This window comes from Ruditapes philippinarum, unplaced genomic scaffold (assembly GCF_026571515.1).
Source record: "Ruditapes philippinarum isolate M1 unplaced genomic scaffold, ASM2657151v2 ctg6729_1_1_1_1, whole genome shotgun sequence".
Lineage (NCBI taxonomy): Eukaryota > Metazoa > Mollusca > Bivalvia > Venerida > Veneridae > Ruditapes > Ruditapes philippinarum.
The window spans coordinates 1-72,089 of NW_026853938.1; the positions used below are offsets into that span (position 1 = coordinate 1).

General features: G+C 32.9%; 2 protein-coding genes across 2 annotated transcripts in view; one reads left to right on the forward strand and one right to left on the reverse strand.

Moving 5' to 3' along the window:
• Positions 1-4,154: 4,154 nt before the first annotated feature.
• LOC132738453 (protein jagged-1-like) lies at positions 4,155-42,195 on the forward strand (the record flags this gene model as incomplete). Its single annotated transcript, XM_060725957.1, has 8 exons — positions 4,155-4,312; positions 4,778-4,910; positions 5,274-5,425; positions 13,022-13,158; positions 19,522-19,644; positions 35,625-35,963; positions 36,270-36,741; positions 37,630-42,195. Coding segments are annotated over 8 exons (1,734 nt in total), but the record flags the coding sequence as incomplete, so codon positions are not given.
• A 27,665-nt stretch (positions 42,196-69,860) lies between these two features.
• LOC132738452 (delta-like protein B) overlaps positions 69,861-72,089 on the reverse strand; it is a 2,328-nt gene continuing 99 nt past the window's right edge. The window contains exons 2-4 of the mRNA XM_060725956.1: positions 71,098-71,230; positions 70,584-70,735; positions 69,861-70,008 (exon numbers count right to left, since the gene is read on the reverse strand). Of these exons, the coding sequence (XP_060581939.1) occupies positions 69,861-70,008; positions 70,584-70,735; positions 71,098-71,124 (327 nt within the window). The 5' untranslated portion in view covers positions 71,125-71,230. The remainder of the gene's footprint in view (positions 70,009-70,583; positions 70,736-71,097; positions 71,231-72,089) is intronic.

Genomic DNA, 72,089 nt, shown 5'->3' on the forward strand with positions numbered 1-72,089 from the left:
AAAAAATGATTCCGTGTCCAGTGGGGCACCAAAAATTAATTTAAAGTAAACGAAGACTAGAGTATAAGTGCCACAGTGTACACAGAACCTGCAAAAGGGTAAGATTAAAAGAAAATTTTGGGGTATAAAAAAATATAATAAAGTGGAAATAAAATAATAAAACGGCATTAGTCTATGAAGGCTGGGACATGGAGGGGGACCACCGACACTGAACGCCGACAATCCCTTGAGGAAATGAAAATATAACAACATTGATTGGGGCATGTACGGGGAAGAACTTTTTTACAGCCGCCACAACGGCACAAACAACACGGTTGGGTGAGCATAAAAATATGAAAAACAAAGATTCAACAAGGAAACAAGATTCTTGTTCAAAGTAATCATTATTTTAAAGAAAAAATATAAAAAATGACAGAAGAAAGAGTGAGTCTTCTGCTTAAATTGGAAGAGTTAACATGTATGTTTCAAAAGAATATTTTAAGGGCACATTTCTATTGATCTAAGATATATTTGAAAAACCTTTGTAAATATGTGCCAGTTTTAGACCAATCCACTTCAATTTTAAATGAGCAATGCGGAGATCAAGACAATATAGAAACAGTCTAGACTATATACACATGTGCTTGGTAATTTACAAAGATTAAAATCTAAATAAATATCACTACAGGTAATAGGTTTAAGAGTACAAAAAGTAACCCTTACTAATTTCTATTTGCATATATGCATATATATTCAGACTACATTGTTACATGACAAAGTTAATTATTTAAGTTTCGACAGGCTTTCAGCAATCTTCGATGTCATCTCTTTGGACTTTGCAGTTCTCAAAAGCAGATCTAGCTCCGTCTAGGTTCTGTTTTGGCAACTTCTAACATACTTTGAGCAAGAACTGATTTCAGTGACATTTTTTTTCAATTTTTTCCTTTTGCCAGTCTGGTATCTGCATCTATAAGCCTAACTTTTGCATTCAAGAGGTCCTCATCCAGTTCTTTTTCAATTAACTAAAACATCCTTTTCCTTCTCTCAGCAATTTGTGTCTTTCGCTTTCTCTTTTTCCATAACCTTCTCCAGATTTTCATCATTCTCTCTTTGCCTTTGACACGTTTTTTGCTTTAATAGTTCCATTTCAACTTTTTCTTCCTCAAGTCTTTGCTTATATTTTTAAAATGAATTACGTGCATACTGAAACGCATTTCACCAATATTTTGGACACTGTTTACATTTTCACCATCAATGGTTACTGCATCTCTTGTAATACGAATGCAATTCAGGGCCTCATCAGACATAAGAGTTCTCTTTAGGAATCAATACCTTCTTGTTTACTATGAGACATCATTCAATATATGAGTTGCTATAAAATATACATAGTGCTGATTTCACCACTTTGTTTAAAGTTAGGAATTTCCTTGATCCTGCTGTTGTCTTTCTAGCTTTAATGCCATTCTAGTACTGACCAACCCATCTTAAACTTTCATCATCATTGTATATTACTGATTTTTCAACGTCCTCTTCACTGTATACTTTCCAATCATTAGAAACTCTTGTCACGTCATCAGTCGTGATGTTGGTTTAGGCCATTGTCAATCTTGATATCCTTTTTTTTGTGCAGGTCTTTGGTAAACATTTGGGATTCTTTACAACATTATCCTCCCGAGGAAGCTTTTTTATGACATCCTGGTAAATTTTCTGCATGTATATTCTACCATTTTCTGTCCTAGAACGTTCCATTTTGAATAATGTTTGGTTAGCTTGAGCCTCAAAAGTCAATAATTATTCAAAGGAACAGTATCTTCCTGCTATTTCCAAATCAATATTCAAAAATTTAAACACGAACACTACAAACAAAGGGTTCAATGAATCTCAACAGGTATTTTTTCAAACAAGGCCAGTGATTCAGTGTAAAAGGATGTGAATGAGAGGTTTTTGTGTCCTGAAAGTTGTGTTAAAAGAATTCATCAAATATTGGTGACAGAGTTAACAGAAAATTGGGATCTGTGCAAATGTCTCCTTTGATTTCAGCTCCTCGCAAATCATCTGTATCTCTGCAATTCACTTTCTTATGTTTGTGTGATCCATCTTTTCTGACTTTGAGATCTTTAAGAAAGAACTGATACAAAGCTCCCCAGTTTTCCTTAACTCTCTGCAGGACTTGGTGGTAAAGTTAGCCAAACGGCTTTGGCAACATGTCGTATGAACACATCAAAGATTCAATGCAAAATTTTTTCAAATGGATAATGTGACATAAACCATTGAAAATACATCAATACTCAGCTCTTTTGCCTCTTCACCATAAGTAATTAGACGTTTTCTAAATGCATTGTGAACAATGTGAACGGGACAGGCCATGAAGCTAACAATCCCCATAAAGCCTAACTCTTAGACATGTTCATTAATAAGTAAAAAAATGTCTCATGCACATTGAGTCCAATCATTGCCAAGAAATAAGTTGTGAATGTGGTATTTCATAATTCCCAGATCATCTGAAAAGCATGTAAGATAACTGTATCCTGCTCATACTGAAGTCTTTACTTACGGCACCAAGAAAAAAAAACCCTTAAAACTATAAGATAACCTATAATGATACCTAAATGTGAATCAAATCATGGACAACCTGAAACCACCCTAAGGATTTCGAAGGACTTTTAAACAAGGTCTGTATGTGATCCACTTGTGTTTATTTCAATTCCTTTCTAAACGTCCTCCAAACCAAACCTTGTGAAAGTACTGTGTTGTTTGTTTTCTGAAGTAGTGGTGAAGTTGTTTCTGCAAATGTATCTCAGCTTGCCTTTGCTTAACTGTGTAATGTTTTTTTCCTCTTCTGCATGGTAATGCCATTAACTTGAGCATTGTATGGCCTTTTCCTAACAACAAGTTCCAGTAGCGTTGAAATATTCTGATGTTGCCGTCCCTGTGTTTACACAACATTTCTATGTGTAGCCAATTACATCATTTTGTGTTAGCCAATTTCACATTGAATATTTTGTTTCGTCCATGAAGGCATTTTAGTCAGTATTATTTAACTACAATAGAAACCCGGCTAATATCAAGCATGCCCATCAAACACAGAACAATGTACTGTGTATATCCCTTTGAAAATATGAATACGTTTTTTCCATATGTATCATTTTTGTGTTTAAAAAGTACATTTATCATTTGACATACCCAATACATTGTGTAGAATAAGCTTAGAACAATTAATACAGTTATTTGGTTTGATTTTTCAGCAAAATGTAAAACACTGTTTGGAAAGATAATGATTCTAGCCTAATTCTCTAATATAATATAAATGTAAGGATTTAAACTTTTAATTCCTTTAATTATTATCATTATAAATGTCACCATGATATTCCACGTTAAATCTGTGCATAATTTATATAAACTTGAAAAGAACACTGCTACACTGTATAAAAATTTATAAGTTGAAGATTTTTATGCAAATTATCAGAGCAATGTTCTGTGTCAGTTACCATGTACATACTATACTGGTCTGATAAGTGTTTCCCTTAGCAAGTATAATTGGGAAACATAGCTATTTGCAATGTCTATTTCATTAAAACAAAATTATGAAGACTAAACTTTTTGTTGTCAATTTACATTTTACTGATATGCAATTTTCCAGAAGAATTCAAACAACTTGCTGCATGTCACCACCGTGAAACACCCTCTAAGTCTACACTTCCTTATATAACATCAAATATACAGTGTACAACTTAGGAATATTATTAAGATGAAAGTACACAATAATCACAAAGATGAAATAACACAATATTACTTAAAACAATGAATTATGTTTTCAGAAAAAAAGTAGGGAAATTAGGGCTTTTTTCACAAAAGCAGGGAAATGTAGAAAGGCCAACAAAAAATTAAGGAAACGTAGGAAAAGACGAAAAAGTAGGACCAAGCCTGCATACATCTTTCCACAAAACATTTTACACTGTGTTAAGGTCTCATTATATTTTCTTGTGGACAGTTTATTTTACATAAGAACTTACTAATTCTATTATATACAATAACTTAAAATAACGAGACCACCAATAACGTTCACTATCCTGTAAGTTTACATGAAAACTTAGAAGTAACATTTTCAAGTTAACCATTTTGACTCCGGACGAGTACCTTTGTTAAAGTAATTTCTTGTTTCTTTATGCTTGCAGACAATACAATGTGGCGGGACGGTGGAGATTTATCTAAACTCGTTTAAAAACGCGGATGGAAAGGTTGCTGGAAATGGTCGTTGTTGTGATGCTATTTTTGTTTTCTGCGAGGGCGCTTGTGATCATGTTTTTATATTGTGCTTGGATGACCGCAATGGGTATGTTAATCCAATTTGAATCATTTTTATTGCTTTTATTTCTTTTAGAATACATCTAAAACATTTAGATCTATTCTTTTAAAGTTTAGAAAACTATTTATAGTGCTAATCCAGTTTTTGTAGTGCTACACGTTTTTTAAACTTTGATATGTCACTCAATAATGCTGTTGCTAATCTATTGTTTTTTTATTTACCTAAGTAACATTTTTACCTCTAAAGTAAGTTTCACTACAATTCATGTATTAAAAATTTTAATTTCCACCATCCTGTTTTTTATGATTATAGTAATCTATGTACAATTCAAAACTTTAAATCACATATTAACAACTAACTCATACTTGCTACATTTTCCCAGTGAATTGTTCAAAATCTGTCATATGTACATTATTATCACTTTATTCAATAAACTTTTTTCATTCTTTTGCCATTTTATGAATCATAATTACGTCATATTTGACGGTACAGTCCATCAAGCATGTCATCATGTGAGTATGGCTCTATTCGGACAGGAAAAATTGTAGATAACAACGTGATCACGTTTGATAATAGTATCGGTGGGACTGACAACCCCATGGTATTTTCATTCTCAAAATGGCCGGTAAGATATTTAAAGGTTTAAAAGATACATAAATATATACAGGCTACTGATAGAAAAAACACACACGAATAAATAAAAAAACACACCTCAAAATGGTGATAGATCTAATTTAATAACATTTAAAAATAATTTTAGTAATTATTAATTCAGTAATTTGTACTGAATGCAGTTGAAGGAATCGATGGAGAAAACTCTTATATAAGCGGATTAGAGAAGTTGTTAATAAATTCCAACGTTTTATTTCAAGCAACTAGATCTATATTCACTCTGTTTGAGGGAGTACAGTATTTACTCTTTGAAAAAAAGTTGATATTTAAATTGCATTTTTATAACTCACGAAGCTACGATTTTTTTATTTACAAGGGATCAATGAAACTGAAGGTTCGGGTAGAAGATTTTGATAATCTGAAAAAAAACGACTTTGTAAGTTTCCACCAGACATTCATAGAGCAGACACCGTCAAGGTCTAGATCAACCGCTGGAGAAAAAAATGTTGCAATACATAATCGAACGAGGTAAAATCTTTAATGTTATGACATAACGTGTATGTGAAATAAAGTTCTGAAAATAACATTCCTTTAAAAGTCATTTATGTGTACATAAGTCATTTATGTGTACATGTGTTAATAGTTTTACAGAACGACAAAAAAATGATGTAATTGTTAACGCACCTACAGCACATTATGACAAATTTAACTATTCATATAACCACAAATACTTATGCTCGGGTACAAAGAAAACTAAAAAAGACACGTGGTGTGACAGACTACTTAGGTAGAATCTAGACACGTAGGGACATAGAAAAGCTAAATAGACATGTCATGGTATGGCATATTATAAAATTAAACGTACATGTTTCTGGGGGTAAATACGTAATATAATGTTGTAGTTTCTTTCTGAGGCTTTGTATTTTGCTAAGAGCAGCGTGCAAACTAGCGAGATATAAGTTTTAATTCGATGCAAGTAAAATACATGGCCTCAGAAAGCTGCTACAACATAATTATCCTTTGATTATATACCTACGGAATCCCGTTTCCGCCATCGACTTGTCGACTAAAAAAATAACCCAACAACTAGAAATTAATAATAAAATTTCGACTTTTCGCGGTAAACACGTACCCCGAAAACAAGACAAGTTGAGGTTTTTGACTCGATAATTGTCACAAAATCGTCAACATGTCGACTTATAAATTAGCACGAAAAGTAGATGTTAAATCATTTTAATTTCCACTTGTCGCGTATTATCAAAAAAATAGATAAATACAGAATCCCTAAAGAAAGCCCAACACGACAAAATTGAAAATGTTGCAGGCTCGGTTTGATTGAGCCTGTTCATGGACGGTACTGGAAAGTGCAATTTACCGTCCACGCCCCTAGCACCGGCTTAAGCAGAATTCAACATTTAAACATGAAATGGTAAAATTTTGAATTTAGAAACATCCGCAGATGTGTTCATACGGCGGTTATCATGGAACCTTCAATGTGACACTTCCGTGCCATTCCATGAAAAGCGGCGTATGGTCCCCAAGTAATAAAAAGCGTGTGCCCTAAACGAGAAAACAATGGGCGGAACTAAATAAAATGGAATTTTGAAAGGGGATCAGAGGTTATGAAGCCTGCATTTCACAGATAAGACGTCAAAAGACAAATTTAAAAAGCAGGCAACATATCCTAAGGGTGATTCAACATTATTCAAGTAGGAATATTGGAACCACCCAACTAGAAAAATGCCGAAAAGTTGAAACTAAAAATACCACAAGCACAACAATAATGTCGTGCTGAACAATCCTTAAGGATCGAAAATATAACATCATTGATTAAATGTACGGGGAGACTTTTTACAGCCGCCACACGGCACAAATAACACGGATGTGACCATAAAATAGATAAATACAGAATCCCTAAAGAAAGCCCAACACGACAAAATTGAAAATGTTGCAGGCTCGGTTTGATTGAGCCTGTTCATGGACGGTACTGGAAAGTGCAATTTACCGTCCACGCCCCCTAGCACCGGCTTAAGCAGAATTCAACATTTAAACATGAAATGGTAAAATTTTGAATTTAGAAACATCCGCAGATGTGTTCATACGGCGGTTATCATGGAACCTTCAATGTGACACTACCGTGCCATTCCATGAAAAGCGGCGTATGGTCCCCAAGTAATAAAAAGCGTGTGCCCTAAACGAGAAAACAATGGGCGGAACTAAATAAAATGGAATTTTGAAAGGGGATCAGAGGTTATGAAGCCTGCATATCACAGATAAGACGTCAAAAGACAAATTTAAAAAGCAGGCAACATATCCTAAGGGTGATTCAACATTATTCAAGTAGGAATATTGGAACCACCCAACTAGAAAATGCCGAAAAGTTGAAACTAAAAATACCACACAAGCACAACAATAATGTCGTGCTGAACAATCCTTAAGGATCGAAAATATAACATCATTGATTAAATGTACGGGGAGACTTTTTACAGCCGCCACACGGCACAAATAACACGGATGTGACCATAAAATAGATAAATACAGAATCCCTAAAGAAAGCCCAACACGGCAAAATTGAAAATGTTGCAGGCTCGGTTTGATTGAGCCTGTTCATGGACGGTACTGGAAAGTGCAAGTTACCGTCCACGCCCCCTAGCACCGGCTTAAGCAGAATTCAACATTTAAACATGAAATGGTAAAATTTTGAATTTAGAAACATCCGCAGATGTGTTCATACGGCGGTTATCATGGAACCTTCAATGTGACACTACCGTGCCATTCCATGAAAAGCGGCGTATGGTCCCCAAGTAATAAAAAGCGTGTGCCCTAAACGAGAAAACAATGGGCGGAACTAAATAAAATGGAATTTTGAAAGGGGATCAGAGGTTATGAAGCCTGCATATCACAGATAAGACGTCAAAAGACTAATTTAAAAGCAGGCAACATATCCTAAGGGTGATTCAACATTATTCAAGTAGGAATATTGGAACCACCCAACTAGAAAATGCCGAAAAGTTGAAACTAAAAATACTAAAAAGGTCGACAAGTTGATATTTGCATGACAGTTATCGCGAAAACGTCAACTTGTCTATCCATAATCTAGCGCGAGAAATAGAAATTAACCAGAAAACCTCTAGTTGTCGAAGTAGGAGTAAATGTCCGATATGGATCATTTACCTGTAACATATGGTAAAGGGAAAAGTGGCACCATCGTAGTACCTAATTATATTCGAATATATTCATGTCGCATATTAATCCGCCTCCAGAATGATCCATAATATCGTTGTCATCTTAATATATGTATTAGACATACGACACTTGCACTTCCTTAGTTCATACTTAATTTATCTTAGCTGTTGGCTTATTGAAACATTCTTGAAATCGTTCTTGTAACCAACTATTACACAGATTAAGGATAAGGTGTCTTTCTCATGGAAACAACGGTCGGCTAGCTTTTCTGGCGATGTGTTAAAGTGTCCGCTTATAACACGGGTAGATCCTGAGTTCAAATCCCGCACGGACATACGTATTTTTTTCGGTTTTCAGATAGATTCCATCATCATCATACGTGCCATTTGTTATTGACGTTGTTGTTTGGAAATGCAATAAGCATCTTTTGACGGACCTGTTTCACCTTTTTCTTTGGATGTACAATGGTAATGTTTAAAAATCCAAGGCATGTTTTAATGTATAGTAGAACCGCTTTAATGGCATAAGTATCTTTATTCTTCAAAATGGATAGTTATAATGACTTGGTCATCATGTTTGAAAGACATGAGTAGCATTGAATTGACAGTGGCACCGTTGAAAAGACCATAACATCTTTGTTTTTTACCAGTGGCACCTTTGAAAAGACCATAAGATATTTGGATTGACAGTGGCGCCGTTGGAAGGGGCATAAACATTTTTTTATAAATAGTGTCACCGTCGAAATGACACAAATATTTTTGGATGGAGAGGGCACAGTTTAAATGACATAAGTATTAATGGAAAGTGGTACCTTTGTTAGGTTAAAATGATAGAGATAGACCATGACATGGTGAGAAAGACCTAAGCATCTTTATATGGACAGTGAAACTTGTGGATGAACAGTTGCATCGTTGGAAAACCAAACGTCTTTGGATGTACATTGGCACTATTGGAATGAACTAAAAATCTTTGTATGGACAGTTGTAACATTTTGATGACTTGAGAATCTTTTCATGGCCTAAGCATGTTCTGCATAGGCAGTAGCACCGTTGGAATGACATAAACATTTTTGAATACGCAGTGGCAGCGCGGCACCGTCATATGACCTATTTATATTTGTATGGGGAGAGGCACTGTTGTTATTACATAAGCATCTTTGCATAGGCAGTGGCACCGTTGGAATGACCTATTAATATTTGCATGGATAATGACACGTTGAAATTACATATGTTTATTGGCATGTATATGGCACCGTTGGAATAACCTTAGCATCGTTGCATGTATAGTGGCGCCGTTGAAATGACCTATGTATATTTTCAAAAAGTTGAAATGACCTTTTTATATTTGCATGGAGAATGGCAACGTTGGAATGGCCTATGTTTATTTGCAGGGATAGTTGCACCGTTGGAATGACCTATGTATATTTGGATGAAGAGTAGCACCTTTAGAATAACCTTAGCATGTTTTTTTAAGCAGTAGCACCTTTTTATCTCGACTATACGAAGTATATGGAGAGCTGTCCTACTCGCCCCGGAGTCGACGTCCAGATTTTGTGCAGTAAAATATTTTTCACTATAACTTTTTCATTTCTTAAGGTATCAACTTCAAACTTTAAATATATGTTCCTTATCATCAACCACGTCTTACGTGACAATGTTCATAACTCAAGCACCTATATTTCCTTGAACTTAGAATTTTCCTTACAAAATACTGTTTTTTACTGTTACTTCTTTATTTCTCAAGGGATCAACTTCAAACTTCAAATATATGTTCCTTATCATCAACCACATCTTATGTTTCTCACATAATGTTTAACAAGAGGGCCACCATGGCCTTGTATCGCTCACATGACTATGACTGTTTTATCCCTTTGATGCTCTATCAAACCAGTTGACCCCAAGGATCAGAGCCAGTAATGACCCTGTGATCATGATTTGAACAAACTTGGTAAAGGTTAACTAGATAATGGTACATACAAAATATCAAAGCTGTGAGCCTTCTGGTTTCTGAGAAGAAGGTTTTAAAAGTTTTTTAAATAGAACCGTATGTTAAACGAAGTGACCCCCGGGGCAGGGCCTCTAATGATCCTGGGGTCAATTCACAGGCAACAATTCAAAGATGTTTTGCCTGATTGGTAAACACATAGAATATACAGCCAAGATTACTACTGAGATAAATTAAAACCTTTTTAACAAATATCTCTGTGATTTCGATTGATGGGCAAAGAAGAAAGATGTTGAGATTGGTCGAGACTGTGTAACTATAATTAACTTCATCTGCATCATCATGCTCCACTGATGAGAGATTACCTTCTTCATTGTTTGTAGCTCTTGATGATGGAATGTTTGTGAATCTATCTTCTGGGTACTGTAATGTCAATTTAGCTACATTCATCAGGAGAGTTTCTTGATAAAGTTGTGAGTATCTGAAAAATGTCAAAACAAGATGCTGCATTCAAACACCCATATGCACCTGGCTTCAATGCTGGAAACTGTTCTTTCTTTATTAATATAAAACATGATCATAATTATAAAGGTCATATCAAGGGTTGGCAAACTGACAGTCTCGTATACCTTGACGGTTATGTAAAGGTCAATTAAAGGGTGCTAATAGCCTCATAGCATGACTGTATTAAAATGAAGGTCACTTCAAGGGTGATGATAGTCTTAAATACTCACACTATCAAGTGAAGGTCACTGCAAGTCAGCTGATAGACTTATACACTCAGAGTGTCAATTGAAGGTCACTTAAAGGGAGTTGATAGTCTTATACAATCACACTATCAAGTGAAGGTCACTTCGAGGGTGCTGAGAGTCTAATACACTCTCCATATCAAAAGAAGGTCACTCCAAGGCTGCTGATATTCTTATAAACCCACGCTATTAAGTGAAGGTCACTCCAAGGGTGCTGATAGTCTTATACACTTACACTATCAAGTGAAGGTCACTCCAAGGGTGCTGATAGTCTTATACACTTACACTATCAAGTGAAGGTCACTCCAAGGGTGCTGATAGTCTTATACACTTACACTATCAAGTGAAGGTCACTCCAAGGGTGCTGATAGTCTTATACACTTACACTATCAAGTGAAGGTCACTCCAAGGGTGCTGATAGTCTTATACACTTACACTATCAAGTGAAGGTCACTCCAAGGGTGCTGGTAGTCTTATACAGTTTCACTGTCGAGAGAAAGTCACTGTTAGGGGACTGATAATCTTGTACACTTGCACTTTTAGGTGGAGGTCTCTCCAAGGCTACTAGTCTTATATACTTTCATTATCAAGTGAATGTCACTCCAAGGGTGCTGATAGTCTTATACACCCACACTATATCAAGTTAAGGTCACTCCAAGGGTGCTGATAGTCTTATATGTACGCACTATCAGGGTTCTGATAGTCTTATACACTCAAACTATCAATTGAAGGTTACTCTAAGGATGCTGATAGTATTATACACTCACACTATAAAATGAAGGTCACTCAAAGGATGATGAACGTCTTATAAACACAAACATTATCAAGTGAAGGTCATTCCTTATATCTGTTTCATAATGGAAAAAGATTATACGTACATCTAGATGATCACTAGATCATCTTACGTGATCTCCTTATTTTTTCTGTTCAATGAAAATTATAGTATATGTTGATCTAGATGATCCGCTGGTCATTTTACGCGATCTCCTCATATCGGTTCCAGAATGAAAGATTATTTGTACATCTAGATGATCCCCTTGTAATTTTTCGCGGTCCCCTCATATCTGTTCTAGAATGAAAATGAGTATGTACATCTAGATAATCCTCTGGTCATCTTACGTGATCCCCTTTATATCTGTTCCATAATAAAAAGAGATTCTATGAGTTTCCCTCATATATGTTCTTTAGGAACTACAGTGTTTATAAAAGACCAGATGACCCTTCATATATGTTCCATAATTACTAATGTATATTAACATCTAGATGATTTCCTGCTCATCTTACATTAACCTCTCATACATCTTCTATCAAAACTAGAGTATATGTTCATGTAGATTGGTCCGCTAATAAATGTGATTCCTCATATATCTTTAATGAACATAAGTATACATTGTATGTACATTCAGATGATCCTTTAGTCATCTTACTTGATATTCTTTATATGCTGATTAAATTATTAGGCATATGAATGAAAAAAAACCATTATGGCACGATTGTATGTCCTGAATATTTAAAGCCTGTTTCTATATTTTATACATACGCATATATTTATTAGGAGGATTAAGCATATGCGCTATTTTACAGTAAATCTGATCATTTCCGCAGATTAAGAGTCTATTGTTATCAGGACGATTACGCTTTATTAGAAATTCGTGCTTAATTTATAGGCGGGGCTAAATATGCAAAGTGTACTCAATTCCGTTTACCCGAACAAGTGCCCGAAATGACTATTTATCTACAGAATATTAATTAGGTACTTCGACGGTGCCACTTTTCCTTCTACCATCCTAACCCGAGGTTTTGAGTGCTTATTTCTATTTGTCGTGTTATGTCAAATATCAACTTGTCGACTTGTGATAATACACGAGAAGTGGAAATTAAGGCCAATAAATTTCAACTTTTCGTGCAAGTCGACAAGTTGACGATTTTGTGATGATTATCGAGTAAAAAACCTCAACTTGTCTTGTTTTCGGGGTAATTTTTATCGCGAAAAGTCGAAATTTTATTCTTAATTTCTAGTTGTCGGGTTATTTTTAGTCGACAAGTCGATGGCGGAAACGGGATTCCGTATATACCTGTACGTATTAAAACAAAAATAATTTTAATATACTTAACTTCAATTAATTATTTCAGAACTTGAAATATAGCTGACAAAATATAAAATTCATAAATGATGGATGAATACTTATATATCTATATAATAATCTTTATTGATTCATATTTTTATTAATCTGCATTATTACAGTTTATCTCTGACATTCAAAGTATATTGTAACCTAAAGTATTATGGCCCCGATTGTACGGTATTCTGTGAACAAAGAGATGATTACAGAGGACACAATACATGTCACAATAAGACCGGAGAGAAATTGTGTACAGCAGGTAAACAATGAAGATTGATTTAACATTTAATATTTCCGCCTTCTGGGTCATATATCTCTTTCCTTTCCTTCATCAGAATACAGTGATAATAAAAAACATATTTCTTTATTCTTAGCTCGATTTCGAAACAAGTTCTTGAAACTTACATTCACATGATTAATTCATTTAAAGTCCGCTTTCAGGAATTAGCAAGATAGCAGGTGTCATATGAGGTAACATGGTCGTAACACGAGCAATTGATCTACTTTGTCCATAGATTGTGGTATTGTTTAATCACTTTATATACCGGTACAATCCTCAATTTTTATATTATAATGACAATGGCTAGAGTGGAGAAGGAAATAAATTAAGAGAACATACTTTCTATATAAGTTATATCGGATCGGAATATCTGTCCCGAGGGTATCCATCCATTTGGCGATAACAAGGCTTTTGCCTTATGCCGCTTTTCATAAAATGGCACTAACGTGTCACATTGAAGGTTCCATGATAACCGCCATATGAACACATCTGCGGATGTTTCAAAATTCTAAATTTTACCAGTTCATGTTAAATGTTGAATTCTGCTTAAGCCGGTGCTAGGGGGCGTGGACGGTAGTTTGCACTTGACAGTACGTCCATGAACAGGCTCAATCAAACCTAGCCTACAACATTTTCAATTGTGTCGTCTTTCTTTAGGGATTCTTATTTCTATCTATTTTATCACCACATCAGCGTTGTTTGTGCCGTGTGGAGGCTGTAAAAGTCGCCCCGTACATTCAATCAGGGATGTTATATTTCCGATCCTTAAAGATCGTTCAGCACGACATTATTGTTGTGCTTGTGGTATTTTCGTTTTCTCTATTTGGCATCTTTCTTGTTGGGTGGTTCCAGTATTCCTCACTTGAATACTGTTGAATCACCATTAGGATATGTGGCCTGCTTTTTAAATATGTTTTTTGACGTCATATCTGTGATATGCAGGCTTCATAACCTCTGATCCCCTTTCAAAATGTCATTTTATTTAGTTCAGCCCATTGTTTTCTCGTTTAGGGCACACGCATTTTTTTACTTGGGGACAATATGCCGCTTTTCATGGAATGGCACTAACGTGTCACATTGAAGGTTCCATGATAACCGCCATATGAACACATCTGTTGATGTTTCAAAATCCTAACTTTTACCAGTTCATGTTTAAAGTTGAATTCTGCTTAAGCCGGTGCTAGGGGGCTTGGACGGCAGTTTGCACTTGACAGTACCGTCCATGAACAGGCTCAATCAAACCAAGCCTGCAACATTTTCAATTGTGTCGTGTTGAGCTTTCTTTAGGGATCCTTATTTCTATCTATTTTGTCGAGTTTCCGCCAATTGGCGGTTAGTCTGCGGACGGGCATTCCCATATAGACCGTCATATATGTCAGATTTTTATCTTGCATATTCTACTCTATTCCATGAAGTAATTTTTAACAAATTACTTGAAAAAATAGAGACAATATTTAGTGGTCAAGATTGTTTTGCCAGTTTACCTGTCGGCTATATGGACAAGGCCATGTTTGTTCAATTAGAAACCACATCGCTTTCAAAATTATGATTTCAAGCTCGCCAATGATTGGCTGTGTGAATAGTCACCAGAAATGATTTCGTATATGGTTCCGCTCAGATCTAAAAGCGAAGCTTTATTTAGAGCTGATTTTAATCAGATTGTGGAGCATAAAAATATTATTATATTCAACTAGTTCAATGAATTCAGTAATTAAGCTAGATATAATTTTGTAATTATCACATACCCAAAATAATGTCTGATTAAAGCTACATGCCTCCAGATGAGGCAAAATATTTCAATAAAATCAAACTTGAGAAAAATGTACTAAGATGTAAGGAAAAAAAAAAATCAAGATTAAAGTAATATTTGACATATTATGTGCGATTAACGACTGATTTTCCAGTATTTACAATTATATTTTTACTGCGTTACTAACGCAGTAAAGGGTTTTATGCATATTTTGATCACTTTTTGGTAATTTACGTGGAGTTTAAGTGCCATTGATAATGTGTAAATTGCTTCCGTTTGGTTACTTTACAATATTACACATTCAAATACATTTTTAAAATGTTCATGAAAATAAGCATGAATCTGGAGGCGTGCTGCTTTAAAGTGAAAAATATTCATTGAGGTGCCTATAGTGTAGACCTAATAGTTAGGCGGAAAATAAGGTATCTGATGTCAAAATAGTGCAAATGATGATTCATGCATCAAACTTTCAGGACATCATCTTTCAGTCTTTAGACAATGCAGATTTCAAAACAGAAGTGGGTAAAAATATCTCTGCTCATTAAAGATGACCGCCAGTTTAAATATGGCCGCTATACAAAGACGTACATAATATTTCATTCAATAATTTTTTGTATAGACCCAAAACTTTCACTAAAACATGTATAAAGTTTCTCCTTTACAAGAATCTTATTCCTGTACAAAATGTCTACAAGAAACTAGTGATATAAACAGACATATCTTAGCTGAATGTGATACATATACACGTGAACGGACACGTTTTACACATTCAATTGGTCAGGAATTTAGCTCTGAAGTTGGCAGCTATTTTCTTAGAATTAACTCGGAAGCATTCTTGCTCCAATTTATTGGCTGTCTTTGGTATAAATCCAGAAGTCCAAAAAGGCTTTACCAACCTATGTTGTAAATACGTTCACGACCTAACGATGGAATATAAAAAGTAATCTCTAGAACATTCTAATAACATGCGCCGTAAGAGGATGTTTATCTTAGACTTCTAAGGTTAAATGCAATATAATAAATCCATACTAAATGTTCCAATACATGACACTTATATTTCGTGTTTTCGATAAGTTATAAATGTAAAAGTGCATTAAAAATATTCAGTAAATACCATTATGTCGAACATTGACGATATATCATGTCTTATTATCCCCCGCCGAAAATTTTCGGCGGGGGATATAGAAATAGTCTCCGTCCGTCCGTCCATCCGTCCGTCCGACATTTTTGTCCGGAGCATATCTCTAAAAGCATTTCAGTTATCAACTTGAAACTTCATAGGTGGATAGACCCCATTGAGGAGGAGTGCAGTGCACAAGAATGATAACTCTACCCTGCATAATTTTTGAGTTATTGCCCTTTGTTATTTCTCAAAATTGATTTTTGTCCAGAGCATAACTCCAAAAGCCTATGAGATATCAACATGAAACTTCATAGGTGCATATATCTCACTCAGGAGGTATGCAGTGCACAAGCATGATAACTCTACCTTTCATAATTTTTGAGTTATTGCCCTTTGCTATTTTTCATACTTAATTTTTCACCTGAGTGGAGCAAAACTCAAAAGTTTTTGAGATATCAACATGAAATGTCATAGTTGGATAGATCTTATTAAGGTGGAATGTTGTGCGCAAGAATGATAACTCTTCCCTATACAATTTTTGAGTTATTGCCCTTTGTTCTTTTTCATGCTATTTTGTCCAGAGGTTATCTCAAAAAGTATTTGAGGTATCAACTTGAAACTTCATAGGTGGATGGATCTCATTGAGGAGGAGTGCATTGCACAAGAATGATAACTCTACCCTGCATTATTTTTGAGTTATTGCCCTTTGTTATTTTTCAAAATTAATTTTTGTCCAGAGCATGACTCAAAAAGCCTTTGAGATATCAAAATGAAACTTCATAGGTGCATAGATCTCACTCAGGAGGTGTGCAGTGCACAAGAATGATAACTCTACCTTTCATAATTTTTGAGTTATTGCCCTTTGTTTTTTTTCATATTTAATTTTTCACCCGAGTGGGGCATAACTCAAAAGTGTTTGAGATGTCAACATGAAATGTCATAGGTGGAATTTTATTGAGGAGGAATGCTGTGCACAAGAATGATAACTCTTCCCTGTACAATTTTTGAGTTATTGCCCTTTGTTCTTTTTCATGCTATTTTGTCCGGAGCTTATCTCAAAAAGTATTTGAGGTATCAACTTAAAACTTCATAGGTGGATGAATCTCATTGAGGAAGAGTGCAGTGCACAAGAACGATAACTCTACCCTTCATAATTGTTTAGTTATTGCCCTTTTTTATTTTTCAAAATTAATTTTTGTCCAGAGCATAACTCAAAAGGCCTTTGAGATATCATTATGAAACTTCATAGGTGCATAGATCTCACTCAGGAGATGTGCAGTGCACATGAATGATAACTCTACCTTTTATAATTTTTTAGTTATTGCCCTTTGTTATTTTTCATACTTAATTTTTCAATTCAATTTTTTTCTCAAAAAGTATTTGAGGTATCAACTTGAAACTTCATAGGTGGATAGATTTTACTGAGGAGGGATGCAGCACACAAGAATGATAACCTACCCTGCATTATTTTTAAGTTATTGCCCTTTGTTATTTTCAGCAATCAGTATTCACATAGGTTTCAAATCTGTAATCACTATAGCCATCAGTTTTCATTACCAAAAGACCTCTTAAAATGGAATTATTCTGCTCTACTACATATACATTCTTCCAATGAGTAAACACATTCGGCGGGGGATGGCCATGTTGACATGGCTCTTGTTAATAAGTTAACATTGTGTATGCATGTTGTTATAATTCTATATAATGTAACTCTTTATTTAATGTATGACATTGTGTATGACATGCTTTTTGTGTATATAATCAGTAATCGTATGTTATTATGTTATGTTCTCATGTAAATGTGTTAATTAATTGTTATATCAGTCACTGAAAAGTGGAATAAAAGATAATATATACTTCATTAAGTTTGTTTTTTGTTTATTTTTGTTTTGTTTTTGTTTTGTTTTTGCCAAAAAAAAAGAGATATCTTTAAAGATATTAAAGAAATAGTGCCATTTTTGCACATTTCTTTTACATAACTGTAGCCTTATTTCACTATGTATATTTAGATATCGAATGCAAAATTCATTATCTAATTGTAATAGCTATAAAATCATTTTTCTATTTTAAAAATAAAAGTGTGAAGAAGTTAATAATATGCTAATGTACTACCTTAATACCTTCCATTCGCGTAATGTTTGCTATTTAAAGCACGTTTTGTTGATTTATTGTCTTATTTTATATCTAAACAAATAACAATTAAGAAATAATATCATATAATAAAATAAGATATTGAAACAAGTAATATCACGCAACCAATTTAATAACTGTATGTATAAACATGATTGTATGTGTATTTATTTATATTTTAACTCACCTACTTGACCCGAAGGAAGACAAATATACCTTTATCCAATAAAGAATATTTTTAATCGGGAACATAGAAATTCATAGAAAAGTAAATAAAAAGCAATGAAATAGAATTAACTTACCCCTATAAATTTTGTTGTTTTTCTTTTATAATTATCGGATAAATCTACCTACCCGCTTCGACAAAATATAAACCCTCAATATTTTATGTTTTTCTTACATTTCTAAAATAAACACAAAGCGTTAATAACATGTCAATTACAATATAAGGAATAAAACAATTTTTTAAATTGTATATATATATTAAAAGAAACAAATTAGAGAAATATACAAACATATGGATTTTTTCTTGATATTTTTAAAGATTTTTTTTTGGCAAAAAAGAACTTAAAAGGCTTGACTAATATTGTGGTTAATATATAATTTGATTATTTCTGATATGTTTAAACACTTTTTTTACTGACAAGCATAATTTGTGTACACTATAAAAATTATATAACAGTTTTGCATAAATTCGGCGGCCATATTGGACGCCATCTTGGATTTTAAAGAGGTATGACAGCGTAGTTGCGTAAGATTAAAATTTTTGTAAAGAAGAGAAACTTTATACATGCTTTGGTGTAAGTTTCAGGTCTGTACAGAACATTTGACTGAATGATCTACAGAATGTATGTCATATTTATATGAATGTATCTTGATTATATTAATGTATCATATGTTAGTCGTTTGTATACATTTCAAGTGGAAATAATGAGTATCTAAAGACTAAATTAAAGATATCAAGCACATTCATTTAATTCATTAAATCCACTTGGTGTTACACATAATATCTGTAGCTCGTACTAACCAAGACTTCCAATACAAGACAACTTTATGATGTCTGGACAGAGGGATATGAAAGCTTGCCTTAATCGATACATGTTATACTAACATTCACTTTATGCTGACATTCATATTTAGTTTAATACATGTAAAGGGGAATACGAAGTATCCAGAAAAAAGATCCATAAAGATTAAAGAGAAGACAAAGTTTGTCAGATTGACTGAATAATTTCACGTAATTGTAAAGATGTCATTGCTAAGGATTGCATATTCCAGTAATGATTATTGTTCATTATAATCAGATTTAACGAAATTTCAACTGTACTTTTTTCTGAAGGTTGGACCGGTCAAGATTGTGACAGGAGTGTTGATGACTGTAAAAGTAATGAATGTCGTAATGGTGGTATTTGTATTGATGGGTACATGTCATACACGTGCAGATGTCCTGAACGATATACAGGTAACTTTCTGGTACCGTAGTGTACAATTTCAATGAGTGGAATTTGATGTAAGATGTTTGATTATTAATGTCACTGTGCCGTTTACAATTTTGATACAAATATATTTTAAACTGAATTTGATCAAAAAGATTGTATTATATATTTATATTAAAGCGGCCGTTTTGTTCAAAAAGAATTCTATATTGTTTTCAATAATTTTGTCTTGAAAAAGTGAATCATATAATTGTTAGGCCTTTTTAAAAACAGTGTACCGAGAGCTATTTATTTGGCACCATGGACGTTCCTTTCTAAAATAGAAGATGGGATATTCTTGTATAACACACAGAATTATCTACTCTATTCGCGTTGCTAGAAAAACCAGAAAAACTGTTTAACATCCCAATGTAAGACAACTCGCGTGCTTTAACCGACGTAATTTATGAATGAATTGCGTTCTTTGAATGTCGTCATTTGGCCGTAACATTTTTACGCTACTGTAAGTGAAAAGTGCCAAACGAGCATATTAGTTTTGATAATTTCCGAAAGATAATTAAAATGTTAAATGCAAGTTAAGAGTCGTTTAACACCGGCTATCGCCACAGACTGAACAAAATATCTAGCTCTCGAGTATCTGTTTCGCGGAAACTCAGCAGAAATTGTGCAAAAAGGAAGGTTCGAATTCATTTCACCACTAGGATACTCTGGTTTATGTTCATATTTCTTAATGTCTTAAATTATATTTGATTGTTTTCCCTACGTTTCGTCCAATAAGAATGCCTGAATTTGAAAATTTCTGAGAGCCTTTTATGCATAAACTTGGTTCAACAGTGCATAGTTAACCATTCATTTACGTCGCCGCGGTATAAACATTACCCGTATCTATGAAAAGTAGACAACGCTTAGTTAGTGAGTCCTGCGATCGTGTTTGACTTACATCTTAATTTTTGCGACGGACGCGCCCTCAGGCGCGTTCAGAGCTATGTCATCTACACATGGGATTTCGTCGGCTACAATCGAGCAAGTGTCCTTAACCGAATAACAGCCCAAGAAAAAGTGCATGAATTTGATCCTATGAAACTCCCTTACTTTGTCGGGATATCTTAAAAAAAACTTCCATATTTAGCCTTTTCAATTTCAAATTAAGTTATCCAAGTTAAAATATGAACGTATTTGATTGATAAAAACGCTGTAGCTCCGTATAGTATTATTGCGCAATATGCAAATAACTGCTGAAACGATTTACCGGTGTCGAAAATGTAGGACAGCAAATTATGCTATAATTAAGGAGTAAGCTCAATAATTCGTAGAAATCATAAGTAGGAAATAAATATTTCTCCAATAAACAAAAAATTTTTATTAACAGATCAAAAGTTTTTCGTGACTCAGCAGTTCTAGAATATCTCGCGCATTAATTACATAATTTTCTAGGTCACGATATAATTTAACCTGTATAATAGATAACACTATTCTAAAAATAGATTTTACCCAATCACCACTACATCACCTGTGCTGACTTTCGGACAAGCGATTAGGTAGTACACATTCTGCATGTAATAAATCAGCGGATACTTACTTTGTTTACATGCAATATAGAAGTTTTTGGCGTCCGCGCCGAAGCGCGATGAAATCAGATTTTGTGAAAGGGCGACATCAACTTCTCGGACCTTTTCGTCGGCCATAATAGCCGATCATTCCGATTGGTATGAGGGTTTTTTATTATCAAAACTGAAATGTCGCGAACAATGAATAGCAACTGGAGAATTTTGCAATGCAAACATATTCATATGAAATAATCTTTTTCGTCAATTAATAGCGCTCTTCGGGTTTTTTTATTTATCCTTTTGTAGTACACAGCATAGGAACTCTGGAACTGGACCGCATTTTGCGACGCATAAATCCGAATCCGTACCGGCTTTACATTTTGTTTGTCCGACCTTTGAATATCTTTTCATATTATGCGAGAGGGTGGTTTTTTATTATATAATCTCAATTTAATATAATCTGCTATTTTAAAAATCAGTCAAATTTACGGTATATTGAAAAAAGAAAAGGAGTGACATCCGCCATTTACCGCAACGTTCGGCGTAAGTTATCCCCCTTGATATGTTTGATTTTTGTTTTAATTTTTCTAGTATTCTCTTTATGTCACTCAATACATGGAAAACTTTCACATTTCCTAGTAATGAATACCAAATGAGTGCCTAAAATATTTATTTATGGATCATGTTTTAATATTCCTTTTTTCTGTTAGGCAAAATCAGTTGGACCACGTTAACAAATCAAAACACGAATACGCCCGTTATAATGCCACCTATACATGTCAACACGTGTAAGCAATAAACCGTGAAAGTTATATCCGGACGATAGTTGAAAGTTAACAACGATAACGGGAACATAATTCTGAAAAAATAGTAATCAGTTGTAGCCAAAGGGGAAAAACTCATGCCGAACGTTGCGGCAAATGGCGGAATTCACTCCTTGTCATTTTTATAATACCGTAAAATTTGACCAGTTTTAAAAGAGACAGATTGGGTTCGATTGATAATATATTTTTTGAGGCCATATACTCGGATAATACTAAAAGATATTTAGATGTAGCAGAAACGTTTTTAAAAACCGTTATACACGATCGGAAATATGCGCCGCAATCTGCGGTCCCGTTCTGGAGTTCCTATGGTACACAGTGTGTTATTATTGGAGAGGTCATCAGACCTCTCCACAGTGTTCAGACTGATTGCTGGCGCGTCCATTTTTTGCGTATCAGATTGTAGTGAATGAATCCCATTTAAAGCGTAAAATCATTAGGTCTCCTATCGGTAATTCCCGGTCTCTCCAGGTCTATTTTGACCGGGATTTACTAGAGACTGGCAAATAGTACCATACGTTTATTGTCCGGTCTCTCCCGGTTTTCGAGTAAATGTTAAATGATATCGTTACAGATAAATCATTTTTTTCGCAAAATGAATGTTAGTCACTTAGTTTGGTTACAATAATTAATAAACGCAGATCAACTCTCAAAATTGATTATTATTATACATAAACATACAATTCGACCAAAAAAACCCACCAACAACAATAGCATGTTTCATTTTATTTATATGAGATAAAAACAATAAATATGTACAACGATTGAGTAAAGAGGTACATTTTTATGGTACTTATATGACACCATCAACTTTGAAACATTTTATTTAATTTGTTATTCGTGTTTAGTAAAGATGCTGAGGAATTATTCTAAGTTACAAATTAAATTTTATGAATTATTCAATTGATTGATAATTTAAAAAATGATAAAGAAAAATACAAATGTACATGTACATGGTTTAAGAATAAACAATATAATATATTGAAAGATTAACCATAATTTACTGACTTTTTCCAGTTAATTTTTGACTTATAATCGTCGGTCAATATGACAATTGAATTCTTAAAATTTATTTTACAATTTTAATTGAAAAAAGTAGTAAACGTAGTAAAGTATTAAAATAACACATAAAACACAAAAAAGAAAGAAAAAGAAAACAATATTCATAAAATATGTAAAAAAAATATTAAAATAAATATTACAATTATTGTATAATAAAACAATTATGCTCAACATGGTAATATAACCAGTGTCATATTGTTACTAAGTGTGAACAGATACCATAAGAGGGGGTCTTCGCTAATAGCGATAACATAATAAGGGAAATACACAAGTGTGGTGTTGATCATGCCTTACACAAATGGATTATAAATGATAGTATATATCCGTTTCTATTAATAATCACGATATTACATTTATGACCATAAAAATAACAATTATAATATAATATTATATATGTATTTTATTATTTCAAAAATGTAAAAGAACTATTGATTTTGTCTACTATTTTGATGTTCCAAAGAATTGAAATTCTATCAAATCACCAATATTAATGATAATATAAAAAAATACCCCCTATATAGTAAAAATAAACTTATACCATATGGGGAGTATATTTTGAATATCATTGACCTATATATTTTGGATATTATCGTTAATATTCATAAAATTTCAAGTTCCTGTGGAAAAAAAGTAATATTCTAATCTCTAACATGCCTACTAAAGTTCATAATGAACTATGTCTTTCGCCCGCTCATTCATAAGTGAAATACAATTCTGGTAAGAAACCAATTAACCATTCAAAAGTTTATAAGAATATCTTGTCATCATATATATGTCTACTAGTTTATCTTCACTTGCTGCATTTCTTGTTTGGATGCTCTTTGATGCTTTGCATCAATGCTTTTTTTGTATACAATTATAAGAAGCAAACAAGTTGAAAATGAAATTTAGTGTGAAATAGAAAGGGACAACTAAACACTGTAGTGCTTAAGTGACATTTAAATTAAAATTAAAACGATGTGCTCTGGCCTCTTCATCTTTACCTTGTAAATGAAAAAAAATATAAATACACAATTAATTGATGATTGTTTTAACCAAAAATATTTTTAATGAGACATATCCAAGAGAAATAAAAATTAAAATACTAATGTTTTATATTTTAGTGTGTATAAGCCAACTATGATATAACACGAAGCAATTCTAATTAACATTCTCGCATGTATTATGTATTATGCTTGACGTTTATTTGTATGGTTTTATTTTAGAAATATTTCGTTGACAGTTTTTTTTATTCTTTTTACAAATAAATCGATAAGGACACTGATTTACAAGTTTTACAAGAGTTTTGAGGCATAAATTTCATTCTATATTTAAAAATTTGGACGTGTTCTGCTTGAAAGTAGAAAATCTGATTGATTTCAGATTGGGACACCTAAAATCGATTGCTCTACAAATCTCGAACTTGTATGGAACAAATTGTCTCTGTTATATCTTTTGTGTTTTTTTTTCTGAAAAAGCCTTGCATGTCCGTCGCATTCAGTGCATTCAGCACTTTGATTTATTATAGGGTCCCGATGCGGACAAGATTTACAGGCATGTTTAGTTTCCCCCTGCAAAAACAATGGCATATGTACTAATATCACTAGCAGTATCAGTTGCACGTGCCCAGTGCAATGGACAGGACTCCATTGCACTGAAGAAGTTGATTTTTGTGAAGATAACCGTTGTCAAAATTCAGCATGTGTTGCTCTGGAAACAACTTATTCTTGTTCATGTAACAGTGGTTGGACAGGACAATACTGCGACGTCAATATTAATGAATGTCAGAATAACCCGTGCCAGAATAATGCCACGTGTGTTGATAATGCTGGTAGCTTTACTTGCACACGTGCATAGAAGGATTTATTGGTTTGTAACGATTATTCATCTTGACATCATGTATTCATGCGAAAAATATGGCGACCTTACTGAGAAAAATTAAAAGTACTCCTATTCTTTCAACATTTTAATACATGTATTATGTTATCTTCTTTTTTTCTAAAACTTTAATTAGATGATTATTCTACAATTTTCTATTTCCGGTCTTCTGTTTGTAACAATATACATATACTTGTATGCACGACAGTCTAATAATATCCGATTAAATAAAATATAATATTAAGAAGGCGTTATAACCCAAAACAAGAGGCGTAATAACGCGAAAAGGCGTAGTGACGCGAAACAAAGGCGTAGTAACGCAAAAAAGGCGTAGTAACGCCAATGAAAAGCATATTTACGCGAATCAAAAGGCGTTATTATGCATAAAAGCGTAAAAGCGTTATAACGCGAATCAAAGGCGTTATAACGCGACTCAAAAGGCGTAATAACGCCAAAAAAAGGTGTTTTACGCGAATTTAATACCATAACTCTTATCAGTGGCTAAGTAATATAAGAAAGGAAGAACAATATTGATCTAAATGAATTGCTTAATATGTGGTATAATTTTCAATTCCTAATGCCACAGTCTGATTAATAAATCTCTTATTAGGAAATGCTTTCAACCAATTGGAGGCAAACTATCACCCAACTATTAGATACTTCCTAATTTGAACAGTCTTGTTTTACAAAGAAAAAGAAGACAATGTCTCCTTATTATGACTGAAATGAAACGCTATCACCCTTTTTAGCGTACCTATCAATAATTAAGATACACTTAGTTTATTACACTTTGACCCTAATGTGACTTTCTAATACCTTACGTTTTTCATATTTCATAACCTGCGAAAAGACATGGTATGGGAAAAGTTTTGGGGAAATTCCCGTATTCATTAATATATGTTAAAAATGGGGAAATTTTGAAATGGGATGTAGGGGCCCGTTTATTTATAAAGTCCGTATGACTATTTTACGATTTCCTTTCATCGTAATATAGGGGAAAACTTTGTGTAGGGAAGCCCCGTTTTTTTCTAAATAGGGAATTTTTTTACCCCCGGTATTTACAAAAATCAAAATTCCGAAATCGTGCAAATCGGATTTGTTATAAAATAGGAATGAAAATTTTACTTGTAAATGCTTTTTTTGTTGAGAAAAGAATAGCCTGTTTATATTTTGTCAGACTTTTGACTTAACACAATGAAAAATTTCCCGGGAGTTTTAACGGCAATTGCGTCCAAATTTTAATTGTCAGTTGCACAGAACGTGTAAGACATCCACCTGTAACATGCAGACGCGGTATTCTAGGTTTGCTTTTTAGCATACACCCGCAGATAAATAGCGAATACTTTACAATTGCGATTGACTATTAGATAGTACTGTTTTGCATTATAGTGAATCATGTTATTTTGTAATTTCCTTTTCATTATCATTATAATATTTTATAATGATAAGCCAAACATTAGAAAATGATAAAGTTGAAATTGTGATGTTCAAAACATGAATGAATTATAATAAAATCGTGAATCTGTGAAGTTGAAATCGTGAAAGTTAAAATAATTGTGAAATCACGAAGATGAAATCGGGATTGTCCACACAGCAATTAAATTTTACGTTGATATATGTCCTATAAAAAATAGGCTATACATAATATAATACATATACTTGCATATGTAAAAAAAACCCAATGATATCTCATTCATTCATTCATTCATTCATTCATTCATTCATTCATTCATTCATTCATTCATTTATTTATTCATTCATTCATTCATTCATTCATTCATTCATTCATTCATTCATTCATTCATTCATTGAATCAATCAACCAATCATTCATTCATTTATTTATTCATTCATTCATTGCTCATTTATTCATATATTTCTTATTTATCATTTATTTATTTATTTGTTTATTTATTTATTTAATCAACCAATCATTCATTCATTTATTCATACATTCATTCATTACTCATTTATTCATATATTTCTTATTAATTAATTAATTAATTTAATCTTTTATTTCAGGAAACAAAGATTTGCGTTTCTGTACACAAGTTTTGAATAGAAATCTTATGAAGTTCCGAATTCCCCAATTTTAGTTCTTTTCGCGCCGGTCTATGTATGAACATTAATTTGGTTTAATGCCACGTGCTGTTTCCCATAATTCGGAAGGGACCAATCTGATTAAAGCCGGTATTTGATCCGGATATTGTCGATAAAGCGCAGGGGGTATATCGGTGTCCGGTTTTCTCCATAAGGTAAGGTTAGCGCATTGGTTTGTTGAATGTCTTAAACGGGTCTATTTTCTAATATTAAATTCATGTACGAAAATGGGAATTTAAATTGTGTCTCATAACCGAGTTCTTGGGTGATTATGTTCCGATATTTAAAGGGACTCCTAACCCGACATATTAAAATGTGAAACAAGATAGCTGCTATATTCTTTCCAAATGTCTTTTTTGGCAGCGGTGTGTTGTTGTTATCCTTTAAAATTTGGCGGAAAATTCGTCATTTAAACAGACACAATTAAGAGTTTATCTTCTTAAGTAACTTAAAAAGTACCCTGCGCCGGTTCCATTTATTATAGTTAACAGCTGAATCGGGATGGTTGTCCTGGGGGTGTATGTAATGTGTATGTTAAAAGTGATGTCAATTATTCAAAGGGGGCATTTTTTAAAATCTATTCCTCCGGTTTCCTGCCCCCCCTTTCATCAGCGTGTTTCTGATAATTCGGTGATTTAAACATTGTTCAGGACGGGAAAGGGCCGTGCTTGAAAGTTACTTTTTGTTCTTTTTTAAATTTTTGTTTGGAAACTTTTTTGTAAAGAAAATTTTTTTTTAAAAAAAAAATTTTGTCGTGGGTTTAAATTTAAAAACTAAATTAGACTAAAAAATTTATTTTGATGAAAAATATTTTTAAATTTTGGATTTTAAATTTTTCCCGTTACCCCCAATATTTTTTACTGATAAAGTTTTTTTTTAATTAGGGAAATCCGCGGAATGTGGGGGATCTTTATACTTTTTTATGGGGTATGTGGGAAAGTAAGTAATTTATTTATTTTTAATGGGGACGGCAAAAGTCCCCCCTTTCCCCTGGGTTCTCGAAAGCCCCCCCCATTTTAAAAATTGAACCAGGTGGACAAAAGCCCCCCCCCAATTGAAATTTACACGTTGGACAACCCCCCCCCCCCCCTGTCAAAAATACAGGGAGGACAAAAGCCTTTCCCCCCTTCCATCTCCGTCTATTCTCTTCGTCAGTTTAATCTGGAACTTAAAATGTATTTTTAAAATAAATGAAATTTGTTTTAAAAAAGATTTTACTTTAAAATTTAAATTTAAAAGGTCAAATTCTAATTTGATTTATTGTTGTAATTTCGTACTTTTATAATTTCATTGTGATATTGAAATGTTTTTTTGTTTACTTTTATACTTATTGCTTGCCAGTCAATGTAATGCAATTAGTTTCAAGAGGTCGCTTTTTCAAGTTTTCAAGGAAAAAAAAAGTTTGAAAGGGGGCCATAACTGGTCAGATTTATTTTTGAAGTATGACCCAAGTTTCCCGAACCCTGGGCGTTTAAAATAGAAAGTTCGTATTGGTCATAAAACCTTAGGGAGGATTTTGGGTTTGAATGGGAACTGGGGTGGGGGGCTTTTGCCTTGTGAAATTTTTAATGGGGTCTTTTGGGTTTTTACCGGGCTTATTTTGTTTCCATTAAATTTGTGTAATTTTATAAATATTTCTTTTGCGCTTCTAAAACCGTCTTTTATTATTCATCCATCATCATTATATTATTTTTTATTATTTTATTATCAAACTATTTCTCATCTTATCATCTATCATTATTTTATTTTTATTATTTTATTATTATTTTATTTATTTTTTTATTATTATTTTATTATTATTTTATTTTATTATTATTATCAAAAATAACACTTTGGCATTAAATCAAAGTTTTGCCTATGAAAAGTATCATGGTTATGTTATTACATATATGCAAAGTTATCGTTTTGGAACATATTATTTCCCCATTTTAATATTGCATTTTTTGGATCGAAATAAGGGTCTTGTATGCAAGATTTTTCCGCTTATCCCGACCTTGTATATGAAAATCCGTTTGGCATTTTAAATGCTAAAATGCTTTATTACACAAACGGTTATTAGGCAATATCACGCGTTTTTTCAAAAACAGCCCAATTTGAGTTAAAGCGTTGGTTTGTAATCACGTGAATCCTATCACAATCGAAATAGCGCGGGCGAAATTGTGAAAAAAGAAAAACGGGATTGGAAATGGTAGTAAATAAAATGGCAGAATTATTGGCAAAACAAAGGTAGGTTTTAAAGTTTATTTTTTATTTCGTTTGCCATATTTCAATATTGCGGGCAATAGAAATAGTTGGCTTTTGTGAACAACAGCTTATTTTCAGGGTTAATGATTTGTTTTTTAGAAAAACTTTAACACTGGTTTTTAATTTGTTTCGCTTCCTATGGCCCCGGATTTAGATAAATTAAACAGGGATATATCCCTAAATTTTAGACTGGAAAGGTTTACGAGTTTTGATTTTGATTTTTTACTGTTCTTTTTCATTTAATTTTGTATGAAAAATGCAAAAAAAAAAATTGAAAAGGGCATTTTATTAAATGCGTTACTATCCCTTAGGGTGAAAAAAGCACCCAGTTAAAATTACGACATTTTAAACACCGGATGTCAAAGGTTTACAGCCCCTGGACATGGTAGTTGAAAGGGATTAATCGTTTGTGTTGGACACGACCTATGATGCTTGATTGGTCAAACTGATTGGACCTTTTAATCTTAAGCGATTTTCAATTTCACTTTAACAGCAGGTGCGAATCAATGTGCAAGAAAGATTTTTCTATCGAAAAGGACACTCAAAATTTATTTATTTTTACTAGTATTAAATTTGTTTGTAGCCGAAAATAGGGTTTTTGTTTTATTATTCAATTAATAACAACAAATATCAGATTTTAACAGATTAACATATTTTACAAAGAAAATTGCTTGTTCTTCTAAAAAAATAGGTTTTTTTAAATTAAATTGTTTTATAGTCTTTAATTTAAGAGGAGAATCTTGTTTTTATTCGGTTTTTTTTTTTACCAAATCCCCTTATTTGTGCAAAATAAGTCAATTTTAAGGACTCCGCTCTTTTTCAATTTTACACTTTTTTTAAGTTTCGGTACACATGTTGTTTATTATTTTCTTATTTATTTTTAACCTATTCCCTTAAATGAATTAAAAAATTTAAACAAAAATAGGAAAAAAATTTTCTTTTTTGTTTAATCATATTACATTTAGATGAATAAATAAAATGAAAATAATTGTCAGAATTTTTTTTTTACACTAATACAAAGAATGTGTATGATTGCATTTTTTGGCCGGCAGGTTTTAAGTTTAAAGTTAACTGTTAATCCACTTACCCTTGGGTGTCAAAATATGAACCGCCGTCACGAACAAAAAACATAAATGGGTTTGCGGCCCATGGTTTCCAGCACCGCCTGCGCCTCCGGCAGTCTGCGATCCAGGTCCACCGCTTTCGCTTCGGTTTCTTTGTTTAATTTAAGGTTTGTAAAGCGAACAGGCATTTGGTCCTGATCAGGACTTACGGGATGCACGGTGGTCGCTCGCGGGATTGCGCAGGTGGTCTGGATCCCTTGCTGGTTCGCAAACCATTATGTTGGTTTTTTCGTGCCGCGGCTATTATTGTTTTTTTTAACATTGATATGAAGCTTAGGATCAGGGCCTTGTTGTCGGTATGTAAGAATTTTTTAAAACTCTGAATTTAAATATCGCAAGAACCAGAAGTTTTAAAACGGTTTTTGTTTGTATTTGTTTTTGGCATTAATAGTAATTAGCAAGTCCCGGGTCCTTAGTCGCTATCTCGGAAAGACAATCTTGGTTTTCATTCATTTTTTGGTTATTTAATTAACGTTATTCAGGTTACCCGATTTTTAATTGTATTACATAACGAAGTTTTCGACATTTACAATGGTTTTTTTTTGGAACAATTAAAAATTTTAATATTTTTTCTTTTATAATTAAAAATCTTTGTTTAGTTTTTAAGATAAAACATTACGGCATCTAGGGTGATTATCGCAGGGTCAGTTCACAAACAGGCGGCCTCTGTTTGCGGGAAACAGTTATTTAATATTTCCTTATATGAAATTTAAACGCTTTAAAACTATTATTGCAGTTTGTTTACATCACACATTTTTCGACTTCCATATTTTGGACCTTTTATTAAATTTCACATAAAGCAATACTCGGTTATTACTCGCAACCGCACGAACACACAAATAAATAAACTACACGATGCACATCAAATGAACATCGTTCCTACAGTATTAACCACTTTCGCACCATGTGATCATCACTTATGAAATATTTTTCAATGTGCTCTTATATTTTTTATGCTGAAGTTTATTATTGATTTTTTCAGGACAGTTTTAAATTCTTCTAGAAATGCAACTGTCCCTCTTTACCGCAATTGTAGATGAAGGCAAGTATGTATGGTAGCAAGTTATATTAGTGAAGTTCACGTATATATATTGTTGTTTTGTGAAATAGAATAAGACAATTTACACGGACATACTGTCTGTAAAAGAAGAGTTACCAGGACTCATATATATTCCCACTCTGTAATGAATCATGTGTTTTTTCTTTTCAGGCAAGTTCAATTTCCTTAATTACACGCATTTGTTTGACCAGAATAAATGTTTGGGTTGTTATACATACATTGGGGTTCCTCTTTTATATCTTGTTGAATCAATTTCTTAAGCGGAATGATGTCACACTTATAAAATGATGTCAATTAACTTTAATTACAGGCTATTATGATATAAGCATTTTGCCGGCGGCATTTTGAAAATTGCTTTAAACCTTACTTTGCTTTTAATATGCAAAATCAAATTATATAAATATAAGAATTTAAATCGAACAACAAACAATGGTTTGACATTAGATGGCATGTGCATGCGAGCTTTTTATTTTATTAAATTAGTTTTCTTTTCTTAAACATATTACTGTTATCAAAAATTGTTATTTCTTTACAGTTTAATCACTCTTTAATGTGTTAATGATATGTGTTAGTATTCTTTTGCAGTGCAATAGTATTTTGGGGCAAAAATTAACTATAGTTTGAAACGTCTGGGGTTAAAATTATGCCTTTTCCCTATAAGTTTGCCCCCCCCAACTTGGGTTTAAAAGGTAAATATAGTACTTTAAAAAAAATGAAAAAGTTTAAAAGAAAATTTACAGCCCTTTATTTAAACTTTCAAAAAATGTACAAAATTTCCTTTCCTATTTAATTATAAAAACAATAAATTTTTTTGGGGAAAAAAAGGTTTCCCAAACCCGAGCCTAGCGTCTTGCAAATTTTATTTACCACAAAACCCTTCCCTTCCCGCATTACGTTTAGAGTTTTTGGGAAAAATTTTTTGGGGGTTTTTAAATTTTTATAGAGGGCCCGTTTGAAGATAACAAACACAATTTTGATATGGTTTTTTCACCCTGATAGTGGACTTGAAACCCCCTCGTATTAATTATCATATAAACACCAACCTAACTTGTGCGCCGTAGGAAAATATTTGCGTTGATTACGTAATGTTTTCAACGTGCGCACGCTTAATAAGTCGCATTTCGCATTGGGTTTAACTAAAATTTTTCCTTGTTTTTTATGCAATTGTCCACAATATATTTACGTATATTTTTATTATCTGAATTTGATTTATTATATAGTTATGTTAGGTAAAGGGAGGATTATTTTGATTTATTTCGTGAGTTATCACTTTTTTTTAGAATGGGACCACCACGGTAGCTTTCTTTGGTTCAACTATTACCTAGCTTTAAACAGTCTTAACAATTTAAAAAAATTTCTACCACTTTGTAATTGAAGGTATTTTCGTTGCTGAGATGTTTTTGAAACAATTTGAAATTGAAAACAAATTAAAATGCAAAATTTTTTAAGATTAACGTTTTAATATAAATGGAAGGGTTTACTGGGTATTCCGCCTTTTACTTAACGGTTCATTGTGCAAAACAAACGGATCTACATCTGAGATTTAAAAATATCTTTCTTTTTAATCCTTTTTTCAAAAACGAATTGATCCTACTAACTCGATGGCTAATTTAATTGTAAAACGTCAAAAGATTATGTCTGCACTTTTTCCAAATACAATTGCTTATTTTTTTTACATATATTTTTCATTTAAAAAACTCTTTACCATAGAGCCCAAAGATACCATTTCTTTATCTTTAAAGGTTGGTGAAATAAATATATTGTTTAAAGGGGTTTATAACAAAACATCTATTTAACTTTAATCCGTTTCATAGATTAAATCTTTCATTTAAATCCTGTGTAAATGGTTGCTTATAAAAATTCTTTTTCCTAATTAATATTTAATAATTTTGAAAATTTGGTTTAGGAAAAAAGTATAAATGTCTAGCTTTTAAAATGGTTGTTGTTGTTTTTTGAAAGTTGTGATAAAATATTTCTGCACTATTTTAAACGGATTTTAAAATCTCTTTTTCGATACCAAAATGCCGAAAGGGTTTTTTAATTTTAGATAACCCTTTCCTACGTCACGAAAAAGACACCGTCACATGGTTACGTAAATTCCTAAAAGATGATTAATATTTAAAATGTTTTTTTGAACTGTTTTTTGAAAAGCGAAATTTTTGTGAATTGGATTTTTAGTTTTTTAATTCTATTTTTTTTAAACTTTTTTAATTTAAACCCAATTTTTGCTATGGCCCCATTTTCTAAATATATTTTGAATGTTAAAGAAAAAATGTATGGAAAATTTTTTCAAAAAATTTTTTGGTGTATTTCCAAATGGTCATAAAAAACATTGTTAGATAAATAGAATCGAACTTCAAGTTGGTATAGGTTTTTTTCTTAGATTTAAAAGGTTTACGGCTTTGAAAATATTCGAAACATGTACATGTTAACTTCGATCTCTAAGAATTTCTGCAGTTGCGGATTTTCTCCATGTGATATGTTCTGACTCTGTTAATCGATCATACGGGTTATTCGCCGTTCCGTTGCAACGCTACATTATTTTGTCCCCTCTGGAATAAAGGCTTTGCCAACAATAATGGCTGTTGTTAGCGAAGAACATGTTTTTTTGTTAATATATTGTATAATATTGAATATATGTTTTGAATAATAAATATTTTTAAGAGTGACTCATTTTTTGGTTTTTTTACTTTATTATTTGAAATACTTTCCAATTTTTGAAGTAAAGTTCTTAAGCATTATGACTTTACCATTTCCCATTTTCAAAATGTTGTAAATAAAAACATGTTCCTATTGGCCAAGGTCTGCATTTCGGTCCATGTATACGTGTCACTTATATGTAATGCTGCTTTTGATTATTATCTTGTATCTTCTTTTATCAAGAAAATACAGTTCTGTATTCCCTCTTGACAACTAAAAAATGCAATTCGTATACCCCCTGTATATATTGAAATACGATTCCGTATTTCCCCTGTATATGTAGAAAATACGACTCCGTATATTTTCTGTTATGTAGAAAAATACGGATTCCGTATATCATCTGTATATGTGGAAAATACGAGTTCCGTATATCCTCTGTATATTGTAGATATACGGTTCCGTATATCCTCTGTATTACGTAAGAAATACGAGTCCGTATATCCTCTGTTATACGTAGAAAATACGGTCCCGTATATCCTTTGGTTATATTTATAGTATACTAGGGGATTAACAACCTTAATATAGTCCGGTATACGGGATTTTTATTCTCCGTATACTTCAAAAAGTTCGAACAAATATTATATGTTATATGGGGCAAATCCGGAATTTCCGTATTGGCCTGATGCATATTACGGACTTCCCGTTATACCCGGTGGCTGTTCCCTATACGGGACTCCGTTTATACTTTGGTCCGTATATTCGACGATATCCGGGTACACCCCGTATATTTCAAAAATACGGGACCGTATTATTCCGTTATATCAGTATATTTTTCGCAGTGATAGCATATTACATATAGCCTAACGAGGAACCACAATCACATAATTAGAAAATACTACCAGGTTACAGGACATATCCGTAGATGTTAAAACATATGACGCACATACGATAGTGACATGTGTAAACTAAATAATGTGATACATATGAATTCACAGTAACTGCACGCAAGCCAAAGGACCTATAAGTCACCCAGTTACCTTATATTGACAAATAACAAAGAGTCTCCATTAGTGTATGAGAAATAATTTAATTATTACTGCGCAAATGAAATGATAGTTTTTGTAAATTCATATTATATAATTTTAAACTAGTATATATCTTCATCAATAAATCATATTGATATTGTTCTTCCTTTCTTACGTTACTATGCCATTTGATTAGTACTTATATGGTATTAAATTGGCGATATAACGCCTTCTGATTTGCATTATTACGACTTTTGATTCGCGTTACTATGCCTTTTTTATTTTATTTGATACTATTAGGCTTTTGTATGTATGTCATCAAGTTCATAGTTTGCAATTGGCAAAATCTGACGGAAGATTTTTCTAACCTTTCATTTTATTGTCACCGTGTCAACGTTTTATTGGTACCATTTTGGTATATAAATGATTTTGACCAAAAAGATAAAAATATTTATTTTTTGGGTTAGGTATACTAAACAGACTTTTACTAGTTTTGTCACACGTGTCTTAAATATTTGTTATAGGGTCTCGGTGTGAACAAGATATAAACGAGTGTTCTGAATCCCCGTGCAAAAACAACGGCACCTGTAATAATTATATCGGGGGTTTCAATTGCGCGTGCGCCGTGCAATGGACAGGACTGGATTGCACTGAAGAAGTTGATTTTTGTGAAGATAACCTTTGTCAAAATTCAGCATGTGTTGCTTTCGGAACAACTTATTCTTGTTCCTGTAACAGTGGTTGGACAGGAAAATTTTGCGACGTCAATATTGATGAATGTCAGAATAACCCGTGCCAGAATAATGCCACGTGTGTTGATAATGCTGGAAGCTTTATTTGCACGTGCATAGAAGGATTCCATGGTTTGTAACGATTATTATTCATCTTGACATCATGTTTTCATGCGAAAAGCCAGCCTTATTTGTAAAATTAAATGTACTCATTTTCTTTAAACATTTTTATACATGATTAGTCATTTTCAACCATGTATCGTATGATAATTCTACAGTCATATCATTTTCTATTTCCGATCTTCTGTTATATGATATATACATATACATGTATTTATTTGAAGATGGTCTTATACTTAAGTATCAATCATACATCACACGACAACAACACTACGGTACTTGACCTTGACACAGATTAATGAATTGTTTATATTTTAGGACGTTATTGCGAGACAAACAAGGATGAGTGTTCCAGTTTTCCTTGTATGAACAATGGAACATGCACTGACCTTATCAATGACTTTCAGTGCCAATGTTCAAGTGGGTTTACTGGTTCTTTGTGCCAAAATGACGTCGACGAGTGCACGAGTTCTCCATGCAAGCACGGATCAACGTGTGAAAACCACGATGGCGGTTTTAACTGCCGTTGTGTAAATGGAACCGTCGGAGATTTGTGCGAAGGAAATATTAACGAATGTGAAAGTAATGGTTGCCAGAATGGCGGAACATGCATAGATCGTATTGGAATGTTTGAATGCGCATGCGACGATGAATTTACTGGTAAATTATGTGAAAAAGCTAATCCGACAGAGACTCACTGGTACGCAATTGGGATTATAATAGCAGCTGTTGTTGTTTTTGCAGCTGTTCTTGTAATCTTACGAACTGTAAAACATTACAGGAAATCAAGGTAAATAGTTAATAAAATCAAATGATTTAGTTTGTTTGATTTTAAGTCCAGCCGACAATGTAAAGGTCATATGGTGACTTTCGAGCTTTACATGTTGAAAAAGACTTCAGGTACACCTTTTTACATCATTTCAGGCACAAGCGGGCACCTGGGTTGGTCCAACGACCTACCGGAAAGGTAGCTAGTCGTTGGTAACTGTTGATTTAAAGAAAAGGCATATTTTCAACGGACAACCATTGGTTTAAACAGATTTATTTAAGCTCGATTGCGAAACAAGTTCTTGCAACTTATATTAATCACTTTCGAGTCCGCTTCCTGGAACCAACCAGTACTTGTGTCATATGAAGAAACATGGTCGTATCCCGAGTAGGGCTCGAACCCATGATCTCTGGGTTGAAAGGCAGACACCTTAACCACTAGGCCACCACTACCCTTGACAACAGACAACCATTGATCATGGTATGGTATCTGACACTGGCCAAGTTCACTGTCCATTGTGAATAATTGCAGTGACTGCAGAACTAAATTTATGTAAATCACGAGATAAATATAATATAAAATGAAAAATAAGGCAAAAAATGGCAACAAAATTTTCTGGTAGCAATGTTGTTGTTTTATTTCATTACCGAATTTTAATTTGATGTCAGAGAAAGCAGTTATACCTTGTAATTTTTTAATCTCAATGAGATTTAATCTTTTCAGAAATTACTGCATATTTCACTGCCATATAAATCTGATTTTATCTAAGCAGTTATATAAATTACTTTACTTTAAATTACATTTATACTGTCATGTTAATCAAAGTGTTGTAATAACAAAACCCTTATTATCATAATTATATGAAAATGTTCTGAGTAAATAGGCTGTTTTACTGTTTTGTTATTACAGGACGACATTTGGATCGGCACAAAGCAGGGCTACACAAGGAGATAGGAATTTTGATGGATTTGGTAATGTAAATGTTGTATATGATTACGCACAATCTCCGTGCGTTGAATCAACAGAGTACAAGCTAGCATCAGATGACGCACAACCTCCGTGTGTTAAAACAAAAGAGTACAAGCTAGCCTCAGATGACACAGAAAATATATATAGCAAAATAGACTGAGAGGACTTCCATTAACAAATCAGCAAATTTAGCAAAAGAGAAAAAAAGAGAAAAGAAAATCAATCAAATGCACAATCAAACAAAATATTATATAAACAAAAAAACAAAAACAAAAAACAACAAAAAAAAACATTTTAGCAATGCACATATGATCCGAAAATTGGTGAATGTACACGTATGAATAATCAATTGTAATGAATAATTGGTACATTGGTACATGTATATCTAAATGAATGTCATTATCAGTTGGTAAATATACATGTATCTATAATCAAAAGCCAAAATTAATTGGTACACATACATGTATATGTATGTATATGTCATGACTAATTGGTACATATACATGTTTATGTAAGTAAATGCCATTTTAATTGGTACATATATATGTACATATAAGTAAAAATAATAATTATTAATTGGTACATAAACATGATTATATAATCAAATTCAAATATCAAATGGTACATATACATGTATATATAATGAAATGGCATTATCAATTGGTACATACACATGTTTATATTAGAAAATGGTACATCAACATGTATATATTAGAAAATATCATTAATAGTTGGTACATACACATGTTTATATTAGCAAATGTCGTTAACCATTTTGGTGTGAAAAACTGAACCTGTATATGTAAGCAACTGTCATAAATGATCGATACGTATACACGTATATATAAGCAAATAGCATTAAGAATTGGTACATATAAAATGTACACATAAGCATGTCATTAATCATTTTAGTATGTAAAAACTGAACCTGTTGTCAAAATAATATACATGAGCTTTTATATATTTATCTTGTTTACGAATTATTTAGTACATCCTGTATTTATGAAATGAAATCGCTTGTCAACAATTTAACCATTACTTTACCCTACTGGAACCGAAAGTGATTTGTCTTTGCCAACAGTATTCTTAGAGGCAGACAAAACGGTCCGACCTTGTAGCTGACCCAAACTTGATATCCTTTAAATCTAAAATTACAGTTCAAAAATGGAAGCCAAACATTAGTCCATTTAACAAACTTCCGATTAAAAAGTATTTGGTTGATTGAAAAGTTTGGTGCCATGGAATAGCCTAAAAATGTGTTTCCTGGCATCATAGTAGCATGTCATAAAAACAACAACATTGGCTGTGATTTCGTAATGACTTACATGAAACTAGTACCTGAACTGATGTTAAGCTCGCTAACCACACAACTTTCTAAGTTAAAAGTTTAAAAAACAAAACAAACCAACGAAATTTGCACGGACAGACAACGCCAAAACAATATCCCCCTCCCGATTCCATCGGCGGGGTATATTAAACACGGCCTAATTTGTGAAATTTATTTGATCTGCTTTGCGTCTGGAACAGTCCGTTTGAAGTTAATACAATTACAGAAATTAAGCAAACAAAAGCATGGAGCTTGGTCAGACAGCTGGCCTGGCTCTATACTTTTGATGGCAAAGACAGGTCACTTGCGGCTACACCAGGTTAAGGGTTGATATAAAGGTAGAAACTTACCTTTCTTTAAGTTACACATGTACATTATAATATTTGTAGATAGAAGATTTGAAGGTTTTTAATTGTATATACTTGTGAATGTACATTTAAAGAAGAAACTTTTTTGTTTTCATAATGTGTATTAAGATTAATTTAAAATTTTTTTTTAATTTTCATATAAACAGAATTTTTAAAGCTTTAATATATTTACGATGATGATGATAATGATGATAATCATCCTCATCCTCCTCCTTATCATCATCATCATCATAATCATACTACTACTATTACTGCTGCTGCCACTACCACCACTACTACTACTACAATTATTATCATTATTATTATTATTATTGTTATTGATCATATGATAAAATTTGAGAATCAGAATTCTTTTTGGTTAGTTTAAACTACATGATAAATTATTCTGAAATTTTAAGTACTAGATAGCATATTTTCAACTCACACTAATCTTATTATTTTATGTGCTTTATCGTTCTTAAATATTTCTCAATCTAAGTGTTATCATTTAGGTTTCCGTTCTTCCAGTTATCATAAAAATATTTGGTTTATTTTATTTGATATGGTATTACAATAAAAATTTCTTTTCCTATTCACATACAAAATATGTATTTTCACAGATCATTAAACATTCCTCACACTATAATTTGATCATGTATTATATTTTTCTTTGGATAATTAGTCACCTATTTTATGTTTCTCACCAAATGTTTAGAATAATTGTTTTCATAATCATTGTGTCTTATAGGACCATTTTTACAGAATGCATGCTGATTTTAATTCATTATATATACAACCATAGTTTTATATCTTAACATATTACGCATTGATAAAATGTTTACTTACTTACTTACTTACTTACTTACTTGTTTCGTTACAGATACAATGACATGACGATCTCATATAATAGATCACATTATCAGTGTTCTTTTATATGTAGGCTGTCTAAGCCTATGATTGCATTTATCAGAATCTTTAAGCTATCCTTTGTGTCAGCCTGTCTAAGTTTCTGTATTTGTCAGATTATAAATTATCTTCCTTTTGTCAGACTGTCTAAGTCTCTGTATTTGTCATGTTATCAAAGGTCTCCCTTGTGTCAGACTGTCTAAGCCTCTGTGTTTTTCAGATTATCAATTATCTTCCATTTGTCAGATTATCTAAACCTCTGTATTTGTCCGGTTATCTTAGCTCTCTCTTGTCAAACCTGTCTAAGCCTCTGTATTTGTCAGATTATCTTAGCTCTCTCTTCTCAAACTGTCTAAGCCTCTGTATTTGTTCGGTTATCTTAACTCTCTCTTGTCAAACTGTCTAAGCCTCTGTATTTGTCCGATTATCTTAACTCTCTCCTGTCAAACTGTCTAAGCCTCTGTATTTGTTCGGTTATCTTAGCTCTCTCTTGTCAAACTGTCTAAGCCTCTATAATTGACATGTTATCAAAGCTCCCCGAGTGTCAGTCTGTTCAAATCTCCGTATTTGTCTGATTTACAAAGCTCTTCCTTTTGCCAGACTTCTAAGGCTTTGTATTTGTCAGATTATCAAAGCTGTCGTTTTATCAAACTATCTAAACCTCTGATTTCTTTTATCAGATTATTAAAGCTCTTGTTTGTATTAGACTAAGCCTCCGCTGTATCAGACTATCTAAGCCACAGGTTGTATGTATCAGATTGTCAAATCTCTTACTTGTGTTAGATATTCAATCATTTCATGTTATATTATTAAGGTTTGTTATCTTTGTACATAAAATGATAATACTGGGATCCTACATATTACCTTAAAACATTTTATGTTTTTTCGCTGTAACTTTTACATGTATTTAAAATAATGAAAAAGAATGGAATTTTACCCAAAAAATTATGGGTTCTTAATACACGTAAATATTCCTTTATCAAATATGAAATTAAACATTGACCGTAGAAATGTGTTTTTAAAGTAGGGCATTATAGCAGGAAAAAATCGTGAAGACAACTCAATTTACCGGACATTGTGTTTCAAAAAAATTTGAGGTCGTGAATTGAAATTAATCTTTAAATAATCAGCAAGGAAACTACGACTATTGAATGGCAAGGTTAAGATATCGGAAAAACCAAGTATGGCAGTATTAACTCAATTAACGTATTGATTCTTCATAATCCTAAAAGTATGAAACATTTTGATATTCAAATGGAATTCTGTTCTTTGTCATACAGTTTCCTTTGGTCATCATGTAGCATGTTGCAAAAGCAATAAAATCTACTTAATTTACAAATGTACATTTCATGTAGAATGTCCTCCCATGGGCGTTACCCGTTTCCTTATATGTTTTTTTTTAATTTTGCATTTCTTTGTAACAGACAACAATGAGATACTGTTTGAACTAAATTTAAAATTACTTTTTATCATTAAAATATGTTACGATTGTCTTATGCGATAACATTGAGAAGACATAGTAGTAAAACCTATCTAAAATAACCCATTAAGGGCCTCAATATTCGGGCATTCCAAGAACAGATTATTCCCCGGCATGACCAGGTCATGAAATAACTAGTAAACAAAAGGGTATGTTAGTAAATAAAGAACTGAATCAACAATATTTACTTGAGAGTGGTTTTGTTGTTATTTACTTTGAAATAGAAAGCGTGTGTACGATTCAGACCGGGTGATTTTTTAATCGAAGCAAAAAATAAAGACTCATTTGACAAGAATAGATTTTGTCCGGTAAAGTGATTGTCCGGTAAACATGAAGGATCCCAGTAAAGTTTTTTTCTGACAGCAACTGTATATACATTTTGAATCAATAACTTTTCATGTAAATAGCTTATATGTTTGAATAAATAAAAATATATACTTTAAAAATGAATGTTTTGTAATACATTGCTTAAGTAATGTAACTGACTCAACCTTTTAACATGCATCAATTTGCGCGTTCGTCACATCTGTCTGTGCACAGTCACCATATACGGCAAAGCTCCAGAAGGAGAAGAAGAACCTGGCTTAAATTCAGAGCAGTTCATTTATGTTTTGAGAGATTTTAATATCAAACTATTAATTAGAGCAGCCGACTGCATTAATTCTCTTCAGACTGTCCTTCTTCCGTACTGATGACATAGAGTTGTTCATCTCTAAACCTGCTGGCGACAACAGATTCTATACATGCGACCAGTTCAACCCACATATAACTGGTCTACTCTAGATATTCAGTCAGGTCAAACATTTTGGTTTTGAATTTTGTCTAAAATGATGAATGGTTTTGCCAAGATTGAAATATCAGTATATTTAAGATATTTACCATGGTAAGGGATCTATACACTAAACATATCCTATAACTGTGCATGTATTAAATGACTCATATGTGTGTCAATTGTGGTACTATCATGCTCCAATTGTCAATAAATACAGTTGAGAAACATGGTATGATATTCCATTTATTGAATTTCATAAGAAACACATATTTAATTTATGTATTGTCCATGTCAAGCAAATATAACTGGCAAGACGAACTTGTTTGGTATGAGATAAAACACAACACTTAGGTTGAATGAAATAGGGCATTTATTAAATGCCATAAATGACAAATGTTACATAATAACAAACATGAACAAATGTTACATAATAAACAAACATGGCATGTACATATTTGTATCGAAATAACCAAACTGGGAGGTAAAAACCGCCAGATTATGATAGCATTGTAATGTAATTCAAATAGATTACAATCTTAACAAAAGTTATGGAAGATGACAAAGTTGAACCAAAAACCATCTACATAAATATAATAAAATGGATTGCTGATCAAAAACAATTGACCAGAAAAAATAAATATTTTCCAAATCGTGGTCGACTCGCCCAGGAAAAAAACCATAGTTTGGAAACCTGTGCCCTTTTATCTTGTGTCTAGTACCACTTGATGTAGGGCTCCATCCTTGGAAAATAGTTTAAACATTCTATACATTAAAAGGTGTATTACATATGACTAGATCATAAGTATTTATGACAAACAAATAGAAAAATATTTGAAAGAGATAATATAACATTGACTAGTTTTTATAAATCTTTGCATTAACAATATACATAATATTATATATATATATAGTGTATCTCATTGAATAGTTGCACAAATAATTGAGATAAACAATTAAGTGAAACAACTGATTCATTAAGAATAAATGAAATGGTATTTACATCAACATCAAAAATTGAAAGAGGAGGATGGAGTTGGAGGAGGTGGATTTTTAGTAAACAGAAAGGCGAGAATCATTCCTCGCCAAAATTATTTCTTTGTGATAGATCTAATGTATCATTGGTTAATTAACATCACATGATTTAAGTCTGATATCGATTGGCTAAGACGTACTTGGCTAAAACCTGACCCGTAACGGCTAAAACGTGACCCGTAATATTCTGTACAGTAATGAGTATAGGGACAGAACAATGACATAAATTATTTTATGTGGGCATTAAAATCTATTTTATGTATTGTCCATGTCAAGCAAATATAACTGGCAAGACGAACTTGTTTGGTATGAGATAAAAACACAACACTTAGGTTGAATGAAATAGGGCATTTATTAAATGCCATAAATGACAAATGTTACATTTAATAAACAAACATGACAAATGTTACATAATAACAAACATGGCATGTACATATTGTATCGAAATAACCAAACTGGGAGGTTAAAAACCGCCACAAAGGGAACCTTCCGCCACCCAGGGAGACTTGACTAGGGATGAGCTTGACCTGTAATAAGGATTGAAACAGAGGGCTAAATTTGCCGAAGTTACCCTTAATTTAATCAAGTCATGTTAGGACAAAAATGTTACGACAAATCATATTATCTAATGACAATATTATAATATGTGTAGAATTAATGTCTAACATTTAAATGGATCCTGACTTGTTCTTTAAATATATGTGGACTGCAGCCTTAAACTGTCAGGCACATATACAGGATATGCTATTGTAAACCAGAAACTGAGTTAATAGACCAAATAATAACCTGTGAAAATACTTATAACAATTACATTATATATGTATTATTGAGACATCCGACAGTATGCATTATCAGGACTGTTTCAACGTCTAAACTGATTGTAACAAATAGAGGTAGCATGAATCAAATTTATAGAAGTTTCAAAACTATGTGTAATGGAAAAATGTTACAAGATATACTAGTCATCAATGACAATGAAACTAGAAAAAATTCTTTTTTTAAATTAGAAATTAGGAATGGACTATTATTGTATCAGCAACCAGATATCCTTCAATGGTGAAAAGCCAAAAATTGCATGGCCATGGCTTCAAAGTTGCAGTCATCAAACTTAGCACAGGCCCCTAGCCTGTGAAACTTAGTTCATGAAGTGAAAAATATACAAAAATTTAGTTAAATAAAAATAGTAAAATATCTAATTAAACCTTATTTATGCATTTGACCTAAATACATGTGAGTCTGACGTGTCTAATGTTAATTTGTTCATTATATGATTGTTGCATGAAATATATAAATTAATGTATTAAGTAAGGATAAATAGAAAAAGTTTCTATACAGACTAGACTCTTCAAAAAAATTATAAAGTAACAAGACCTTTGAAACAAGATGTGATTGTAAACATTTCTACAATAATACATAAAAACCTTCAGTACAAATGTACTTATAACATTTACATAAATCCATTCAACTAGTGATATTAATATCATGCAGTAGCATGAACACAATCTGAAATTATATGTATAATAAATTATGAAAACCTGCAGCCTTGTACTGTCAGATTTATAAAACCTTTATGAAGCCAAATTGTGCATATCTGCCACAAGATATACATAAATAGGAATACCGTCATACACATTATTATGGCACGAAAGAAATAAACTTCGGCCTTGCACCGTCAGCAAGGAGAAAACTGCAGCCTTGAACTGTCAGTTATTTGAAAGATTGTAATGACACTCAGTTTGCAGTAATTCACTGTCTTTTTTTATAATATCTAAAGAACTGCTGCCTTATACCGACAGATCATAAATTACCAAATAAAAGTGGAAAACTGTGACCTACAGTATGACCAACGTACTGCAGCCTTGAACTGTCAGTAATTTGAAAGATTGTAATGGCACTCAGTTTTGCTGTAATTCACTGCTTTTTTCTATATATAAAGATCTGCTGCCTTTATACCGACAGATCTTAAATTACGAAAAATTAAAGTGTAAAACTTGTAACCTAGATTAATAAAAAACTTATGTATTTAAGACATGATGTGGAAATCTCCCGCGGCCTTTTTATAAAGGCTGTCGTTCCTGACTAGATTATTGGACATTTTTCTTGCGCGGGCTAGTAGGGTTAAAAAATTCCCATACATGATTAATTTGAAAAAGAACTTCTGGCATGATGTGACAATGTATCTATGTACAATTAAAATCCAATTTCATATCAAATTAAAGCATCAGCCGTGCAGAAATGGATAAAATAAACTAAGCCAAGCTGACAAGACAGTACATAATTTTGAGATTGAAACAAATTGCAAAGCATTTAAACTAAGCAATGCACACTATTAAAATTTATGAATGAAGGCAAATCGCGTCAAACTAAGCAATTGCCTAATACAGGCAATGGTATGCTGAAATAATATCAAGGCGTTGTGTAAACTAAGCCAAGCTGACCAGTACAGACAAACAATGGCAAAGTCGTGTCAACTAAGCAATGCCTAAATAACAGCAATGTATGCTGAAATAATATCAAGGCTTGTAAAAGCCAAAGCTGACCAGTACAGACAAACAAAAATGGCAAAGCGTGTCAAACTAAGCAATGCCTAATACAGCAATGGTATGCTGAAATAATAGCAAGGCGTGGTAAACTAAGCCAAGCCGACCAGTACAGACAAACAAATGGCAAAGCGTGTCAACTAAGCACATGCCTAATACAGCAATGGTATGCTGAAAATAATAGCAAGGCGTGTAAACTAAGCCAGCTGACCAGTACAGACAAACAAATGGCAAAGCGTGTCAACTAAGCAATGCCTAATACAGCAATGATATGCTGAAATAAATAGCAAGGCGTGTAAACTAAGCCAAGCTGACAAGTACAGACAAACAAATGGCAAAGCGTGTAAACTAAGCAATGTCCTAGTACAATAATGGTATGTTGAAAGAATAGCAAGGCATGTAACTAAACCAAAATGACAAGACAAGTACAGAATATCTACTTGAAGGGTGTACTGTTGTACGTTTTTTGAGAAGAAGCTATGATGTTGCCATGAATATAATTTTTTTTTCTTGCAAAATGAATATTTACCTTGGTTTATAAAAAGGTTGTAATTATTAGCTTAGCAAGCATAATGAATATTTAACTTGGTTTATAAAAGGTGTAATTATTAGCTCATCAATCTGAAATACCATTACTTCTTATGTTATTTCAACTGTCTCGGGCAATAAATATGAATTTCCTTGAAGCTGTGTAAAACATGTATGCCAACATCAGTTTATTCATTATCTGACTGCACCTTGAAACCTATGAAACATGTAATGAAAGGCTGCTAATGTTTACTGATGAAAGCATTGTCTTAGTCCAGGTCTGCTTGCACTATTAATTCAACGATAATGATTGCTCCCTCGACTTCTTGGTTTTTGCAGGATTTACTGGACATTCTTGGTATTTGGCTTTTTCCTTGTTGTGGACTCTGAATAACAGGTGTAAGGAGAATTTGTGGCCGTTTCATCTGAAAAAATATGAATTATTTTGTCATTAAGGTAGACTAAAATTATGAAATGTAATTGATTATTAAATTAATTCTGACTACATGGTGCGTGATTCATAAGCATAATTTCATGGCAAACATGGACTATAGACTAAACCATACATGTATTTATAATAGAATGTGTTACCTGTAAACTAACTCACACGGGAATGTAAACTCAACTATGTGTGGAAAAAATAAGCGCAGAAAAACTGAAAAACTATTATCAGAAGGACATGATTATAGACTAAACCATGTATAATAGGATAATTATGAGTGAACTATAAACTAAATCATACTCGCCCTGACTGTATGACGGCTCTGGAACATACAGCCTAGAAAATTAGAAAGGTCGAGAGCAAAGTCTTCTACACCAGAGAAGGTGACCGGTTATTTCAAGAAGCCTTGAGGAGGTTTCTCAAACAACAACAAAACTTATTGGAAAAACCACAAAAACACATCTACAACCTTGATGAGAACGGCTTGCAGACAGACCACCGTCCATTAATGTTGTTTGCTTTAATTCAAATTCTAAGTGTCAGGGCCATCACTTCACCGAGAAGCTCTACTACAAACCTCATTGGATGTTTGAACGCCCTGCGTCAGTTGCTACCCCTTTCTTTTTTTCAAGGGAAACGATTTAACCAGATTGATGAAAGGCAGCTTGTTGGCGCTAAGGGGTCATGTCAGGACTCTGGTTGGTCCAATGCTGCTATATCCAGCAATATTTGGGAAGAGCATTTTCTGCCAAAAGCAGACCCTGCCCAGAAGACAAAACAGCCGATCATTTCTTATCTATGACGGCACAGTTTCGAAAATCCCCAAAACTATTAATTGGGCTAGGGGAAGAGGGACTGATACTGTTTGTATTGCCAGCTCGTATCTCGCGCACCTGCTACAACCACTGGATGTTGCCGTATTTGGGTCCTCCAAGAATAATTATTATTCAGAATGTTCCAGTTTCATGAGCAGGTATATTTGGTCAGATTATCACAAGTATGAGCTTTGCAGTATCGCTTGTAAAGCTTACACCCGCGAGCTATGTCACCGTCGAACATCCAGTCAGCTTTCCGGAAGACAAGGCATAGTGCCCTATAGACCCGACCGTCGTATCTTTGGAGAAGTAATTTCCTGTGAAAGCTTTCGAGAGAAAAAAAAAACCAGTGCAGGAAAGTCAAGTCTTTAAAGACAGGCAAAGAAGAGGCCGAATCATTCCTCCTTCAGAAGGAAGAAAATATGTCCAACATCGCCTTGTCATGGCCCTAAATATAAGGTCGCCAAAGACACCAGGCCAGAAGCTGCGGTAGAGCTATCACTGACGACGACTATGTCATGGAAATTGAACCAATATTCACAGCAACGAGCTCTCAACGTACACATGTTCGCCAAAAAGCCACTAAACCAATCAATAAGGTCAGACGCAACAGTCAAATAGCTTTCAAGCAGTGGTCTTCAAACGCCCAAGCCAGAAACTTACCACCTACAGTTTCTCCATCTGATTCCGAGGACGAAGACGATTTGGTCGCTGAATTCTGATGTACGGAATGGCTGCATTGTGTAAGAAGCTGTTGCCGTCGAATCTGCACAATTTGTCTATGCTAAAGATCGTTAAAAATTGCTCAGTGCGATGATGTTGTGACAGTGGATCGCACCTGTCGTTCTGCCTACAGTTAGAGTTTCAGACGCCATTCCACTTTTCTGTGTCTCATTTGGCTGTTTAGATATGTTTAGCAGTTCATAAAGTTCATTGTATTTTTTTTTTCACAATCCTTTAAATGCAAGTAATATATGTTGAATGTCAAAAGATTTTCATGTTCTTTGTTAATGGTTAGTTAGAATTATTTTAATTATTTTTTTTCCCATTTTAACGTGATTTTCAACTACATGTAGCAAGCAATAAAGAACACAAAAAGTATCTTCGGCCTAAGAATTCATCACGTCAGTCTTATAACTTAACTTTAACTGATGTCTCGAACTAACTGAGTGCAGTATAAAATTGAGCGCGTGCAGCGTTTACCTACCGAACGAGGCCATCCAATCAAAAATCCCCGAAAATATGAGACAGGGCTTCCGAGCGACCATTCGGGAACTGGCCTCGGCTATTTAGTCTGATAAATATTAACATCCAGAAACAATCCGGATTGAAAGTAGTTCTACCACGGGGTTTACAGATTGATAATGTTGTAAACGAAAGTATATACTGTATTGACATCTATGTCATTGTTCCGGTACTCTCTATACTTGAAAATATTGTCTAACAACCAAATTTCGAATTTAATATCGCCATATTCAACTTGTAAATAAATCCGAATGCAACAGGTGGTTTTTTGTTAACTTTCGGTTTCTACAGCCAATAAAAATATATAAATAATGTATTTAGCTTGCTTTTGTACCTATGAATTCACTTATGATAGGGACTTTATACATTAATATTGGAAATAACGTGTCAAAACTGCAGCATTAAACTTACTATTTGTTTACATTTTAGTTTTAGCGTAGTAAGACCGGAATACCGCATCCGTCTGTGTTTTCATACTATTGTTGTTCGAGTCCTTATTCGAAGAACTGACGACAAGGCGAGAGTTCGATTGCCGAGCGACAACGACTTACAGAATAGTGAAAGTAGAGATGTCATAGGATTCATTAAATATAATGGTTTAAATTTCGATGTAAAACAGTTTCTTTTCGTTTTGACATAGTTTTTACTTGCTGTTTGAGTTTTTTCTCTTCATGTATTATTTGAATTAAAGAACTGTAGCGTAATATTTAAAACGTTAGAACACTAATGACAACTCTTTTATTTGAAATTAAGTGATCTGGGTGAACTTATAGGTCATTTGTGCTTAAATACAATACCACTGAGATTCAGCATGTATCACATCATTATTTTAGACGAGAACAATCGCATTTGTTGTCGCCATTGTTCTATCTACGCTTATGGTCCTGTTATAATTACTTAGTAACCTGTAAATATCTTCTAATTATGTGATTGTGTTCCTTCATTAGGCCTGTATGTAATATGCTATATGTGAAAACGTGAAGTATTAAGACAGTCACATTGTAACAATGTATAAACACAGGAAATATGACATTCTAATGTAAATATTTAAAAAATACGCAACATATACCCCTCAAGACTTTAGAATAACCAAATTTATTTTTGACATGAGTAAATAGGCCAATTTAATTATTATGCATGCTTTGATTTAACAATATTAGCGGTTGTAAAAGGAATTAATTTTGTATTGTATCGAATTGCTGAACTAGTTTGTTAACATTGATTTTCCACCTGTGTGTAATTAGATAAATGCATAGCGTTGCATGTCCTGTGTTGTATTTATATATATTGGGTATGATGTATAGGATATCGACCGAGGAACGAGGCTTTCTGTTTAGAAATACTCTGGTCCACGTTTCATGTGACAAACCAAGAGAGCGCGTAGGCCGATATCCAACTTACCATTACCGTCAAACTATTGCCACGTCCGTTTAACTCAAAGGGTCCGACACACTGGTGTGTTATATATATTGTAATTAAAGCCTACCACAAGCAATTGACAAAAAATATATGGACAGAATATTTTATAATGAGACAAGGAGAAATAACTCTTGAACATTACCCTATCACGACAGGCTGTGAAAAAAACAGTCCACAATTAAACAAATATCACTTTAACCTTTTCATCAGAAATGATTTAAGTTGATTTATCGCAGTTTTAGTTGTTTGTGTAAGACTATAGGTGGAAAATATCGCAAACCAAGTTTATTCAACTTAACTGTATCGTCAAGTATTAGCTGGGAATTATCACCAGAACGCTTGGCTTTACGTGGAAAGTGTTGTGGACACATCGGTGTATGATCTTGTCATTGTTGGACAATTTTTGGGAAAGTAAACATTATAAAAAGACTACCGTGCAATGAATTATTGACAGTTTTATTTTTTATATGATTCGCATGGTATTACATTTGATTAGCAGCAGAGAAATGAAAAGGTTAAAGTGATATTTGTATTAATTGTGGACTGTTTTTCACAGGACTGTCAGTTGATAGAAGATAATATAAATAGAGTTAAATCCCTTGCAGTCTTTTAAAATTATTTGTCCATATATTTTTGTCAAATTGCTTGTTAGCTTAATTAGCAACTATATATGACACACCAAGTTGTGTCGACCCCTTTGGTTTCAAAACTCACAACGGATGAAAAACTTCCACTCCGTGCTAAAATGTTGTGAGCAACTTCCGTTCCCTCGTTTGAGCACCGCATCTTTTGGACGTATTGACACGATAAACAGGTGAGTTTTTCAGTAGTTTTAAAGATTACAGACATTATTGGTAAATTTCGATAATGCAGGTAGCTAGCGTTGTGTTTTCCGAGTATGACATGTAAAAAAAAAAAAGGAATTGCCTGTTGTGGACAATTTGATTGGAAATTACCTTGCACGCATCACTCGGGTAGCATGGAAAACTGGAGACAACTTCTCTTTCAGACCTAATGTACATTAAAAACGTCGATGTCTGTTGGACGTTTTTTTGCTGCATTTTTTAGACCTTAAACAGATTGTCCACAATTGTCTCAGCGAAATTTATTATCTGAACAGTTCTTCATAGAAACGAACAATACCCTTTTTTTGCTTTAATCCTCGTTGTGATGGTACCATAACCTCCGTTGTGAGCAAGACAAGGTGCAGTGATGTAGGTTGTTGAATATGTAATTCAGATGGTCTGGAAAATATAATTTCAATCTGACTTACAGCAATTAAAAACGTTCAGTTTCAGCGAGCAGCATTTCTTTGCAGACGGTTGTGCAATACCCCAATAGGAAGCATATTAGTTTATGAACTGTCATCTTGTCAGTCCGTCAATTTGTCCCGAAAACTAAACATTGCCATAACTTCCTTATAAGTAAACGGATTTGATATATTGAACACAACATCCCTTGGAACAAGACCTCTACCTACGAACCTGGTATTTTTTTTTACCTTGGGGGCCCCTGATGGGCCTTTACCTTGAAGGTCAAATTGTCCAAAAAACATTTAAGATTGGCCATAATGTTCCTGGCAAAATGTTAAGGCACAACACATCTTTTGGACAAGGCCTTTTCAGCTATCCTATATTCTTTTGACCTTGACCCCGTGAATGACCTTCACCTTGAAGGTCAAATTGTCCAAAACTTAAAAACTTGGTCATAACTTCCTTAATTATTAGCAATACGGATTCTACTCATATTTTGAAACAACAAAACAGGCAAGACCTTCAAACTGATCTGTATTTTTTCCCTTGAAACCCTGAATGCCCTTCTAAAAATACCAAAAAACTTTAAAAAAATTGGGATCATAACTTTTTTAAAAAGAATTAAAATTAATTCTTTTTTTGGAAAAAATCCCCTTTGGGAAACAAGCCCTTCCCAATTTAAACCTATTTTTTATTTAAATTTGGGACATTAATGCCCTTAAACATTGAAAAATAAAAATTTTTCCCAAAAACAAAAAACTATTGGTCCTTTAAATAAAAGGGGAAACAAACACCACTTGGGGGGGCTTTTGGTCAACTTTACCGTAAATAGTTTTGTTTTTCATAATTGGTCAGTCCCCCCGCTCGGGAAAAACATTGAAATGTGTTCACACAGATTGGGGGAAATTGGGAAATTTTTTCCATAAATCCCCCGTAAAATGCCTGGGTCCCACACTAGAGTATACGAAATAAAAATAGCTAATTTACCTCCACTGATTAGTTCTTCTGTAATCTGATGACTTGTGATATGAAAAATATTATTTTCAAAAAAAGAAGAAGAAAAACTATTGTACAAAAACGTTTTGATTGCTTTTGGTAGATTGAAAATTGTATTCTCTTGCCATTTGATTACATATTAAAAACCCCCAGACAAGGACTGCGCTTTTTCTTGCTCACAAACGAGGTTTATGGTGCTCAAAACGAGGATTGAAGCAAAAAAGGGTATTATCTTCGTTTCTATGAAGACTTTCAGATTATAATTTACGCTGAAGACTTGTGGGGCTTGTTTTAGGGTTAGAATGCACAAAACGTCACCAGAATCGACGTTTTCAATGTTAAATTTTAGGTCTAAAGAGAGAAGTTGTCTCCATTTTTCCTGCTACCCCGAGTGACTGGGCGTCGCACGGTACTTCCATCAACTTGCCACCAACAGGCCAATATTTTTACAGGGGCATACTGGGAAAACACATCGTTTAGCTAACTGCTTTTCCGGATATTTTTACATAAATGTTTTGTAATTTTAAAAAACCTTAAAAAAACCAAACCTTTTTAAAATCGTGCCCATCCCGTCAAAGGGGGTCTCACAAACGAGGAAGGAAGTTGCTCCCCAACTTTTTTCCCGAGGCCCTTTTTTTCCCGTTGTGATTTAAAAGGGGGTTTTAAATTCCCCCTGAGAAAAGGGCTGACCCAAAGGGCCTTTGATGTAACAGCAAAAATTATTTTTTTTTATTTACATAAGAATTTACAGGTAATTTTTTTTCAATTTTCTTTTTAAATACAAAAATTATTTTGTTTTTAATTTTGGGTTTTTTCCCTTTAAAATAAAAAAACAAAGAAAATGTGTCACCCATGCTAAGGTTTCCCCCGAAATGCAGCCAAAATTTTAAGATGTTATAATATTTAGGTTCCAGATTTGTTTTGCACAAATTTTTTTTAGCATTTTAAGTTCAAAAAACCCTTAAAACTTTTCGGAATGTTTTAAACAAACCATTTTTCCATAAAAATGTTCAAGGCACTGAAATTTTCAGTTCCTTAAATTTCTTTTTAAAAATAGCAAAATTGCATAGTTTGTAGCCAAAATAAATGGCTACATTGACATTTTCACAAAAGTATGAAGTGGCTGAAACTGAAAGTTCAAAATTTTTTTCAAAACATTCAAGGAAAAGATAAAGTTTGTCCAAAATTCAAAATTCAAACTTAAAAACTGCTTATTTCCTAAGATGCATCTATATTTTTTTTCAAAGTGAAAAGGGACATAATCTGCCAATAAATCAATCAAACCATGACCAAAATTACCAAACTTGACCTGCCATTCCTTTAACATATTCCATATGTCAAATTTGTGTTTGAATATGTATCACTGTAGGGTAGATAATGAACAGAAAACTGTAAATTTCATATTTTTTTTCAAAGTGAAAAAGGGGCATTAAACTATGCCAAACATTCCCATTGGACCATGACCAAATTTTCGAACTTGGGCCTGGGACATTCCAAAAACATATCCATATGTCAATTTTGAGTTGAATGTGTTGTTACCGTTGCGGAGATAATGAACGGAAACTGAAAAATTTCAAATATTATTTTCAAAGTGAAAGGGGCATAACTCTGCCAAAAAAATTATTGAACCATGACCAAATTTGAACTTGACCTTTGCGCATTCCTTTGGGACGTATCCATAATGTAAAGTTTGATTTTGAAATGTGTTATAACCCCCCTTTGGGGAGAATAATGAACGGAAACTGAAAATTTAAATATTATTTTCAGTGTAAAAAAGGGGCATAACTCTGCAAAAATCAATCAAACGGCATGACCAAATTTTCGAACCCTTGACCTGTTTTTCCCAAAGAAATATCCATATGTAAAAAATTTGAGGTTGGAAATGTGTGCAACCGTTCTTAAAAATAATGAACGGAAACTGATGATGACGGAATGACAGAATGACGGAAACAGGGTAACACTATATCCCCCGCCATGTAATGGCGGGGGCATAATAAAAAGCTAAATGTTGGCAACTTGTCAATAAATAAAGTGAATATGGGTCTGTAATGGAAGATGTGTTCAGAATGATTAATTTTGTTTGTAGTTATTTCGTATCAGACCAATGCAGATTCTAGGAAATTTGCCCTCGGAGCAGTTGGCCTTCCCTCGGACGTTTTTTTTTTTCTTTTTTGCTGTTGGGCGACTTGTCACTCACTCGTGTATAGATTTTTTGTATGCCAATGGAAACATAATTATAGTTCATTTATTTATGGATGCTATTTTTGACTATCACAAATTTGTGCGATATTTTTTGTGTATTTAAGCACAATGAAATTTCCCGGCAATAAGGCGATGAATTTTTGGGTAGCAAAAAAATTCAACAATTAAAAATTATTTTAAAAACATTTTCTAAAAAAACAAGGGGAGGGGGGCACAATGCCCGTCCTTCCAAAGACATGAGGGGGCAAATGAACCGCTAACCGCAAAAAGGGAGCAAACATCCGAGGGGGCAACTGTCCGGTGGGTAATTGTCGCTGGTACCCAAGAGACTACAAAAAACTGGCAAGTGTGAGATATATGAATTCGAAAACTATATTTTATATACTGCAAAGTAGGCAGGTTATAAAGTGTTCTAGAATAAAATATGATCGGGGGCATCAATGAAATTTTTTATACGTAAGTCACTAATACTTAATTAACATTTTAAATCGTAAGTATGCTGTGATTACTGCTTCATAGTTTCATAGATATAAACTTGCAGCATCTCTTTTTGTTAGCATTGTACCCTTTAAAGACAAAGAACCCCTTAGATTAAAATGACAAATTTAAAAAAGACGCGATTAAAAAAAATTTTAAATTTAAAAGTGTCCTAACTTTGATAGCATCCATTTTTTTTATAGACGGATGTTGGGAAAATTATGGCTAATGCATCAATAAACATTAAATTTTTTAAAAAAAGTATCCTGTTTTTTGTAAAAAGGAACATTATGACAACCATTACATTTTAATTTCAATTTAAAATTTTTTGATTGCTTTTCATTTTTTTTTGTCTGCGAAAATTGACAGGTCTTTTTTTCCAAAGCTTTATTCATGCCGGGTTTGTCTGACTAGAAAGCCTGTGCACGTGAAAAAAGATAAACCCATAACGGACTTTTTTTTGTTTAAAAGGTCTACTAAAAAATATGACCTGTCACAAAAAAATAGGGGAGGTGTGAAATTCCTTTTTTTTTAATCATTTGCCTATATTTTCAATTATTGATAGAATGTCAATCTCCTGTGAATAAACTAAGTGTATCGTAATTATTGATAGGTACGCTTAAAGGGGTGATAGTGTTTCAGTTACAGTCATAATAAGGAGGCATTGTCTTTCCTTTGTCTTTTTGTAAAACAAGACTGTATTCAAAATTAGGAAGTATCTAATAGTTGGGTGATTGTTTGCCTCTAATTGGGTGAAAGCATTTCCTAATAAGAGATTTATTAATCAGACTGTGCATTAGGACATATCCGTTGAGAATTAAAAAATTAAATGCACTTGAGCAAATAATTAGATCAATATTGTTCTCCTTTCTCTTACATAACTAAGCCACTGATGAGTTATGGTATTAAATTCGAGTTATAACACCTTTTTGGCGTTTATACCGCCTTTTGATTAAGAAAAAAATATATCTCAAACAGTGATTTTTATCGCTCAAAATAACATCACTGTTTGGAGTTCGGATGCGAGGAATTATATCACGAGGGCGAGCCCGAATGATATAATGATGCGAAATCCGAAAACGGCAAACAGTGATGTTATCAAGCGATAAAAATCACCGATTTTTGGGATAATTAATTTCGATTCTAAAACACCCATCAAACAAATAAATGCTGCGTACCTGCTATTTAAGCAAATTTGCGCCTGATTTTTTTGTACTTATTTTAAGCCGCGTCGGATTCTTTTTAGTGGTAGTCACCATGTATAATGGATAACGTGCACATATTAAAAAATTAAAATATAGAACGTCAACTGTGACTCTGTTTGCATATAACACACACTTTCGGTTCTTCTTAATTCAATAGTGAAAAATGCGGGGTCGTGTTAGAATTCGCGTTTAAAAACGCCTTTTGAATGCGCGTTTATAACGCCTTTTGATTCTCGTTATAACGCTTTTATTTGTATAATCACGCGCCTTTTGATTTCGCGTAAATATGCTTTTCATTCGCGTTACTACGCTTTTTTTTGCGTTACTTTACTACGCCTTTGTTTCGGCGTCACTACGCTTTTTCGGGCTTATTACGGCCTTTTGTTTTGGGTTATTATAACGCCTTCTTAATATTATATTTTATTTAATTGGATATTATTAGATTGTCGTGCATACAAGAATATGTATATCGTTACAAACAGAAGACGGAAATAGAAAAATTGTATGACCGTAGAATTATAATTTAATTAAAGTTTTAGAAAAAAAGAGAGATAAAATAATACATGTATTAAAATGTTAAAAGAATAGGAGTACTATTAAATTTTTCTCAGTAGGGTCGGCTTATTTTTCGCAATGAATACATGATATCAAGATGAATAATAATCGTTACAAACCATGAAATCCTTCTATGCAAATGCAAGCAAAGCTACCAACATTATCAACAACACACGTGGCATTATTCTTGGGCATGTGTGATTCTGACAATCATCAATATCAACGTCGCAGTATTGCCCCCGTCCATCCACTTTGACATGAACAAGAATAAGTTGTTTCCCAGAGCAAACACATGCTGAATTTTGACAAAGGTTATCTTCACAAAAATCAACTTCCACCGTGCAATCCAGTCCTCTCCATTGCACGGGGCACGTGCAATTGAAACCGCCGTTATAATTATTACAGGTGCCGTTGTTTTTGCACGGGGATTCAGAACAACTCGTTTATATCTTGTTCACACAGAGACCCTATAACAAATATTTAAGATACATCTGACAAAACTAGTAAAATGTCTGTTTGGCATACTAAACCCAAAAATTAAATATGATCATCATTTTGGTCAAAACCATTCATACCAAAATGACTAATACATGGTATAAAATATTAAATGAAAATGAGTACATTTTAATTTTTTACAAAATAAAGCTGGCTTTTTTTCATGAACACATTATATCAAGATGAATTATAATCGTTACAAACCATGGAATCCTTTCTTTGCATGTGCAAGCAAAGCTACCAACATTATCAACACACGTGGCATTATTCTTGCATGTGTGATTCTGACAATCATCAATATCAACGTCGCAGTATTGTCCTGTCCAACCATTGTTACATGAACAAGAATAAGTTGTTTCCAGAGCAACACATGCTGAATTCTGACAAAGATTTTTTTCACAAAAATCAACTTCTTCAGTGCAATGTAGTCCTGTCCATTGCACTGGGCACGTTGCAACTGATACTGCTAGTGAAATTAGTACATATGCCATTGTTTTGCAGGGGGAAACTGAACATGCCTGTAAATCTTGTCCGCATCGGGACCCTATAATAAAAAATTAAGATTTAAGTCAACACGATAATCAGAAACTCACCAACTAAGCGTTGTCTTAACTTTTCATAAGTACATACAGCGGCGATGTAAATGTATGGTTAACTATACACTGTTGAAGCAAGTCAGATATATTTTCAAATTCAGGCATTCTTATTGGACAAAACGTAGGGAAAACAAATATATATTTAAGACTTAAAGAAAATATGAACATAAACAAGAGTATCCGAGTGGTGAAATGAATTCGAACCTTCATTTTCACACATTTTCTGCCGAGTTCCCGCGAACCAGTTACCCGAGAGCTAGATAATTTTGTTCTGTGACGATAGCCGGTGTATTTCTTAACTTGCATATAACATTTTAATTATCTTTCGGAAATTATCAAAACTAATATGTTCGTTTGGCACTCTTTCACTTACAGTAGCATTAAAATGACGTCATTCTTACAACGCAATTCATTCATAAATGACGTCAAGTTAAAGCAAGAATTGTCTTACATTGGAATGTTAAACAGTTTTTTCTGGTTTTTCTAGCAACGCGAATAGAGTAGATATTCTGTGTGTTATACAAGAATATCCCGAAAGGAACGTCCAATGTGCCAAATAAATAGCTCTCGGGAAACTGTTTTTAAAAAGGCCTAACAATTATATGATTCACTTTTTCAGGACAAAAATTACATAAAACAATATAGAATTCTTTTACTAGCAAAAAGGCTGCTTTAATATAGATTATATAATATAATCTTTTTGAATGAAATTCAGTTTAAAATTATTTGTATCAAAATTGTAAACGGCAAAGTGACATCAAAAATCAAACATCTTACATCAAATTCCACTCATTGAAATTGTACACTACGGTACAAGAAAGTTACCTGTATATATCGTTCTGGACATCTACACGTGTGTGACAATGTGCCCATCAATACAAGTACCACGCACCATTCCGACATCCGTTACCTATACAGTCATCAACACTGCTGTCACAATCTTGACCGGTCCAACCTTCAGAAAAAGTACAGTTGTAATTTCGTTAAACATGTTAAATCTGATTATAATGTACAACAAGAAAAAGCATTGATGCAAAGCATCAAAGGGCGTCCAAGCAAGGGATACAGCAAGTGAAGATGAACTAGAAGACATCTGATGGCCAGATATTCTTATAAACTTTTCAATGGTTAATTGGTTTTGACCAGTATTGTAAATCATTTATGAATTCGAATGGGCGAACGAAAGACATTGTTCATCATGAACTTTGGTAGGCATGCTAGAGATTTTGAATATTTTTTTTTTCCACAGGAAACTTCAATTCTATCAATATATTTTACGAAATAATATCCAAAAAAATACAGGTCTGTAATATCCAAAATATACCCCTATATGGTATAAGTTTATTTATACTATATAGGGGGTATTTTTGGATATTATCATTAATAATGGTTATTTGATATAATTTCAAGTTCATGTGGTATTTTCTTTGGAACATACAAAATAATAGTCGAAATGAACAAGGCTGTTAATTGATTTATTTGGGAGGTCAAAATCTACTGTTTTAATGAATTTCTTCAATCAAAGCACTGAAATGTACTGAAGGGGAGGCTATGACAGAATGGAATATTTCTTTTCTTTTTCAGACTTATAGTTTCTTTTCTTTTTGCTTAGAATGTGCTGTTATTTCAATTAAAAAATAAGAAGATATGCACATTGCGCCATTTATCCTTACTGTTGTGTTCAAACATTCATATATATGGTTAATATGGTTGACTATTCATTTTGTTAATATTCCAGAACATTTCATTGAGGTCTACATTCGGACTGTTAATCATGCAAATTTTTGAAAAAAACCTAAACTGCCATTTATAAGTGACATACCAGCAAGTATGACGACTGTTCGCATTATAAGATCATAATACCATTTTACAACTGACGGTTCCTTATCAAAATATTCTAGGACTGTTCATCATAAATACTTTATGTCATTTTAATATCATTGAATGATAATAACAACTGCAAGTTAATGCAACATTTGTATTGCATAATAAAAATTATACATATTTACATTACCATAATTGAGATCAATAAGATACTGTCTTGTGATGAGTATTGATATTCATGCTCTACGGACAGAAATTAAGTTGTCTTCTCCCGAAGCAAATCTCGAATAAAATCACGTTTCAGAAAATTATTCCCATTTCATTACTCGTCGCACTTTGACGGTTCGATATTATTAAAGCTAAAAAATTTCGAAAAATCATATCGAAAAGTTATTAAAATTTGAATCAACCTAAGTGAAATTTTATCGGGAATTATATTTTTTTTTTTACCCCCAAACCCCAACAATTATTAATGAAGTTTTCTACTGTTTTTTTAAACCAAAAGCTTAAATATATACTGCGGAAAATCTGTTTTTAACAGGGTTGCGGTTATTATGGGGTTTTTCCTGCGACTAATAGAAATCAAAACTCATGTGCATGAAGGGTTTATAAATAGCGTGTTTTGGAATTTTTGTTGAAATTTCCCCAATCCCCCCAGAGGGGCACGTCGCTAAAGGGCACACGGCGGGTCAAGGAAAAAGTACCAAGACCATAGTGATTTTTCCCGTCGAATTTACTCTGGAGGTTTTGGCGCTAATGAATGCCGTTTTTGTTGTCGTCAGTCAGGAAGTTTATGCCTTGACAGTATTGTCGTCTCCTTTACCACCAACGAACGAAAAAATGGGCTACCAGGAAGATTCTGCTTGAAAAAGACGTCCCCGATGCTATAATCTTGGACATATGGTTATTACGGCGCCGAGTATAAATAAACTTAAAACACTCACACTTTTGTTTAAAACAAAACAAAAAAAACAAAACAACACATTTTCTGTAGTAATTTTTCAAGTGTTGTTAAATGAATACGAAATTCCTCTTATGCCGCCAATTATTTTTTTAGAACACAAACATATAAGTTCTTTTTATTTGATTTATTCAAATAAACATTAATCACTTCAGCGCGCGCAAATATTGTTTTCAAATTAAAATTTCGTAAGATATGTTGATGAATTCTCGATGCTCGACTGTAAGTCATTCGTATATATATGCGTTTTTTGTTGTTGTCTTTTTTTTTAAGCTTCTTATTCTTTAATATTTTTTATGTATCTCATAATCTGTATTGAAAATTTGAATTTTATTACACATGGGTTATCAAATTATGATTCGTTGCCCTAGAATTGAATAAACTTTCTAATTACACAATTCGGGGGTCATTCATTTGATTGAAGACTGATCTTTGCGTCTTTCTCTGAAATAATTATTTCCTTGTTAAAACATATTTCTGTCATTTAACTGTTCACTTTACTTCCGATTTTTGTTGTACCGAAACACATGTTTTCTATTTGTGTTTTCTAATCAATTCGAATCTATAATCAGTTTAATGGGATCACCACCGGGTAACGACTACTAGGTACTTTGGTCATGTTTTTTACCCAAATATTTGAATGTTTCTATTGGGATTAAAATGAGCGTAGATTACTAAACAACTGGTTGTATAAAATCCCTGACCTGTCTAATTCTAATTATGAGATTAGTGGATATATTAAGACTTTCACTACAAAATATTCCTAAACAAAAGAGGACATGTTTAAATTTATTCCTATACAAATAAAAGATCAAAGTAGGGATCTGTCAATTGGCAGACATATTTTTAAAAGATACTTTTATGTTAAAAGCTTGATTAATGAATAATGTAAGATGAAAATATAAGTATTGCTTTTTTATTTTGCTAATGTAAAATGTAATCTTGTGGTGAAATTTTGTCGGAGGGTCCTTACGGGTTTTGTAGTTAAATAGTTTTTTTCGGCGATACATGGTTTAAGAATATAATGTTTTCAAACTATATGTTCATCACCATCAGTGAATTTTTAGTTAAATGTATGCAAAATATTTACTAACAGCTATATGATATAGCGGTCTATGAGCGTTTTCCGCGTACAGCCTCCTAGGGTGTACTAATAAGATAGTTTTCCTTAGTTATAACGCAAGCATGATCCATGTCTCTGATGTAAGCGACAGGTTACATGCATGATATTGAGACTACGGTGTTGCAACGTTCTAGTTAATGACCCGTCATAAACAGTTGGTCGCTGCGTAGTAATTGGAAAATTGTTATCAAAAATAATAAAGAATATTTGCCACCTAATAAAAGCATTTACTTATAAGTTTTCATTCATGCTTTTTGTAAAAAAATATTGATAAAGTTTTTATGTAGAAGGGTTTTCATACCAGAACTATTTATGACCAACGTATGACTAAACCTGATTACCGCCGCAGTATGACGTCACGGAGTAGTGATTTTGAAAAAATAAACCAACAAAAATCAAGAATTTTTCAGAGAATTATTATCTTTACAACTTGCAGATATGAAAGTTAAAGAATGAAAATATTTTCATATTGTAAATGTCTGTGATGACTGATGAGTCAGCTTAAAAAAATCAAGGTACTATTTTTTGACCTGATTACCGCGGCAGTAAGATTTGACGAATGAATATTAACATTGGGGAGGCATTGCCTCCCCAAAAACCTCGTCTGACCAATCAGTGTGTTTACATTCCTATCAAATAACCCATAAAAAATCATGTCAAAATTGCAGACGAAAAATGATAATCCTATGATATATACAATTTGTGAAAAAAAAACCTACTTAAAGAGTGCAATTAATTGTTTGAACATTTCCTGCAAAATTCTCCAATTCGTGATTTAATACAATTGTGCGAAACGAATGACCGTTTCGGTAAACTTAGACTTCTTCTATAAATAGATTTTCGGAATTTTTATTCTATTCATAGGTAAAGCAATAACACACATAATAACCCGCTGTGTACTACAAAATGATTAATAAAAATACCGAATAGCTCAATTAATTGACGGATAAGATAATATCATTTGAATATGTTTACATTGCGAAATTATCCAGTTCGCTGTTCATTGTACATATCGCGACATTTCATTTTTGATAATCAAACATCCTCATACCAATCGGAATGTTCGGCTATTATGGCCGACGAAAAAGCCCGAAAAAGTTGCAATTGCCCTTCCTCATTCCATATGGGGCGTCGTGCTTCGGCGCGGACGCCAATAACCATAACTGGTTTATACAAGTTTGCTTCTTTAAAAAGAAGCTTGCGAGAGGTCTTTTTGCAGCTGTTGAAGATTTGTTTATTTCGAAAATATTTTGAGATATAAAAGGCACCAGAGATTTTCCAAAACGGGCATAAAGTATGTTAATCAAACGATTTCAAGTCCCAGATTTACATTAAAAAATGTATATTATTAAATCACTTGATTGGAATAAACAATATATACTGCTGCGTGCCTCTAACCACAATTATGGCGATAAATTCAAACTTGAGAAAAAGTCGTGCCATTTTCGTTATTTGCGCCAAAAAATCTCCATTGCGTAATTTAGTCATACCAGTTCAAAAGGTAAAGAAGCAGCAAATAATAGTGCATGGTGATATTGTTGCTATAATGTTCACTATATCTATTTTTTGGAACATTAAATAGTAAAATGCTATTCAGAAAACAATAATCGATTTATACAGTTTAAAGGATTAAAAACGGAATTAACCATTGCTCGTAGTGTTAAGTTATGTTTCTGTTAAATGTTAAATGTTAAATGTTTCTGATTTTTCCTTGCACCGATTTGTGCACTTCGATGTTTATTTTTCGTTTAAGTTAAGTCGTATTTTGAGGCGGAGCATGCGCATTACAATTTTTGTTGACTGATTCTAATGATTTAAGGCTTAAAATGCGATGCATTAGCTTCAATTTGATGCACAAAAATGGATGCCGCCAGCAATCATTCTCAACACTGTGGAGAGGTCTGATGACCTCTCAAATAAATCCTTAGCAATGACATGAATTTTGGCTCACAATTTACACATCAATTCTTGCAAAATGGAAAAATGCAACAAAAGGCGGTATCTTTACAATTACATGAAATTATTCAGTCAATGTGACAAACTTCATCTTCCCTAAAATCTTTATCGATCTTTTTTTCTGAATGTTTCCTATTCCCCTATACACATATTAAACTATATACGAATGTCAGCATAAAGAGAATGTTTGTATAACATGTATCGAGTAAGGCAAGCTTTAATATCCCTCTGTCCATGCCGTTTTTAAAATGGCCGCCATATAAATATGACATATATTCTGTAGTTCATTCAGTCAAATTTTTTCTTTCCAACGAAAATCAACAATTTGTTAAATTTCCACGTATAACGGTATTTTGATACTTCTTTAAATGCCTATGTAAAAAATTTAATCTGGCATTGGGTGCAAGATGATTATGAACAAACCGCGTTAAAATGACTTCATTTCGGTACATTTAAGAATTAAACTGCGTGCCTGGGATGACTACATATGGCCGTTATGATTGAAATTATTATTCATAATATGCTAAATTGTAAGAGATTAAATGATGACATTAATTGACATGAACAATTGTTTAATTGAAGCATTAAAGCATTTAAAATATGATAGAATAGGGTAGAATAGGCAAAATAAAAATCTGACATATATGGCAGTCCATATGGGAATATCCGTCAGTCGGATTACCGCCAATGGGCGGAACTCGAGAAGCCTTGTTACCGCCAAATGGGTGGATACCCTCGGGACAGACATTCCGATCCGAACCACAACATATTATAAATTACCAGTTCTTATAGATTCAATAACAGTTCCATGACTATATATAGTGACTGAAGAAGTCTCCTCTCTTAACCTTTTCCCTCATATCAGCGTGTTTCGACGGCTTTTTGACCCCCCCCAGCTTTTTTTGAGGCCCTAAATAGTGAAAAAATGCCCTATTTAGGCCCCAAACACTGGTTTTCGTTTGAGAAATGTTGTTAAAAAAGTGACCACTTTTTCGGCGCCGTCCCCCATGCAAATGTTACATCAGGGGGTTGCCAGAAGGGGGATGTGCCCCCTTATGTTTGGGGGGGGGGTTGAAAGGGGGCGGAGTCTCCCTGATCTCCAAGAAAATTTTGGACATGTGACAGGCTAAAATGGCCTCAGGTCGATCTTAGGGTAACTAGTAACCGACGCTGAAAAGCCTTTTACTCTATCTCAATTCATTGAGATGTTGCAGCACTTTCAAATCAGTTTTGATGGGAAAAAAACAATGCAAAATAGTGATTTTTGGCAATTTTGAGACGTCCCCTCGTTGCCATGGTAACAAGAAATTTACGATTGAGCATGCTGTTACAGAGGCTATGGTGTAGTCAACATTTGTGCCAAGTTTCATCAGTATTGAAGCATTTTTCATAGTTTCATAGCAGTTTGAACTTGTTACAGGAGGCTTTTCAATGAAAACGGCCATTTTTCGCAATATGCTCATGGGGTAAAAGGTTAGTAGTCCGATTAAAGTAAAATTTAACGTCAAACAAATTGCAACACAAGCTTTTTTTACATTTTTAGTTTGTTATACACATCATATAAAACAGGTAAAAACCCTAAAAAATCTAACCATGGCAAACCAGTAAAAAAAGCAATTCAAATTTTGCATTTGTTTCGAGTTTTTATATGGCTCTGCATGTACACCATACACAGAGTTTTATACTGTAACCGGTGTCGAGGTAAACAAAAGTTATGAGGCCGCGCGATTTAAATATATCAAAATCTACACGTTTACTACTTGGAGTTGGATTTAGAAGCTGTTGTGCAAAGTATGTATAAATTTTTATATTATATTTACTTGTTTTTACAACTTTTAGCCTCGTACATGCCCAAATATCAAATACAATGAATGAATTGTAATGGGTTTTCGCGTGTATATAAATCAGCGATTGTCGTTTAAAACAGTATAGATTTTGCAATTTTCATGAGATATAAATAATCATTAGCCTATATATTAACATTCCTTTTGATAATAAGATGTTTTTGAAGTAGGAAAAATAAAAATAAACAAATTTAAGTTTATCCTGGGTAGCTTCAAAATGTAACTACGGAAGCGTGTTTGGGTAAACAATGCACGAAATCTAGAATAAATTGTTATTAATTTTAGAATCATAACTGCATGATATTTATTAACAGATCATTAGTTTTTGGTATAAAAATGTCATTGTGTATGATAGCTACTATGTTTTCATTTTAATAACATTTGGAAGATAAGAATTGAAAGGTAATACTGAGTGTAATACGGGTATATTATCTTTTTTACATACTAGTGATATATGAGATGTCAGGGGAGTCAAAAACAGATACATAGTTTACAATGATTATGTAATTTCAAAATTGTGATTTCAAAAAAGGGAGAAAACTTATTTTACAGTCACAGTAAGCAGTTCAAATTGTTGTTGAGCTCCATGGTTTAACCAGAGACATAGATAACATGTTATCTGTGTCTCTGGTTTAACTAAATTGTGCTACAAATATTGATGAGGAGCTATATTCGGAGTTAACTGTTGCTTTGCCAGTGATAATAGATCCCCATTTTGAGTGTTAAATTCGTTGTACAATTTTACAAACACATGAGATAGTTTCAATACAAACGTAATGAATCAGAGATGTTTGTGCTAATATAGATATCTGTATGTCCATCTACACCGTCTGTCTTTCTGTTTAAAAACATGTCTATCTGCCTTTCTGTTCGTCTGGCTCTCTGTTTTTTGTCTTTACCAAAAAATGAAATTTGATAGTTGTAAAACTAGATTCTGAGATACTGTTAACATCTGCCTATCTTTAATAGGGTTTGTCTATCTGTTTGTTTTCCTTTCCTTATGCTTTTCGTCCTATATTTTATGAAAACTACAGCATATGGTCTGTGAATCATATTGAAAGTATTGGCCTAAACGAACAGATAATTCAATTATATGAAGACAGTGATTGATAAATAGTTCGGGTGCTTTTTTTGATAAGCCAAAAATGAAAGCCCTGTCATACCTACAACCATGTGACCACAGGGGAAATGCCTCCTTTTATTTAATTCTGTTTCTCTCCTCAATAACAGTTACAGATGTAATTTAAATATCTGGTAAAAAAGTGATCCCTCAGATGCATTAAAAAGCAAATTTACATGAAAATTGCAGAGCCGGTTTGATTGAGTCTGTATATGACGGATAATGAAAAAGTGCAACATCCCTCATGCCCCCAAGCACCGGATTGAGCGGTACTAAATTCTCAACACTTTAAAGTGCTGGATTCAATGATCCCGAAAGACCAGAAAAAATATAACAATACTGAAGTGAAGTACGGGGCAACTTTTTACGGCTGCCACACAGCACTTCACATCTATAAATATCTGGTAAAATAAGTGATCCCTCGGAAGCCTTAAAAACAGCAAATTTACTGAAAATTACAGGCATGGTTTGATTGAGTCTGTAATCTTGAAAGCTGTATTTGACGTTGAACATACATTTTGCTCTATAGTGCACCCAAATTTATACATTTCTCTGAAGAGGACTCCACGTTTTGGGTAAAATTTATTTGATGAATAGTATTATTTTTTTAAGACCAGACAATGTTTTCTTTGTAATCTCTTTTTAATTCCATTTTAGATGACTGGATGTAAAGCCGAAATGATAGAAAAGAGTATTGTTATCATTACGACGAGAAGAGAAAACTGCAAGAGACCATAATATGATTAGAAGTTCAGAAACAAGAAAAAGATGTTGAACGTATATTTATTTAAGACAGTAACTGTTTAAGTTGCAGAAAGAACATAAATTTCGTGGCGATGTTGTCAGTAAAGTTGAAACTTTCGACTTTCATGTTTAAGTAAAACAAGACACTTTAAGCGTGAAGTAAGGTCCTAGGAAGAATCAAAGGCGTAAATGGCCTCCTGACAGCTAAAATACGTTACCACCATTGTTGTAACAGTAACAGTCATTTCAAGACGTTCTTTTTATGAAAAGTGCAAACACACGACTTGTAAATCTAGTGAAAAGACCATCGAAAACAGCAGGAGCAAGCTTTTTAACCACTATACAATACTTTGAAAGTTATTGAAAGGATAACTTTTTTTTAATGTGACTAGGTGCAGTCGAACTAATGAGCATTATGAGAGATATAGAGATGTGGAGATCACTTAAATATCTCTTTATATAATAAGGAAGAAAACATAAATAGGTTAAACAAGATGTGATGGCATTCAATTTCAAAGGTGAAATATTTTTTAAAGCAACCTAAATGATACATGACATAAAATTGGCATTTTGAACATATAAAATTCTAATTTTGAAACATTACTAAAGACATAACAACAGCTCATTTTCAGCATTTATTCTTCACTAACTTAAGTGTTGTGCAATATAGATAGTTGGACCATCCTGGCAATGATAGATGAAGTTATTTCTACTAAATCATGTTAAAAGTGATATTTTGCATAACATTTATGGGTAATATTTGGATGGATGAGACTTTGGTAACTTACAAATATGTTAAATGACACAGAAAAAGAATAAATAACGAGTTACTTTCAGAAACTGAGTATATTACCAGATGCATTGTTTGTTGTAACTAAGTTTGTTTTCTTTATTTTTATAAATTATTCAAAAATAGTTAAAAAATGCTAGAATAATGTCAATGTAATTGATGTAACGTATGTTACATTTTGCTTAAGTGATTATGTTTCTCTATTATTTATATAAGCTTATGTGATATAAATATTACTTGAACCTCTTTTCAATTGTAAATATTAGGTATTTTTAAGATAATGCAATTTGAACGTTTTGCATTATTATTATGAGTGGGTGGGGTAATAATCTTGTGTGTCACAAGTGAATAAATAATAAAAAAAGAGGCCAAACCTGTTATTATTCATTGCAAATTCTATTTTTATGAACACCAATACATGCTGGCTAAAAAATTACCAATCTATAACAGAGAAAGACAAGACAGTCACCACATATTAAACATATTACGATATTATATATTACGATTTTTATGCCTGGACAGGTACCTGTAAACTACCTGCCAAAAGTCAAGTTTCCGAAGGTATATTTTTTTAGGATTTTACTACAAGGTCCATGCATATATATTGATTGCAAAATACTAAAGAAAGCTTGTGTTGCAATTTGTTTGATGTCAAGCTACATATACTCATAACTTTAGTGGCCTATAGGTGTTAACACTGTTTTCTGTAAGTAATACTTTGCTTAAGAGCCAACCCCTCCCCATTTTTAATTTCAGGAAGTAAATCTTATTTTCCCCTTTCTACTTGTATATGGGAAGACGTCTCTCCAGTTTGAATATAACTTATATAGAAAGTTTGTTCTCTTAATTTTTTTCCTTCTCCACTCTAAGCATTGTCATTATTATAAAAAATGAGGAATTGTATTTAAAGTGATCAACCAATACCACAATAAATCTATGGACAAAGTAGATCAATTGCTCCTGTCACGACCATGTTTCCTCATATGACACCTGTTATCTTGTTTGTTCCTGGAAGCGGACTTTAAATGAATTAATCATGTGAATGTAAGTTTCAAGAACTTGTTTCGAAATCGAGCTAAGAATAAATAAATATGTTTTTATTATCACTGTATTCTGATGAAGGAAAGGAAAGAGATATATGACCCAGAAGACGAAAAAATTAATGTAAAATAAATCTTCATTGTTTACCTGCTATACACAATTTCTCTCCGGTCTTATTGTGACATGTATAGTGTCCTCTGTAATCATCTTTTGGTTGACAGAATACCGTACAATCGGGGCCATAATACATTGGGTCACAATATACTTTGAATGTCAGAGATAAACTGTAATAATGCAGATTAATAAAAATATGAATCAATAAAGATTATTATATAGATATATAAGTATTCATCCATCATTTATGAATTTTAGATTTTGACAGCTATATTTCAGTTTCTAAAATAACTAATCGAAGTTAAGTATATTGAAATTCTTTTTGTTTAAATACGTACAGTTATATAATAAAAGGATAATTATGTTGTAGCAGCGTCGAATTAAAATTTGTATATCGCTAGTTTGCAACTGCTCCTAGCAAAATAAAAAGCCTGACATTATATTCCGTATTAACCCTCAGGGACATGTACGTTTATTTTATAATATGCCATACCATGCCATGTCTATTTAGCTTTTCTATGTCTAGATTCTATCTAAGTAGTCTGTCACACCAAGTGTCTGTTTTAGTTTTCTTTGTACCCGAGCGTAAGTATTTGTAGTTATAGGAATAGTTAAATGTGTCATATAATGTGTTGTAGGTGCGTTAACAATTAAATCATTTTTTTCTTTTACACATAAATGACTTTTAAAGGAATATTATTTTAAAAACTTTATACGCGTTATGTCATAACATCTAAGATTTTACCTCGTTCGATTATGTATTGTAACATTTTTTTCTCCAGCGGTCGATCTAGAACTTGACGGTGTCTGCTCTATGAATATCTGGTGGAAACTTACAAAGTCGTTTTCTTTCAGAGGATCAAAGTCTTCTACCAGAACCTTCAGTTTCATTGATCCCTTGTAAATAAAAAAACGTAGCTTCGTTAACTATAAAAATGCAATTTAAATATCAACTTTTTTTCAAAGAGTACTGTACCCTCAAACAGAGTGAATATAGATCTAGTTGCTTGAAATAAAACGCTGGAATTTATTAACAACTTCTCTAATCCGCTTAATATAAGAGTTTTCTCCATCAATTCATTCAACTGCATTCAGTACAAATTAGATCTACTGAATTAATAATTACTAAAATTATTTTTAAATGTTATTTAATTAAATCTATCACCATTTTGAGGTGTGTTTTTATTTATTCGTGTGTATTTTTTTCTATCAGTAGCCTGTATATATTTATGTATCTTTTAAACCTTTAAATATCTTACCGGCCACTTTGAGAATGAGAATACCATGGGGTTTTCAGTCCCACCGATACTACTATCAAACGTGATCGTGTTGTTATTTGCAATATCCCCTGTCTGGACAGAGCCATACTCGCATGATGACGTGCTAGATGATCTGTGACGTCAAATATGACGTAATTATATTTAATAAAATGGCAAAAGAAAGAAAAAGGTTATTAAAGTGACTTTATGCCCATCCAAGTGTATAAATGATTGAACATGTGGAAGTCAAAATAAATTTTCATTTTGCTATAATTCCTTTTAATATGAAAATTCATTTCACATTAACAATAAACAACGCACGGATCCAAATAAATATTTTTTGTAGATATCCATTAGAATTAACCTGAAACCGTTCAATTCATAAAAAGAATGGGGCTCTCTTTTTATATTTTAGGCAGATTTTAATTATATTGTAAACATTTTTTAATTTAAACTGTTGGTCAATCACATTTTAACAGTCAATATTTTGAAATATATGGTCAGTTCAGCTCAACTTCACAATGAAAATATGAACATAATGTCACTTTAAATAAAGTAATAATAATGTACATATGAAAGATTTTGAACAATTCACTGGAAAAATGTAGCAAGTATGAGTTATTTGTTAATATGTGATGCAAAGTTTTGAATTGTAGATCTACATAGATGACTATAATCATAAAAAACAGGATGGTGGAAATTAAAATTTGTAATACATGAATTGTAGTGAAACTTACTTTAGAGGTAAAATGTTATTTAGGTAAATAAAAAGAATAGATTAGCAACAGCATTATTGAGTGACATATCAAAGATTAAAAAACGTGTAGCACTACAAGAACTGGATAAGCACTATAAATAATTTTCTAAAATTTACAAAATAGATCTAAATGTTTTAGATGTATTCTTAAAGAAATAGATCTAAAAGCAATAAAAATTATTCAAATTGGATTTCATAAGAGCCCGAAATTCATAATAATGTGTATTTCTATATT